A 51814-nucleotide genomic window follows, 5' to 3' on the forward strand; every position below is an offset into this window, starting at 1 on the left:
ATGTAATGTAAATGCAGGTATTGTTTAATGTACGTAGGTTAGTGTGGTCTGATGTGCGAGAATGTCATGGATCAGCCTAAATGACTACATGTACTACAGTACTTATACTATTACATTTTACTACATGCACTACTTATACAGTTACAGTATAAGGCAGTGGTTCTCAAAGTGTGGTTTGGGGACCCCTAGGGCGTCCTTGAGGTAGTTCCAGGGGGTCCCCCGCAAAAGTTCATATATATATATACAGTTAATATATATAGCATCAAAATGAGTTTAACCACTTAAAACCTTTATACATCAGCTATTTTCAAAACATCTTGAAAAAAACAAATCTGAAAATATTTTTGAACCATTTTTGGTCCATGGCCAATTCCATATTAATTTGGGGGTTCTTGACATGTAAAGGTTTGAGAACCACCGGTATAATGTAATGTACTGTAAAGTGCAGTTTCATTATAATGTAAGTTAGTGTGGTCAAATCAGCATGAAGAGTGGATGTCACAGGAGCTCATTGTTGCTCACTTGCACAGGACTTCCATTTTTTCTTTTAACAGATACCTGTACATGCTGGTGTGTAAGTTATGTGCTATATTTCTATCCAGAGTTCACTTCAATCACAAAAATTTGGACAGCGCTGATGTTGCAGGAGCAATCCACTCGGAGTCCTAACCATCTACATTATACGGTAGGTGGCAGTGACAGTTCCAGACCGTTGGTCAGTATGTCAATGAGATTGTCCAGACCCCATAGGTAGCCGTCTTCTCGATTACCCTCTACCCAGGGAGTGCGATGGTCCAAGGTGAGGGGTGGTGGTAAGGCAACGGTCTTTCCAAAATCGATCATCCAGACGCCTGTTTTCCCTGTTCCATCATGGACAAACAACAGGGAGCTGCCTACTACCTGCAGGGAGACAAGTGTTCGTGCTGATTGTGGATTGCACTGTACGGTTTAACCACTCGACCTGACGTCCATATTTTGGGCATGTTACTATAGGTGAAAATGATCAACCCCCCCCAGATCAGATCAGATCAGCAGATCTACAAGCTCACAACTTTTGCCAAGTTGCTTGTAGATTGGCTATTTTCACTATTCATTGTATGATAAGGTAAATAGGGTTTAGCGTTTTATACGTTATACAAATGACCAGGTTTCTCACCGCTAATATGTTATTTAACTTATTTTCTGCGATTGACACAGTTGAACGACAACTAACTTTCCAGTGTCACGTTCACAACATTTGATAAACTGTGGCAAAAGAGAGCTAGAATCCATCCCACCTCATGCATTCTGAAGAAGTGCGATGTCTCCAGCACCCGACGTAACTGTCTCAGCCGCCTCAGATATCCCCGCTGAAGAAAGAGAGCGAGAGAAGAGAACTTCAAAAGAGGAAACAAGAATGGAAACTTTGGAAGTAAATTCAAAGTAATAACAAAGGTCAGACTCACCACAATTTGGGTGTTGGAATCAAAAAAGTTTTTAAGAGCCTCCATCACCTGCTCTCTACTTTTGGTCCTTTTGAAGTTTGTCTGACACACTCCATTTGCCTGCTGCACAGGTAATTAGAAGACAAAGAATAGAATACAGAACTACAGTAGATGGAACTGTATGCCACTCTATGGCACAGCAAATGCTTCCTCTTTGTTTTTTATTATTTTGGGGGGCATTTGTACTTTCTGACAGGGCATTGAGGGACAGGATACTGAGGACATGTACGGTGACACGTTTCCGAGCCGGAAGCCATCCAGGGATGTTGTGGTTACATCATGACAGTGACATGACAGTTGTGTATGTGCTGTAGTACAGTAGTGGTTCTCAACCTTTTCAGGATTCAGGGCTTGAAAATGTCGAAAAGCGTTCACGGCACACCCCTCTGACCACTTAACACGGCTGCCATGTTAAGTGGTCAGATGGGTGGACCATGTGCATCTTCAGTGCATGTTTATCTTAATCAATCGATCGATTGTGTTCCAGCTTGTCAATGGAACTAACGTAGTATATTTTCCCATTTATCAGTATCACAAAGAAAACCTTTTCGCAAGGTTTCAAAGAAAAAATACCATCATTTTTTTTTTTGCACATTATTGTTTTGTATTAATGTTATATTACCATTAAAATGTGTTTTGCAAATTATTTGGGGGCCCACTTGCAATATCCCACAACTGCCCACAGGTGGGGAATCACTGTGTAGTGGTACTTACTCTCACTCCCTCTATCCGGAAACCCAGTGTTGTTGTGGAACTCAGGCTCTCCCTCCATTGCATGTATCTTGTTTTGAGTACTGCCTGCTGGTCTTGCTCCTGGGCTGTGGGGGCCCCTGGATCCACAGCCACCATCTTTTCATACATGTCTTTACGAGGCTGAGGCCGCTCCCTTGCCATCAGCAGCTCCTCCTCAAGGTATGTACTGTAAGAGACAGTCCCTAAGCACTGAGTCTATTTGCTCTTCTCAAGTATGTGACGTGAGCAGACAGGCTCCTCTTCCATTTGCTGTCTAGAACAGTGTTTCATATCAAGGACCCCCAAATTGATAGGTATTTGGCCCGGCAGACCCCCATATCGAAAGATTTTGTGCCAGGGGCCCCAAAAGAGAAGATTTGCATCTAATTTATATTCTTATGGGTTTTTCAAATGTTTTGAAAATTGCAGATCTACAAGCTCACAGTGCGTTGCATTGCGACACGGTGCGAGCTTGGGGGACCCGTGGGGGGCCCGGAGACCCCACTTTGAGAACCACTGGTCTAGAAAACATAAAGCTCTTACACTTACCGGCTGCCCATCTTACAGTCCATTATGGCCGGAGTGTTGAAATGAGTGAGCAGATTATCCATCATGTTGTAATCCTGCTCATCTCGCTGCACCACACCATGGTAGGCTGGCACAAACGGCTTCAGAGCGTCCTCCATCAGCCCCTGGAAACACTGTCGCTCCCGTTCGCAGAATCTCTTCAGCAGCAGGCCATAGTCCCCGGCAAGGAAATTTCCTGCAAAAGAGGTGAAAAAAGGGAAACAAGAGAACAAACAATATGTTTGTCAGTTTATAAAAAGCCCTTCATTTAGCTGCTTGCCTCAAGAAGGCAACAAACCTGCATGTCCAACCACTTGCAGCCACTCCTGCTGTTTCTCGGGGGCCTTGGAGACGGGAGATGATGAGATCCCCAGGCTTGTCTGTGTCTTCCATATGCTGCTCTGCATGGGGAAGAAGAGCATTCATTAGACCTTTAGACAGTCATTCCTCAACATGCATGCCTCCCCCTGCCAAGACTGCATTCCACGGCTTGTTTTTGCAATGTCTCTCCGCTGACACTGACAGACAGACAGACAGACAGACAGACAGTGAGACAGACAGACAGACAGGAGGACCTCAGACTTCAGACTGACCACCACCAACTCAACTTCAGTGTTGTGTTGCCAGATTGTGTGAGAGAAATAAGCAACCAGGTCTATGAAAACAAGCCCAAAAGAAGTGACTATAGGCTAGCCTACGGGCTACGACTATTTGAAAATAGCCGATCTACAAGCTCACAACGTGTCGCGAGCTTGTAGATTGGCTATTTAAAAAAGAAAAGAAACAAATAATCTTGGGGGGAAAAATAATAAATTTGGAATGTTTTTGAAACATTTTAACAAGACAAATCTTGTATGGATGGGGGGGTCCATGGCACATAATATTTTCAGATGGGGGGGGGTCTGTGGACGAATACATATTAATATGGGGGTCCTTGCCAGGAAAATGTTTGAGAACCACTGGTTTAAACAACATTAGGAAATGAACCTAAATAAGCAACGACACTTTAGAAACAAGACCCAAAAAAACACAACCGGCAACTACCAATATATTTACTTACAAGCAACTTCACAGAAAAACAAGCCCAAGGTGCCTTATAATAAGCAGACATGGCAACACTGCTCAACTTCTGCCTTTTAACGCCTACATGTAAGTTGCGCCGTACGACGGTGTCGCGCGCCGGGACAAAAATAAAATTATAGTCGATCCACAACCTCACAGCGTGTCACGAACGCGACCCGCTGTGAGCTTGTGGATCGGCACATTTTCCCAGCGCACGAGACGGTCCTAGTCCTACGACGAAGTAGTACATTATTCTTTACTTAAGTAAAAGTATCAATAGGCCTACTGCAATGTAGAAATACTCTGTTACAAGTAAAAGTCCGGAATTAAAAATGTACTTGAGTAAAAGTACAAAAGTATTGGTATCAAAATGTACACAAAGTACCAAAAGTAGAAAGTACTCATTATACAGAATGTCCCATTTCAAGTTTTCAAATGTAACAATCTTTTGAAAATAGCAGATTTGCAAGCTCACAATGCCTTGCATATCGCGATGCATTGTGAGCTTGTAGATCGGCTATTTTCAGGAAAGGTAAAAATTTGAGGTAAAAATACCTCCAAAGTTTTTCAACAGTACTTGAGTAAATGTAATAGTTACTTTCCACCACTGATTACATCGTTATGGCTGTATGTATTATGTCTCCATGGAAACAGTCATTGACCACTGACTAGACTGTGTGGACGAATGCATGCAGGGGGGGGGGGCTCTAGCTCTCTTATATTATGCAACAGGTGCATAACGTTCATCAAACATTTACAGGCCGGAGTTGTTTTCTACAAAAGCTCACACAATGGAATGTTAAGCACACGCTTTGTGTACCCTCAAGCCTGTGATGCTACACATTAAACCATTTCTTAGAAACACATTAAAATTAGAAATTAAAACATCAGTCTATACCCGTGTGATGATAGCCACAAGACGGTCATCTGTCATGACCGTCTTTGATGATCTTCAAAATAGTGTTTGCACTTTCTCCCTTTTTGGCCCATACATCTACATTAACGTTCAAATTTCAAGTATAAAGTGCTTCCCCCATGGCCACGGATGTTACAATTATGTACGGGCCCGTATCTTGCGTATTGTTCAATAAAAAGCATTTAAATCCGATCAGTGGCCATTTTCTCATAGAGTTATAATGTATCAGCGTGCAGTACACCTTCCAACTGATAGGGTAGCGTAGTTGAGCATTCTGGAGGAAATACGGAGAAAATGGCCACCGATCGGATTAAAATGCTTTTTATTGAACAATATGGAATATACGGGTACATCTGAGGGCCCGTACATAATTATAACATCCTTTATTACATGGCTTTATATTTAAAACGCCGAAATGTATTTAGGGCTGTGGTTAATGTATGTTTTGTAATAATAATCAAAATCTACAAAGTAGCTAGAAACGAAAGTTTTCAAATAATTGATGTGGAGTAAAAGTATATTATTTGCCTCTGAGATGTAGTGGGGTTACGGGTATAAGTAAAAGTACAGAAAATTGGAAATACTCCAGTAAAGTAAAAAATACCTAAAATATGTCCTCAACTACAGCACTTGAGTAAATGTACTTTAATAGTAACTTTACACCACTGGACAATGGACATTATTATATTTTAGAAGTTGATAGACCTACCATTTTTTTTTAAAGACCAGAGTATTTCCTTGTCATCACCCGTGGATGGCAGTAGTTCACCTACACGTGCGATGATGACCGTGCTTCTCCCAAGAAGAAGAAGAAGAAGAAGAAGAAGAAGAAGACGACGACAACAAGCGTAGAAGAAGAGTTCAGCGTTCCCGGTGGTTGTGGCGCTCCATTATTTGCCATTAGTCTGCCTGTGATTGTTGTGGTTTTTAACAACTATTTAAGGACATATTCATGTCTCAGACTATGTTTTTCAAGGCGTAGCTAATCCGGCACGTTACCCACATTTGAGCTCATCACCGCCGCCGACGGGTAAACGTATGTGTTTGATTGTTTCTGAGCCGGTTTATATTGACAGCGAAGTAACGTTTGACACAGAGCACAGCTAGCAGTGTTGCCAGGTTTTGTGAGAGAAATAAGCAATCAGGTCTAGGAAACAAGCCCAAAAGAAGCGTCTAGGCCACTTTAAACCTATTGAAAATAGCCGATCTACAAGCTCACAACGCGTCGCTTGTAGGTCTGCTATTTTCAAAATAATCTTGGGGAAAAAAAGTGAAAATATTTTTGAAACATTTAAACGACTCAAATCTGGGGGGGGTCCGTGGACAAGAAATACATAATAATTTGGCGGTCCTTGACTTGAAAATATTTGAGAAACACTGGTTTAAATAACATTAGGAAGCAAATATAAGCAACTACACTTCAGAAACAACAAGCCAAAAAAATAAACCTCAACCCACAGCTGCAATATTTACAAGCTACTTTACAGAAAAACAAGCCCCAAAGTCGCTTATAATAAGCGGACATGGCAACACTGACAGCTAGCTGCCCAGTGACGTGACGACCACCAGACCAGTGTTGTGTTGTTAGCTTTATCCATAGACTTATACTATCTTTTATATCACTATTCAGCTTTATCTCAGCATTCAGGGTTTTGTGCCGAAAAACGACTGCCTGCCAAAAAGTGACTGCATCCGACGTATGTATAATGAACATGTGTCGTATATGATGCATGTATAGGTCATGATAACGGAGAGGTGATGGACTATTATTTGATATATAATGAAAGTAGTTATTTTGTTTGTTTTTCCTTCCCTTTCCCCCTTTTTGTTGGGGGGGGGGGGGGGGGGGTGATAAGATAATCCACTGGGCTGATGTGTTATAAGTTGTTTGAAATGCATTTTTGCCTTGTTTTGCTAAGCAGCGATTCTCAACCTTTTTAATGTCAAGGACCCTCCAGTTTGATATGTATGCATATGCCAGTGTGCCAGTATGCATAAATATCAAAATCGTATTATTGTGCCACAGACTCCCATTTGATACAATTTGTAGCTCTGGCCCAGACCTACAAATTGTATCAAATGGGGGTCTTTATTTATTACTTATTTTACAGTGTAGATTGAGGTCCCAGAGCCTCTGGGACCTCAATCTACACTGTCAAATAAATTCTGAGAGTGTCCAAATGGATTACTTTACTACATTAATACATATAGCCTGCAGTACATGTACATCCACTTTGGTTTACCACTTAGGACGTTATCCTATTTTATCAAACGCTATTAATATAACATGCAAATAATTTAGCATGCATTGCATTGGTGAGTGTCTTTACTTTGGTTTGTTATCATTTAATCAATGAGACTACAGTCTCAAGAAGGACATCTGGTGTTCAATAAGTGCAATACATGAAAATAACCAGCCTCAGATGGTCATAGCCTCATTAGGCTCATTATGTAAGCATAACGTGACTTTACAGAATATTTACAGTTGCTCTGTAAATAAAAGTCTGTTGGTTTTAGGTCCTTCGTGGATTAGGGTACGGCAGTGTGCCTTCCTTACTACTACATGTATTTGATGCTTTCATTGGGTCATAATTTGTGGACACACTTGTAACATGTACAGGTGATACTCAGTTTCTTTGTACTACAGACATTTTTAATCATATGTTCATGACATCCACCAAAACTAAACAAAAAGCCTCAGTTAATGTCACTGTAAAATCGTTTTCTAGGGTCTTCAATTGAAGGGTTTGCCGGAGGACTTACTGTCAATAACAAAACTTTGACGTTTGAACACAGGTCTAGAGCCATGGAGGTGGGCTCAGCAGTGCTGGAGGATATTGTTTTCAGAGGTGTGGAGTTCACTGTGAAGATAGAATTGGAGAAGGGTTTGCTGATCGTCGAGATCTCTGATTCAATGACAGCTGATCAATGGAGGGGAGAATTTGAGCCGGCATGTGAGTGACAAATATCATTAACTTGAATCCATTGTCATAGGCACAACCAAACACACTGACTCAAACTATTATTTTATTTTGTAGATATTGAGGACCTCACTCGCAAGACTGGCAACTTCAAGCAATTTCCTATCTTTTGTAGTATGTTGGAAAGTGCTGTTAAAAAGGTACGCCTCACACTTCACTTACTGGTGCTGAAAATAGGCCTGGTAAAATTAGCTAATGCTAACTGCTGTTATTGTATTTCTCCTTTTTCAACAATTTGTTTAAATTGATGAAAGGTGGAAAGATGCCTGTGGTCTTTTTGGATAAAAAAACAAAAAATCGAAGGGAAGGTGGTGGTTATTGAAGATGCACTAAGATCAGAAGGCAGCTTGGTACATGAGAAAAGTCATGTCCTATTTGTATCACTGTCTCGTCTTAGTCATTAGAACAATTAAAGGGATTAATAATTTTAAACTGTAACATTGCTGAGCAGATGACTTTTATTAGTGGTGATGGTATAGACTAACCTGGAATCCAGACTGAATCGCTCCGTTCTGCGGACTTTTTTCTCACGTTGTTTAAAAAAAAAAAGAATTATCCCACAATTTTGTAACCCTTTTTTCACCCGGTGCCTATTTTCTAAGTGATCCTGGGCGCTACACTCCCCCACCAGCCTAGGGAGCCCAGGGCTGAGCTCATGCCTCCTTCAATGCATGAGAGTCAACTGACCTTCTTGTCACCTGACAGGGGGAGTTTCCCCTGTAGGACGTAGCGTGTGGAAGGAACACGTTATTCCAACCAGTTCCCTTCCCCTCCATCAGGCGCCCCGGCTGTCATGGGGGAGGTGGTATAGCAACCAGCATTACTACATGTTTTGTGAGGGTATTAACTGCCCTAGGAGACATGGGGAGAACATGCAAACTCCACACAGCGTAGGCCCTTTCGCCAACCCCACCTAGGGTATGGGCTCTGATGACGCGGAGGAGAACACGACACGCCCCCAGGGTCCCCGGCGGGAATCGAACCCAGGACCTTCTAGCTGTGAGGCGACAGCGCTACCGACTGCGCCACCGTGCCCCCCTTTTCTCACATTGAGTAGTGAAGTGAGAAAAAAAAAAATGCTGAACGGAGCGAATCAGTCTGGATCAATTGTTCAATTGCATGTTCTCAAAAAAATCACTTGACATGACCTTTTCCTGCAGACTAGTGATTCTGTTACCCTTGACCTCCTGACGTATGGTGATCTGGAGCTCCTACGTAACAGAAAGGCTGGGGTTGTTGGCCGCCCTCGTGGCCAGCAGCAGTCTCCTGCTCTCAATGCCAAAAGATATCTAATCCTCATCTACACTGTGGAGTTTGACAGGTTTGTGTCTCTTTTTTTGGGATATATAAGTAATCTCTCAAGACAGATTCAGAGCTCCCTTTTTGTGCCGATGGGTTCATTTTGACAAGTTAGATTTTTGGGTGTAGAAATAATTGATTAGGCATAGATATAGATTTTCTGTCTTTTACATAATTTTTGGCTTTTTTATTTGTATTTACTGTAGATCGAAGAGTGTAGTCTACACTCTCTATACTATAAAGAGACAGGAAGCTGGGGATTGACATGCAGTAAAGGTCTCTGGCTGGCAGTGAACCAGGGTTGTGCAGTTACTTTATGTGGTTCGACACACTATGTCTATTGGTGCTCCCCTGATTTTCTGGTTTTAAAGCATACTGTAGTTACTAGTTTGTATCTAGATCTGGGAGAAATATGACTTGAAATTGTTATCGCAATATTTATGGACTGAGCTGGGAGATATTCCCACAAATCAACACATAAAGATTTTTGAATCACACAGGCAGTTGATGTACTGAAAAAAAAAAAACTGTTGCGATATTAACGGGTGTAATTTATGTGACCAAAATGTTTTAACTATAAGCCTAATTTTCTGCATGAATTGAAAACCCCCAAAAAGCCTGGGGCAACCCAATAGCCAAATGGTTTGGGCATATACCACATGGGAGAAAATGTGCCCTGATCAGTGAGTCTCCTGTTCTAATCCTGGCCAGCCGGACCATTTGCTGAATGTCATTCCCATACTCTCTGTATTTCCTGTCTCTGTTCGCAGGATACACTACCCGTTGCCTCTGCCCTACCAGGGGAAACCTGACCCTGCTGCCCTGCAGAAAGAAATCAGAGCGCTGAGGATGGAGCTCAATGCCGTCACCTCTCATGGAGGTTACAAACCAGCAGACCGTGCCGAGATACAACGACTACGATCAGAGTACGTTGTGTGTGTGTGTGTGTGTGTGTGTTTGGTCTGTCATTATCCTAAACCAACAGATAAGAGAAGTTATGAGGCTTTACTTACCTTATGTCTTCAAGACTCTGTCTGATAAAAGAAGAGAAGGAGGCCATGGGTAAGGCTCTGGAGCGCCTGCAGGTTGGGGGGGTTGTCTCCGCAACCGGAGTGGAGTCATGGAGGAGCAGAGATGCGGTGAGGACTTTGGAGGAACAGCTTCTGAAGGAGAGAGCTAAAAGTCAGCGCTCTGCAAGCAAGAGAGGTCAGGAGCAACTTCTGTTAGTGGAGCAGGTGGTGCTTTCTTTTACTTTACAATCTAGTCACTGTTCAGTGAAGGTGGTATTTGTCAGTTGGTTTAACGTTTTGTTTTTGTTGCTTTGTCTAGTTGGAGGAGCTCAAGGCATCAGAGTGTGCTCTGCAGATTCGAGTCAAGAGCCTGATGAGTGAACTGGCATTACTACGGAGAGGGTTAGACATTCTAAGCATGTATATCTTTTTTCTCTCTTTTCTCTCTCCCATTCATTCACTTGTGTTGCTTGTTCTGTACCTCCTTTTGAGTTCTTTCCGACCTCCACATTTAGCTAATATGCACACATATCTCTGTGTTTGTCCGTAGCAGGGTGACACCTGTCCACTTTGGCCGCGCTGGCTCTCGAGGTGATGGGGAAATCTATCGCTCGCTGTCCCGTGAGCGGAGATCAGGGCACGTAGCGATCAGGGCTCGCTCAGGGTCAAGAGAACGGATAGAACACAGAGGGCTATGGTCAGAGGAAAGAGGGAGGAGAGCAGACTCCTCAGGGCCCCGTGCTCGTATTCCCAGGCCATCACCTTCTCCCACAGGTAATAGGTTTTGATAGTGCTTGTTGCCATTATCTCACACAGACAGAGACGTTGTCTCTTTCTTTGGTTTGACTTCAATAAAGTAGTCAGCAACATGGATACCAATATACTGTACAGTGCCAGTCTGTATTTCTATTAAAATGTGTGTTAACTATTTAAAAATATATACATAGTTTGTGAAAAAACTGCTTCCTTGGCCTACTGGCAGTGTACACAAAAGATATGGCACTGGTCGGTCCAGAGCAGTTTGCGAGCAGCAATTCCAGATGGATAATTGAGATAAACTAAATTGATTAGTCTGATTAACCACTTAACCCTCATGTGATATGTATTTTGTGCCTCACTTATGAATTGTATGTCATGGAAAATCTGGACACGTAGTTTTTTTAAAATAATTGTCTTGAAGAATTATGCAAGGTGAGACATATGAAGGTGAAAATGCTTATTCTTAGTACAGTATGAACCACAGTATTCATGTCGGGACCTTTCTTTTGAGCAACACAGTGGCACTCACTTTATGTGCGCGTTAAAGACTGATCTGACAACATCAACATGGACAAATGCTTCCCATTCGTTAAATTTTTTACATAACTAAAACCTTCCTGGTCACCTAATCCATCCCATTAGCTTTCTTACAAGATTTGCGAGATCAAAAGACACGGAGGGAAAATCGTTCAATGCATTCAGATCTTAATCTTAAATCCACATAACTCTTTTCAGGGTCACGGGTACAACGCTTTAACCCAACTGCTTACGTAGAAGACAAACAACGCAGACAGAAAGAAGCAGACCTTAAAAAGTGAGTTGCCGTTTTTATTTTTTAATTCAAATTGGTATGTATTTTTTTGTCAGTTACAAAAAGCAACACACCAATACTTGCATTTCTGGCTGCTTAACTCCGTTCCCCCCTCCCATCAGACAGAGAAAAGTGCGGAGGGAAATGTTGACATCACCTGTCATCCCAGAGAGAGGGCGTTCACGTTCAAGAGAGGTCTATCCTCAGCAGACCCGGGATGGCAGCAGAGGCAGGAGTTTATCTGTGGAGCGTAGAGGGAGCAGGAACTCCTCTGAAAGCTCACTTGTAGACAGGGACGAAATGGACAGACCTCTTGTATTCAGGTGAAGTAGTTCATTAGCTAATGCTATGCCATGTCTTCAAAAATATGCCCTACTATATGATCAGAAATACCACATACTGTATTATGTCTTCAACAATATTACGTACTGTACAGAAATGCAGCATGCCATACTGTATTGGCAAAATAGGCCATACTGTACTAATATACAGTATGTCTTCAACAAGACAGGCTCTAATAACTAAACTACTTTTAAAAAGTCATTTACTATTTAGTAAAAAAAAAAGCATTATATAATCCAAAAAGACGCAAAGATACCAACTATTCTCCCCAAATATGCCCTATTATAGTTTGTTTAAAAAAATTATAGCACATACTAGACTAGGTTGTTAAAAATAACACATACTACACTACTGTATGTCATCAGATATAAGCCATATTGTACTGTCATCAAAAATACTTCCACTAGTATGGAATAACCTTCATTAAAATGTTTAATGAAGGCCACCTTCTTTACTACTTTTTTCCCCATTGTTTTCAGAGAAAGAAATCGCATGTACAATGGTCCTAGCATTGTCAGTGACAGAGGAAACCTGTTGACCAGGAAGCCATTATGTAGCACTCCCACATACAGGATGAAGACAGACAAAGGTAACCTGCCACATGACTGTACATCATTCATGGACTAAAACTCAGAAGTTCTTCTAGATAATGGTTCCTAAAACATGCAGAATATTGTACCATCACAAAATCCACAAAGTACTGTTTGAATTCCAACCATTACATTATGTCTCCACTCCAGAACGTTCCATAGATACTGGTGCTGCTGAGCTGTCAGAGATTGATGCCAGGCTACATGCCCTTCAGGAATATATGAGGGACCTGGACACAGGACACTAAGGACCAGTGGCACTACATGCTACTCAGGCCAACTGCACAACACTGAACTCAAACTGTGGATTTTGGTTATTTAATTTTTTATTTGTTTTATTTTATCAGCATGGACTGACCAAGGCCCATATTATGATGCAAACATGACTGACTCATAAAAGTGTTGCATTCATATAAGTGGCTTATTTGCTCAGGAAGGCTGGAGTAACTACCACTACTGTGTTTAACTTAAATGTGATTTTTATGATTTATACTGTATGGTTTTATTAAAAGATTCACCTTTTTAAAAGGTGAATTTTGTCTTGATTACAACATTCCTTGCCATTTTACACAAAGCTCCCACCAAAACGTGGATTTTCTATCTTAACTGCTCCTAAATATTTTTTTTTTATACACTGGTGTGCATTTTGTTTGATGTATTATATACATTTGAAGTGAGCATTTCCAACACATTTCCTTCAACTGCACCTTAGTTTGTGGATCCACATAGAATACTGAAATTGACCTTTTCCTGAAATTGACCTTTTCCTGTCTTTTAACACATTGACTGCCAGAATTATTTCAGATTTTTAGCTGTAGCCTGCCAGAGATTTTCATTGAAAAAAAAAAAGGACTCAGGAGCCGAGATACAGATTTTCTTTATTTTCAAGTTAACAAGGAAGTGGATAGGAGTCTAAATCTTCGAACAATCATATCTCCGTGGTCTTTGGGTCAAATTTAAAAAAAATAACGGGGGGAAAAAAATAACTTTTTTTTTTATTTTTTTATTTTTTAAATAGAACGCAGATCTGCGTTCTTGGCAGCCCACGTATTTATTAAAAATAGAACGCAGATCTGCGTTTTTGGCAGCCAATGTGTTAAAGCACCTTCCTAAATTGTTCACTTTCAAAGTGGAAACTTTTTTTTAATCCTTCGATGTCATTAAGTGTCAAACTAGTAGTGCTCTGCTGTTGATGAATGGGAGAACCAATTTGCCAATACATTCATATATAATAATCCAAGATGGAAGGAAAGTTCAGGCTGGATAATCTTTCTATAAAAAGATATTAAGCGATCCAAGACAACTTTTCATACAGTACGTGAAGCCCTTGTAGTGCATAAAGGCTGGTGGTAATGATCATGTTCAAAAGGAAAACTAAATTTGGTTACCCAGTATCGTTGCTGTCGGGCAGAAAACTAAGAGTTACTTTTCATGGAAATATGTAGTTATTTAGTCACAAGCTCTTAATACTTGCACTGGTTGGATATTTATAAAACCCACAGACATGACCACTTTCAATGTAGCGTCCCTATTTTGGGCTTTTCATTATCAGTGAAAATGTTAAATCTAACATTCGTCAATCTACGAGCTCAACACGTTGCATTACAATGCATTGTCATATGAGGTATAAAATAGGTCATTAACATGAAATATTAAATATGTACTGTAGATACAAGGCTTCTGCTCTATGTATTTATTGAAAAGAAATACGTAGAGGAAATTCTAGAATATTCACACAAATCCTTAACTGACAATACTTGCATTAGTTGACATGGAGCTCACAGGCATGTGCCACTACAGCTGGCTGGGTTTCATTAATTAACTCTCCGAACATGGAGCTTTCTCTCCAGGCAATATCTCAGTTGCTTGAACAGCTGCTATTTATACTGGAATACTGAGATGGGAGAATTTATCGTGTTCTTTTTGTTTAGAGATTCTTTGTAATTAATGCACAGTACAGTACACTTATTTTCAAAGTTTTTAATTGCAGTGCCATTTTGTCAGCAGGAACAGATTAATCAAGAACTGATATTTTTTACCTGTTCAGCCTACATTTACCTGGCCAGGTGGTCTGGTCAGAATTTATCATTTCATTTACAGCACTTCTGTAACTTTCACTATTTTGCAATAGGGAAATTAAAGTAAGCTATGCTGAAATCAGAAGTGGGATTCCAAAAGGTAACGTTTGTTCGCCTTCCTTCAATAGTGTAATGTGCCATTAAATGTTCTTGAAATTGCTTTTTCAATGTATCATTTTCTAATATTAAATAAAATGGTAGTGTGATGAATGGGGGAAAACGTTCACGGAGGCCGTAAAAGACATTCAGCTTAGAGGGTAACATGTTAAGTATAGTACTAGGAATAGGAGGAACATGCACACCAAAAGCCCAGGTAAATCTACTTAAATCTACTTATAGCCAAAGATTCACTTTCAGAACGCTGAAAAGAAAAGCTGCAGCGCTGTGCATTGCCTCGTTGCAGCTCAGCTGATAGAGCTGCAAGAGATTCCAGCAACCAATCAATCATAACCTTAAGCTTGCTGAGTGATTTCACAGACAAACGGATAAAAGAATATTCTCATCTTTATTAGAGCATAAAAAAATAAAATAAAAAACATAGCATAACTTATTGACAGAAAACTAAAATAATCTACTGCTAACTCAAAAGGTACATACAAGTTTGGACAGCAGCATGAAATTGATTAGTTACTATCGTTGCTGTCGGGCAGAAACCTTGTCTCTCCGAATTTAAACTCCCCCCCCCCCCCTCCCCTGTTAATTAGTGCCCAACTTAATCATACTTAAGTGTTGCACAAAAGTAGTGATGCTATTTTCACTATTTTAAATTGTTTGTAAAATAATAAAAAAGGAAAGGTTTTGGACAAAAGGTTTCCACCCGACAGCAACGCTAAAGGTTGCTGTCCTAACATTTATGAGCTTACTGTAAATGGAAAAAATACAATCATTTAAATAGAAAAATACACCAAGTGCTTTATTTACTCATTAAAGCAGTACCCCCAAATAATTGCTTATTTTCTGTCAATTACACACCCCAAGAAGCCTTGAATTCATGGAGATTTTTTTTGTGGCATTCCTAAGCCAATAATTTGATGACCGGCGGTCATCAAATTATTGGCTCAGGACAAAAAAAGTCTCCATGAATTCAATGCTTCATGGGGTGCGTAATATTTTGGGGCGAACTACTCCTTTAAGCTTTATTCTTTATTTATTCAGAAAACACACTGAAGGCCAGGAACTTCCAATCATAACATGTTCTTAAAACAAGTGTCACATTTGGGTTCACAGTCACACAGTCACAGTCAGAATCGTAGGCTCCTTCTCTTGGTTTCTTCTGTTCAATATGGCCCGGATGTTCTGCGTGAGCTATGGAGGGCAAAGTCAAGAGGCATTAAAAATGGCACACATACAGGTAAAGTATAGCATCTGAAGGAGTCGTCTACACAGTAAGAGGGTCTGTGTGTGTGTTTGTCTGGAGGTAATCTCACAAACCGCCAAGCGGCGCCAAATTTACTGCCAGTAGGCCAACATGTGTGTTTTGCTCATGTTTTATATATATTCATTGAAATATTCATCTTTAATTTCATAATGGAAGTCAATTCCTCAGATCGGACTGAAACGTGCCCACATTTGGAGATGACTGTGATCGATACGTCAGGATAGAGCCTTCATCTTCAATACAACTTACTTAGAAGTAAGAGATAAGTTTCACTACAACACAATGAGGGGTCGTGTCCACAGAAAGTGTTTCATTCGCGATTCGATATCATGTCCAGAGTGCCCGCAAACAGCGTTTATTGATGCCCGAAACGTTCAAACCAATCAACCGTTGCTGTGCTCGAACATCCTGTCAACTTCATTATCAGCACAAATAGCTTAGCTGAAACAATGTAAACATGGACTTCTCCGTGGTAACGACTCAACGTTAGGTTGTAAATTACCAGCTTGTCAGACACAATCAGGAGCATCAAATGACCGGCGCTCCTCTGCTAAAGTTGAACTATTGTCTGAGGAGCCCAGGGTGCTCCACCAAAAGACACTGGGGGCCGAGAGCGCTGAAGTGCGATGCTCGGGTGCGGGGAAGAGGAGCGCACCAGTGTGTCTTTACCATAGAATTGCATGGCAGTCAGGCGCTGCCAGCTCAAAAAATGCTTTCTGTGGACACGGCCCCTGACTATCCATATTAGGCAAGACTGACGACATCAATATGTCAGAGATCCACATTGGAGGCATTATTAGACCCAGTCTTGTTTACTTACAGCTTGTTGTTTTCCACAGACGTCTCTGTATACAGCTTGTCTACGCTGCACTTCCAAGTCATTGGATAATTTCCAAGCCAAGGCCTTGGCCCTGACTTGCTTCTCATCCAAATTGGGATTGGCATGCCACTGTAAAGGTGCAACAAATTGAAATGTACAATTCATCATTTATTCAACAATTATGACATGACAGCTACTCTAATAGACTGCACATTTTGAGAACATCTTTGATGTTCCCAAAAAAAACTTTATTTAAGCGGAGTACGTTTCGACCTGTGCGGTCTTGGTCAGGTATATAGATATAAAACTATATAAAAGTTTGGAAACCAGATGAATATTCTCCCTCGGTTTTCTTATCTGTTTCAATGTATTCCCCTTTTTCTTCCCCAGACCTTTTTCAGTAAATTAGATAGTATGATCTCTGAGTTTATCTGGGATAAGAAAGTGCCGAGGTTGCGTAAAGAATACTTGCAGAGACCCAAATCTCTTGGAGGAATGGCCCTACCTAATTTCAGGTTTTATTATTGGTCTGCCAATATTAGAATTTTCAAATATTGGATTCAATATGAAGCCTTTGAGTCGAATTCGGCTGGTCCCGTATCATTGAGTGCTTTAGCACACTCCCCTATTCTTTCCTCTACCTCTCCATACACTAAGAACGTTACTGTTAAAAAATCTTTAAAAATCTGGCTCCAATTTAGACGCCACTTTGGTCTACAGTCTTTCTCTATTCATGCCCTAGTGGCAGCTAACCATGTTTTTCATCCCTCTCTGGTGGACGGTGCTTTTTCAATATGGTCAGGCCTAGGCATTCGTACTTTTAAACACTTATACGTTGATAATGTCTTTGCATCCTTCCAACAACTTCGGGATAAATATTCAATTTCCAGACAGCATTTTTTCAGATATTTACAGGTCCGTAGCTTTGTTCAAAGAACGTTTCCCATATTTCCCAATCTACCTGATGACTCTGTTTTAGACACTTTTTTAACTCCACTACCATCTTTGAAGGGTGCAATTTCATGTGTTTATGAGGAGATCTGTTGTCTACGGCCTGAAACTCTGAACTCTATAAAAGCTCGTTGGGAGGGGGACTTGGGGGAGGAAATAACTGATGAGGTTTGGGATGCAATTCTGCTGCGGGTACATGGGTCCTCTATTTGCGCAAGACACGCTCTCATTCAATGTAAACTTTTACACCGTATCTATTATACCAAGGCCCGGCTGTCAAGGATTTATGATACTGTATCTCCTGAGTGTGATAGATGTCAACAATCTCCAGCAGACCTCATCCATATGTTCTGGCTTTGCCCATCTATACACAAATATTGGACAGAGGTCTTTCAGTCCATATCAGGGATAGTGGGGAGATCGGTGGAGCCTACTCCTTTCGGCGCGCTGTTTGGGGTTTTCCCCTCAGTGCCCTCGCTTTCTAAAATAGAAAAGGATGTTTTAGCTTTTGTCACTCTATTGGCCAGGAGACTCATTTTAATTAATTGGAAATCACCTACTTCCCCCTCTCACACTCATTGGATAAGAGACATCTTGTATTGTCTAAAACTGGAAAAGATAAGATTCTCATTAAATGGCTCCTCCAGTAAGTTTGGGAAGGTATGGGGTCCATTCTTTCAATTTGTCCGGAATTTGAATCCATCTCTGATCGGGGATACGGATACGTGAGGTCTGGTGGATCATTGATATGATGGGTTTGCTGTGACGGGGGTGTGGTGCTGTATAGTGGATTTTACACGTGACATTGATATGTATTGCTTGACTGATGTGTTTGTTCTAGTTTTGTTTTTGTCTTGTTCGTTTTGTGTTGGTTTTTATACTTTTTATATGTATATATTCTTATATATTTTTTATTTTTTTATGTTTGTAATTGTCCTTTATGTTTTGGGGTGATAATTCAATATGATTATTGTACTTTTGTATGTTATTGGTTGCACTAAGGAGCTTTTTTACCTACCTGATTATCTGCATTTAATGCTGAACCCTGCTGTAAAAAACCCAATAAACAAAGTTTAATAATACCAATTGGTATTGTATTGGTATATATATTGTATCGTTGATTAGTCACCTTTACAACTAGGTATAACTTGTAAGGATAGTGCAATTGTGAAATGAGTAACACAGCTAAACGTGTGGGTAGCGCCCCCATAAATTTGCCAAAATCCCCCAATATGCTTCTTTGGTATTCGCTCTCGTTTTGAGCGACCTGCCAGCACACCTGCTGGTAGGTGTGGGGCGTTGTCTTCTTGGGACGACCACTTCGCAGTCTGTCTTTGACTTCACCAGTCTCACGGAACTTGGTCCTAAGTTTGGAAATGGTACCAGGGCTGACGCCAAATAATGCTGCCACTCTGCGTAATGGAACAGCAGCTTCCACTTTCCCTATTGCACCTTATCCTGAAGGGACAAACGTGACATCTTTCCATAGGGGCAGTGTTGCTGCTTAGAGCATACACAAACTCAACAAAGTTGTCAGTCACACACCTGTGGCAGGTCGCTCAAAACGAGAGCGATTACCAACAGAAACATATTGGGGGATTTTGGCACATTTTTGGAGGGCGCTACCTACATGTTTAGCTGTGTTGCTCATTCCACGATTGCACGATCCTTACAAGTTATACCTCGTTGTAAAGGTGGCTAGTAATCAACGATAACAACGATATCAAATACGATACCAACTTGTATTTTTGAAGGGGAGAAATAATCAACGAAGTTAAGTTTCCGAACTTTTTATTTCATATGTATATGTATATGTATACGTCTCTCTCACGAGGTACTTGCAGTTACTCACCAATCGCACAATGCAGTCTTCCAGGGTTAGGACCCTAATCGATTTCAGTGACACAATGGCCTTGTTGACATTTTCTCGACACTCATTCAACATAATCTGCAAAGTATGAGAAGTAATATAACAGTATGTAACAAAATCAAACATGACATATTGGCAAGTCAATAGCTATAAAAGCAGCTAGATGTGTACCGTTAGCTGTTGATTGCTTCTCTGGGCCAGGGCGGTGTGAATGGACTGAAGACGCTGATCTGAAGGCCCAGTGATGTTTGATGGCTTCTTCGAGATGATGGCACCCTTTGTTGTATAAGACGTAAGCATGTTTAAATAAGAAAAAAATTATGGTATAAAATTGGGTCTATTAACCACTTTCACTTTGGCATCCATACTTTGGGCATGTCAATATAACCGACATATACAAAAAATTGTGAAGACCTTTCAAAAAATAATTAAATACAAGCTAACAACTCGTGATTGGATGTGAAGTTGGGACCTGAAAATGTTCATGGTATTAAGTCTAATATTTTGTTGGACGACCATGTCACTCGATGAAAATAACGTACACGTTTTTCAGTTGAAAATCTTATTTCCGCCGAGCGACATGGTCATCCAACAAAGTATAACTGTTCCTGTGTGCTAATGTATGTGTTCTTTACCTCTGCTTCGTACTCGGCCCAGGCAGCTTTGCGGTCAGCCTCGCTCAGCTCCTCCTCCGTTTTATGGTCAAGCAGAGACTCATGCTCATGGTAGGACACTATGTGTTCCTTAGAATTTTGCAATAATTCTGCCAGGACAAAATCCTGAGACAGATGGACAGAAAAAGTTCAGGCCATTCTGAAAAATCAATCTGAATAACCATGTAAATGTACTGGCTTCAAGCCAGAGAAAATGACAAACTAAGTGGTTCTCAAAATGGCATCCAGGGACCCTCAGGGTTTCTTGAGGTGGTTCCAAATGGATCCTTACAGGTCTGTAACTCTGAGAGTGTACAAATGGACCTGTAAAGTTTGAGAACCACTGAACTAAACAATTAAAATAAAATCCTATAATTACCTTGGGCAACACAGGGGTGGCCCGCTTGCTCTTCTTAGAGTTGGGGTCATCCAGCAGGTCTGGGTCAAACATGTAGAGTTCAGTCAGTTCAACTTGGGTGAAGTGCCTCTCTGTCTGTTGTTGGTCCACCACACGGAATGCCAGAGACTGCTTGGCCACCTGACGATCATAGATCTTCTCCTCCATTGTGCCCTAGAGTTTGAAAAACAAAAAAGACACAAAAAAAAACCTTTTAAGGGTTTCAACATGTCAGAATGTATCAAACCTTTAAGAATTGCAGTTTGACAGGGGGGCAAGTGATTCTCGATTTATCTTACATGCTTGACACTTAAGCCCAGGCTATCTGCAGGTATCAGCACTTTAACAATGTTTTAAGACATTTTTAATGCCTGTGAGAGGGTTAATTTAAGACCAATTTTACATCAAAACATTCTATTGTTAAATGTCATCCCCAATCCGTATCAATCTTTGCAATGCCAATGGCAAGGATGCCAACATTCAGGGATTGATTAGAGGGGGTTATGGCTGCACATATAGTTTATGTAAACATATGCTAATCAGGGCCTTGGTACCAATTAGGGTGGTTTTCTTCAATATTGAGGCTGTTTTGCTTGTATAAAACCCCTAAATACACAGCAAGCCCAAGCTGGTTATCATCATTTAAAAATTTACTGACTATTACATATTACGGTATATCGTCACAGGCAACCTTTATGAACAAAACTGTTACTGTTACTAAAAAAATAACCTACTTATTTTCATCTCAAAGCATGAAATTGATAGATCAATGATAACACACAATGAAGAGTTTAGAATAAATACCTGAGCCAAGAAGCGATACACAAACACGTTCTTCTGCTGACCGAAGCGATACACCCTGAAGATACTCTGCGTGTCGTAGGACGGATTCCATGAGGCGTCAAAGATAATGACCCTGTTGGCTGCTACAAGGTTGATGCCCAGTGACCCAGCTTTTGTTGAGATCAGAAACAGCCGACCACTATGGGAAAAGATTAAGGCAGAGGGGAGAAGCTTAGTAACAGAAGAAGGGAAGCACACTGGAAAATGTTCCCAGAGCGATTCATTTAGTGCCACCACATGTGACATTTCAACGGTCAGTTCTTCATCAGACAGGCATTGTCAGTTTTTCTGTCCAGCACCTTTATTTTGCAGTATTTAATGTTTGAATGTGCTTAACTTCACACAAATGTGGGGAAAATGTGTAACATCATGCTGTCAAACATTAAATACTTCTTGTTAGTAAAGAGTTCTACTGTAGTGTAGTTTATGTAGGTGGATATTAAGTACCGAACATTAGTCGCATCATTGAACAGTTCAGTCCATTTCTTCCTAGAGGTAGCAGTTGTTGACCCGTCAAGACGATAGTAATCAGTGTTTCTAATCCAGCTGCCAGTACCTACAAAGGCAGGAGTTTGAAGCAGAAGGACAGTGACACATTTTAACACCCTCAACTAATACGTTGTGCAGGTGTATTGCAATATGAAAAAATACCACAGTACCTTCAAATGGGGATGATTTTCCACTCATTGCGGTATGGTGAGCAGATTCCAGAAAATCTTCAATCAAGTCTAATGCTAGCAAGGATTGACTGAACACCAACCTAAGAACGCAAAATAAAGAAAACAATCATTCAAGTATGGAGAACATTAGAGATGTCATCACATAATGTATCTACATAATTTAATAATTTAAAGACATACACTTTGTCATCTAGCGCCTCAGCCATCCTAAGAATCTCGAACAAGAGAACCATCTTCCCTGAGTGCTCCAAGATGTGGGCATCTGCTCGAGTCAGCATGTTCTTGTACCAGTCTTCAGCTTGGCTATTAGGTCTCGAGCTGCTGGTCACCATCTCTCCTGTATACAGTTAGCACAGGGAAAACCGTTTTAAATGTTCACTTTACAAGCCATTGGCTGGAGGTATTTCTAGCATGTGGTGTCTTAATACCTTGCCCTCCTGCAGTGCCTTCGTTGTTGTGCGTCCCTTTATTCTCTCTCTCTCCACTGTACAAGGTATACAATGGACAGAAGGGGAAATAATTATGAGACATCTTTGGTTTTAAATTCAATTTAGCAAACATAAATGTAGCATGTTTAGTCAGTGCAAGTGCTTGGATTCAAACTTGGTCAAGAGGTGCATACACATCCATAAGTCGGCTATTTCCACTGGTACTAGATCAGAATAGATAACATTGTAGAGAGGGAGAAGGTAAGCACACCGTCTTAATGCTCCCAGAAAATCAATGTGTGAAAATTAAACTCACCTCTGAACATCAGCGGATTCTTCACCTCCCAACAGAGCCCTGGCTTTAATGTAATTTCTTCCATCAAAATGCCCCTGCAATCAAAAAGCATAGCCACCAGTTAAGTGAAATTAAACGACGTCAAGCCAAGACATAAAGACAAGCACTTTGGTCAGTATGTTTACTTTGTTTTCTTTGCTGATGTAGTTAAGATGCAGGCACCAGGGATGTGTCCAGACTCTGCAGAGTATCTGGTAGTCCTTGAAGAGACTTGTTCCACTTCCAATCCTGACAGTGGCTCCCGCACCTGCAAAAGCGGTTTGCTTCAGACTGTCTCAAAATTCAACAAAAGCCATAACATTTAACATATACTGTACATGTCATACATACATTCATGCATTGCCCAGTATGTCCAACAGGGAAAACAACTTTGATACCATATGGATTTGACTGGATTTACTTTCATTCCAATGGATAACTAAGCATCTTATCTGCTGCCAGAAACTTGGCCTTAAAAAAGTATTTAGACTTCCATTATGATGGGGGAAAATATATATATATATATTTATATGTGAATAATGTGAGCAAAAATGGGTAATAATGGACCACCAGAACACCACACACACAATATTAGTGGATTTTACTATTGAATTATAATTTCCTTCTCATGTTTTCATAATACCGTAGATTAATTGTGGAATACTTGGAAGAGAGTTCCTTACCAGTGAAGTGGTCAATGTAGTGGCGATACAACTTATACTGCAGTGGGGTCACCCTCACTAGTAGCACATACTCATATTTGGGAGGCAGGAATTGGGTCAATTCTGAATAGTCTCTTCTCTAGTAGGATGACAAAAAAAAGAACAGACTTAACATGAAAAGGAAACAATTTAATTTATGTTCTCATTCAAATTAAGTTGAATAATTTTTTTGTGATTTGATTTGCAAAAGCTGTTACTTTTTATCATAAACTATTTAATATAGTATTTCATTTCTGTATCAAAGGCAGCCAATTCCTCGAGAACATTGGAATAGTAAATTACTGTTAAGTGATTACATACATGAGAGCTGGGGTTTGAAATTATTGCGTGCACATGGCACATAGGTAGGCTGAACATTCAGAAGACATGCTCACCTGTACACATCCAGCCAACAAAGAATGAATGACATGCGCACGGTTTTTCATGATTCGGACATCTTTAGGGGTTGAGTCAGCGCACTGACCATTCTGTATGGGATTGATGAAGCGGTTTCGGAATTCCTTCAATGAGCCAAGGAGGTTCTCCTTGATGAAATTGACCATGCAGTGGTCTGGGACGGCAGAAAATGTATTCCATGACCATCTGAACACACATAATTTAGTTATTTTAATACCATAATATAGTGTGTATAGGGTGCAGTGCAACCTTACACTCGATCAGGTTGTTTTGCATCGGTGTTCCAGTTAGCACCACTCTCCGTCGGGTCTTAATGCCACTCATGGCTCTGGAGATGTTGGTCGCTTCATTCTTTAGGATGTGGCCCTCGTCACAAATCACAAAGTCTGGACCTGGAGATTAAACAACAAATGCCTACAAATGTACAACTGTTCCAATGTGCAAGGCAATGGAACATACAATATATTTATTTTAGTATCATGTCATTTTACTGTTAATTTACCTGGATCAACAAGCATTTTCTTAATCGTTTTCTTTAATTCTTCATTGTGGATATTGCGGCCAAGTGAGAGGTTGCGATACATCTCATACCCTATAATCATGACACCTCCAATCCTGTGCCATTTCTGGAGAGCCACGTTGCGCTCCTGAGGTCCCTTAAGTGTGGCCAATTCTGTAACCTGCAACATGTTTGCATGTTTGAGAAACAAAAAGTTAAATAAAGTTATAACGTGGTGGCACATTATGATGCCATAAGGAGAAGATTTGGGGGGCTATGTAAGTAATTGTCGGGGGGAGTGTGTGACATACAGCAGGGACTAAGTGGGGCCCGGGGACCCCAGGGGTCCTTGAGGGGGTTCCAGGGGGTCCCCAGTAAAATTAGTTAATATACCGTAGCATCACAATAATTTTAACCACTTTAACCCTATTTTCTACTTTGACTATTTAAAATTTGCCAATCTACAAACTCACAACACATCGCAATGCAACGCATTGTAAGCTTGTAGATCTGCTATTTTGTACAGATTTGGATTTTTTTTTTTTTTTTTTTTTTACACACATCTTCTCTTCTGGGGGTCCCTGGCACAAAACATTTTCAGATGGGGGTCCACGGCCAAATACATATAAATTTGGGGGTCCTGCACATGAAAGCGATGACTGTCCATTAGGCCATATCAATTAATAATGCCTTCATGTCATTTGCAAGAGTCAAATCATTAAAAGGTTTAACCACCTTGACTCTATCGTTTCCCATCCTTTCTTGCCATTTGTCGAACTCATTGATCCAGTTGAGGATGGTGTTCAGTGGACAAACCACAAGGGCAGTTTTGAAATTCAGAATTTTAGACTGCAGCATTGTGTGGAGGAATGTTACAACCTGTAGGACAACAGACAGCAACACCATGAACACAGTTCAAGACAAACAAAATGTGAAACATTGTAGCCAAATACAGTGCAGACTAAGTACATGGGATGTGTGCCTGCTCTACAAGTATAGATGTTTCTTCTGTCACACCTGAAGAGTCTTGCCCAGACCCATGCAGTGTGCCAGTATACATCCTGATCCAGGGCTGGAATTGGCCTTCTTCACAGACTCACAACAACAGTCCCAGATAAACTGGACACCTGTAGTGAAATTAAGCCAAAATACTGTTGACAGTTGTATATATGCAACATCATTGGGGAATGGTATTGGCCAAACATTTTAGAAATATAAACATAAGAAGCACTTCAGTATAGTACATTTATTGCCCCACAATGTTTTGGGCGGAGTCCTTACTTGCTCAGTATGTAAGGCAAATATCTGACAGTGAGTACAACATTTAGACCTGATCTGTACAATTCAAGTTATTAGTTTAGTTCATGAATACTACTGGCATTCATAAAATGTAGTATTACATAGTATTCATATACAAGTCATAGAATTTCTGACTAACCATCCACCTGGTGAGGCTTCAGCCTAGTCACCAGGTTCCGATGAACCTGAACAATCGGTTCCTTAGTGGTGCTATCCTGATCCAAGACCAGCTTTGTGGTGACGGGACATATCATCTGCGACACTTCATCCTCTATAACGATCACCTGGAAGACAATGGTACACTTTAAGTAAGAGTAAACCACTAATACAACATACACTGAAAGCAGGGTTCTGTGCATTAGTTGAGTTGTGCATTTTCCTGATATGTAATGCCAGTAATACAAAACTACTATGAGTAATCTACAACTATTCTTAGATGAAAAATAACTATCTTGATGGCAGCGGTCACTTCCAGAATGATAGTACCAGTTTTAACCAGCAGCATGGCAGAAGTTGTCATTGAATGCTTTCGTGGATATGGCAATAAGTACCACCCTAAATTTCTTCCCAGTTGAACATGAGATTGGGAGATTCTGGAACAAGTGCTGAAAGTGTATCCAATCACTGTGAGTGGATACCCGCCGATATACTAGAGTCAAGTGTGGTTGTAGATGTGTAACTGCTAGTGTTGTGTGCACGTGTTCCAATCAATGGTACAGTGAAAGTGAAATTCATCTTTGCATACCTCTCTCAGGGCCTCCCTCTGCTGTTCTCGATCTGCCAAGCGTTTGCGTCTCTCCTCTTCTTCCCTCAGTGCATTTTGGGTCTCAGCACGAAGGTGTTCATCGTTGATGATCCTGCGGATCTTTTTGCGGCCCTTTGGTGTGCCTTTAAGGTCTCCCTCTTCATCCTCCTCATCCTGTTAAGTACAAAACAATATGTATATATAATTATTGTAATCAAGCTCATTCAAAAGCCAATATGACCGCCTCCCAAGAACCAATGAGCAGTAGCGGCGCAGGAGGAGTGTAAGGATCTCGGTCAAAGTTATTGATGAACATAACAGCAATAATGGTTCCCAGTACCTTTTCATCACCGGAGTCTGACAACACAATCAAGGGTGGTGGTTTTTTCTGTAGATAACTCCGAACTGCTTCCTTCTGCACTCTGGTGGATCTGAGGTGTTGCAAAAGCAACACATAGAAAGACATAACACTTAATCCATAGACGATGCACAATCCTGTCAATCTAATAAAAGCAGGGCTGATATATTCTGCATCAATTGAAGGCCATATGATTTACTGATTAAAGAATGAGAATATGATAACATTTTTCGAACTGATCTGGTGTTTTTTTGTAAAGTCCTTATACGAGCTATCTATATGTGCCAGTTTCACAAAGAGATATTTATACGTATACAATAAATTAAATTACCTTTTCGACTTCTCTTCATTGCCATCATCCTCTGATGAACTGAGTTCTTCGCTGATACCAGACTCTTCTAGCTCTGACTGGCTATTGTCACTACCACTCTCTGCATCTACTCAAGAGAAATGCAGATAGGCCTACTGTTAAGACGTGTTCTCTCAACTGATAGCATGTCATTGTTAAGAGGCATCCTTGCTCTCCATTACTTTGTTACCTTGGCTCCTGACTCTTCTTTTGCCTTCTCTCTTCTCTCCATTCGTTACTCCTGGAGTCTTAGCAGCTGCCGTCTCGTCATCAAGGGTGAGTTTGTGACGCAGTAGGTGGTGCCTGCCTCTGGGAACATCAGAATTTGTGTCTGATGATTCTGAGGTCAAGCTCGAGTCTTCCCCTGCAGGAAAACATATTTGACAGTGGAGAGCATTCTTATTTCCTGATTAAACCCCAGACTACGGTCCCGTCAGCTCCACCCCACAAATGACAGGCCTGGGTAGGCAACCCAGCTTGGCGGAGATCTGCGCTCTAAGGAGCACACTTTTCTAGTTGATATAGTCTACAATTCTCCAAAAGTGAAGAATGATATGAAATATATGGAAGTTATAAATGAAATACCATTCAGTTCAGCGGCGTCAGAGCGTGGCAAAAAAGTAACTACTTAGTACTTAAACCCGATTACAAAAATATATGCACTACACTAAAGGTGTTCAGTTTATCTGGGACTGTTGTCAGTCTGGAAGGCTTGTAGATTGGCTAGTCTTTTTTTAAATAAAAACGTGAAAATGCTTGCGTATAATGAAATGCCCAGAACAGGGACACCAGCCAGAAACGAGTTAATGAATGTATGGTTGCAGACAAGAAAACGTGTGTTTAACATGTGTCACATGTCACAATATTGTAGCTGGACAAATGTGGATTGAGATGCACTCAAAATCAGATTAATCTGCACAATCTGTTTAGAAGGAAAATATGCATTAAAGAGCTGAATTTGAGGTTCATTGCAATTACTAGGGGTGGCAATTGCCATCCCCTGGGACCCCAAATATCACCCCTGAGTCAGCTGTATTGAACAATATGCTAAAGACTGACTTACCATTTTCATCTCTGTTGTCATCCTGTTTGTTTTCTTTAAATTCCTTGTCTCCATCAGACTTAGATTCATCTTCCTGTGTCTCATCATCTGAAGAGAAATCTTCCCCCGAGGAGTAGTTGGCAGTGATTTGGGCCAAGAGCATTTTCTTAGCAATTCTTTTAGAAGCAGGGGAAGAGAAGGAGAAAAGGGACCTGAGGTTCATTTCATAAGAAATATGTTGTCTCCAGATATGTGCCATCAACAGATACATTTACAAAAATGTGTAGTAGATTTTCTAGAAAGGCTGCTAAAATGGATTGTTAAAGAGACAACCAAAAGGGCTCTTTAGTCTCATTTGGTCGGTAAGTCTGAAATAATGTGAACAAAACCAAGCCAAATTAAACATGGAGAATATTCTGTTGCACTGACACAAGTCCTGCACACCCATCACTTATAACTCTGCTTTTTTCACAAAAGGCTAAAACAAAACAGTACTGGATAAAATCAGACAGACACTGGAATGTTTACATTTATTACAGACAATTTCTCAAATATAATTAACTTAAAAGCTTAAGTAAAGTATGTACATAATGTAAAAAGAACAAATTAAACGTTTGTGGATAAAATAACACCTTTGAAAGGTAGTCACTATATTAATGTTTAAAATTTCAAATGTTTTACTTCTTTTTTGGCAAGCTGTACATTATGTCTATGACTACTCCAAGTCATATTCAAACCTGAAATGCATTGTGTTGTCCTTTAAATACCAATACTCCTAATTCAGTTCTCCATTAGTTAACATGACATGGTTTGTATTATTGGAAACCTCTGAATCTCAAAATAAAGCTTTTGATGTAAGTTTCTGTAGATTCATAACTCTACAGAAAGTGTTTCCCCAAAATAAAAAGATTAGAAGCATATGATTTTTGAGGTTATGCCGATACATCACATTAACAGTTTAGAAAAGGCAATGAACAATTACTTAAGTCTGACTAGAAGTACACAACTAGTTCCTCCCTAATATAAGGCAGTAGTCAAGACAGCTGCATGAGCCTAGGACCTTATCTCATGTGTTTCAACTTGGAAAAGTTGTGGAACCATAAGGAAGCGAAAGTGTAAAGAAACATTAACACATTGCAGGGAAAAAAACTCTACATCACTGCCACACAGACGTTCGGAAGGACTGACCTCACGAGAAAATGTAGACATTTGAAGTCAAAGCATGGATTTGCCATGATAAACGTACTTCCAAATAGATGGAAAGATAATTTAAACCGTTACAGTAAAAAGAAAAACCAACACAGCTGTTTACTAGTAGTGTCAGTGAGTGAACAACTAGATAGCTCTGATTTCAGCTGGGCCATGGTCTACTGTACTGTCAAAACAATTATTTTGGCAACATAGCTTTGTGCTACAATTAAGTTCTCAGGCGATTGGTTTCATTTAGCAATGGACATTTTTCTTTTCTCAAATCAAAAGTCAATAAAGCGGCCTGGGCCGTAGCGTGACGGTCCAGGCACCCTAGGCTGCAATGTCAGCCTGACAGCGTGTCGCGGGTTCGACTCTCATTCCCGAGAGTTGAACCTTTTGCTGCGTGTCAACCCCCCATCTCTCTCCCCATTTCCTGTCAGCCTACTTTCCCTATCCCTCTCTAAATAAAGGCATAAAAAGCCCACAAAAAATAAAAAAGTAAATAAAGCTCTAAGCAGATGACTTACAAATAGTAAATTCAACAGGAAGTTGACATTTTTATTAAAAATAAAATAAAAATTGATTTTGTGATTTATGTATTGGAAGAATCAGAAGCTTTAAAATGTCATTTAAAGGCCCAACAGTTGCAAACAATGTAAGAGTTACCTTGCCATGATGTAACTCAAAATATTGTCAAGATTTCTATTTATCCATCTATAATAGATGCTCCACTTTTTAGAAATTAATATTCCAAAATATTCTCATTGATTTACAATGTACAGGTCTCAAAGTAAAAGTTATGTTTTTAGCACATGAAAGAACATAATCAAAGCAGATTCTGCCAATGTAGAACATTACAAAGCCTGACAGCGTTTATAAATTATTTTAATAAAAATGTCAACTTCATATTGATTTAGCAATTTGACTTTGGAAGAAGATCCAGATTGTATCCGTCATTTGGGATCTTCAAATAGTAAACAGTAAGTATATATTTTTTTAGAAGTCAAGTTTTGCAGGGGGCACCCGATAGCCAGATGGTTACGGCATGTAGCCGTGTACCCGGGCAGACCATTTTACTGCATGTCACTTCCCTGCTCTCTTTCTGTTTCCTGTCTATCACCACTTTAGGCACAGAATTTTTTTAATTTTGTATACACTAGTGCAGTGCCCAGTCGGAACGGGCCGACAGCTTGGCTCCCAGTATTGCTGCTTGCAGCATTTTCAGGGGTATTGCCTGTTTGGAGCATGTGGCCGTTCGGCACGGGACGATCACTTGGCCCCCAGAAATGCTGCTTGCAGCGTTTGTTTCGACAACTGCGCATTCGATCAACTTCACATTCAACACTGTATTCAATAACCCTAACCCACTCAAAGTGTGAAGTTGAACCGATGAAAGATTCTCAAGATATGCGAAGGATAGACAGATTATAGAGATGTTCAAAAGGTCTCACAAAACAGAAATCAATGTAATTGCGGATGAACAGAATAATAAATAAAACAAGGATGTCATACTCTTGTTTAATAACATGAAAGGCAGCCTACATTATAGCTTATTTTAATTACAGTATCTGGGGAAATAACACTGCCAAAGGGAAACGTGGATGTTATTTTATTAAAAGATTTTCTTCACTTTCAGAATCCCTAAAGTCTCCCTTAAAAAAAAAGAAGACAGATATGAAAGTCAAAGACATCATCACTGCCATATCACACTTTACTTGAGCAGGAAAATTATTTCCTATACCTTACAAACACTTTCATTTGAAAATATCACAAACAAAACAAATACTGTATGTACAGTAGAGCAGAGCCCACTGTGTTTTAGGGCAACTTCAATGACCTTTAACCTGAATCCTATCATTCTATTGAGAGGACGGGAATGCATTTTGAGTGCTTGCAGGCAGCACTGTAAAATCTGTTAGCCAATGGATATACACGACGTCCTCTTCACAGTAGAACGATAAGATGCAGTTTTAATTAAAAATATTTTTAGTGTTTCAACTAAATCGCAGCAGCAACAAAAATGTAACCAAGAAACAAGGAAGCAGATGCACAAGTACATCTACTTAAGTAAAATGGTATGGTTTCATTCTAATGATCATTATCAAAACCTAACCCATCAATGGCAGACTTCTATCTTTACGATGGCTTTGATAGTTAAGTATGCAAGTTTTTCAAAATACTCACAATCTTCAGAGCCTTGCCCACCTCTCAAATGTAAACTATAATTGTTTACGATAAGCTGAAATTTGTATAGAGTGAAAATCAATGCCACTTTATACACTTTTAATGCAAGTGTCTGCAAATAATCTGGCAAGCAAAAGCTTCTAAACAACTTGCATACTTAATCAACGTTCTACTCTCAAATGTAACCATACTGCTTACAGTCATTCTTTTATGCATATATAATGGGACAGCTCAGTAGGAGACTAACATTTAAAGATTATTTTTTAAGCATTCATGCTTTATTGAAATGAAAGACAGGAAATTGAGAGCAGAAGAAGGGATGACATGTAAGAGGCTTTGAGGCAGAAAATGAACCCAGGACATTTCAGTTATGTGGTCCGCACATTAACTAGCTGGCCCAGCTCTGTGTTCAAAGAGACCAAAATTCAAAACAGTCTAAACATAGAACAAATATGTCACTCGCGATAAACTTTAAATATATCTTTGTATGGAGTTACAAAAATATTAAACACAAAATGTGCTTAATTTGTTCTCTAAGCTATCTAGTGCCAAGTATTATGCTCATGGACCAGAATCCTGATGTTAACAGTCGATGCCAAATTAATTCCAAAACAATCTTATCCAAGAGAACCTTCAAAGGTCAAGTTGGCCAATCATTCTTAAGACAGGCTCAGCCAGGTTTGTCAAGGATTGATATCAGGTTCATCAAGTGCACTTAACACTGTACATTTAGAACGTATATTTGATTGCTGCTGGTCTACTGCAGCTACGTTTTGGTCGCAACCGGCTTGTCTCGATGACAGGACTGACACCAGATTTAGCACAGGACTTGAGGTTCTTAGGAGCTGTAGGCGTTCCCCCACATTTAGAGTGTGTTACAAATGTTAAGTCCTGTCTTTTTGAGCCATACCTATTTTCTGGGTCATCATCTTCCTCTGCTGCCCAAGAGGGCCCAGAATAGGACTGCTCCTCATCCCCTAAATAATAAAAGTACAAAAAAAACGTAAAAGTGAGCAAGTTGTACTTGGCACATATTCACCACATTTCTTTTGACCAAAGATTTGACAGAGACGTGTTTGATCGTCTCACCCAGAACAACCTGTTTTCATTAACCAAAATGCATGACTAGAATTAAGCCACATGGATTCATTTTCTCTCCAAAGACTCAGTTGCTTTTTTTTCCTTTTTCCATTTATTTCCCCAAGATAAAACTTTATTTTGTGTGTGAATTCTGAATTTGATCTTGACCTTACTTCAGAAATGGTATTTGCATTGATATAAACAAAGTAACCATTTCACAGTTGCGTTGATCTGTCTGTCATTGTACTGATCTGTACCATGTGACTTTTACCAGTCACAGTCTCACAGAAGATTAAAAGTTTATTAAATTGATTTGTTGAGTGACTGCCCCTCCCAGACAACGGTGATTCAATCACTATGAAGTACAATATAAATCACATGACACTACTACTATATTCATGCTCTGATGAAGGCCGACTAGGCCCGAAAAGTTTTTTTTAAGTTTGTGAGTGCTCTTTAGATGCGGTGTTTTTTTAAGTACTCAAGACTTAATAATCCCAATACCCAATATTCTGGGTATGAGATTAAAAAAAGTAAGAGAGACAATTCGAGTGACATGTGCTTAATTATATTCATGCACATAGGTAAAGAGAGGTTCACCGGATGACTGATGGAATGTCGCTGCTCCTTGCATGGACACATCCTCTAGGATTGGCTTCATCTTCTGGACATCTGTATCACTCTCAGAATCCAAGTCCACATCGTGTTCCTCATCGCTTGATGAGGCTGAGGTCTCCATTTCCTTCTGTGATTTGGCTACATTCTTAGACTTCCTGGTTTGTAGTCTACCCTCCTTTCTAGCAGTACCAGGGTCATGTCTCTTCATTAAGCAAGACCTAATTTTATTCCGGTCTTTCATTTCACTCTGCACATTTTGGTCATCACTAGAGGAATCTGTGCCTCTACCTCTCTGAACTTTGGCTCTTCTGTCACCCCGATCAGATTCAGAGGAACAATGCGAAACTTTGCGTTTGCGGTGAACCCTTTCTGGTGGGGTCCTAGTGAGCCCAAAGAGACATTTCTTTGTTACTTGTGTCGATCCTTTCTCGTCTTCATCAGTCTGGGGCTCATCAGAGCTGTGTGCCATGGCTGCCCGCTGGAGCAAAACAGCAGGGACTTCATCGGAATCTGAGTCTTCTCTTAGTCTGCTAAACCCTTGATCTTCAGCCTCATTGGCTGCATTTGTGGTAGGGATATCCTCAGGATCTGAATCACTGTCACTGTTAACAGCTGAAAGGGAGGGTTTGGTCTTCACATCGCTTGGTCGACGCAAAGGTGTAGTCTTCACTCGAGGAGATCGTCTGTTTGCATGTTCCTCTTCAACATGTGAAGACTCGGCTCCTGCGCCGATTTCATATTTTCTCTCTTCATCAGCTTTAATATTTACAACCCGTTTCTCTCCGTCCACAACGTTTTTGTCGTCCTTCTCGTCCCTCAGGTGCATGGCTGTGTCTGTCTTCTCTTCCTTCTGCTCTGCTGCCTTGGTCTCCTCTTCCTTTTCCTTCCCTGTGTGCATTGCTAAATCCGTCTTCTGTTCAGTCTCCCTTATGTGCCTGGCTGCCTCAGTCTCTTCCTTCTCCTCAATCCTGTGCACGGCTGCCTCGGTCTCCTCTTTCTTCTCTTCCATGTGCATGGCTGCCTCGGTCGCTGGGTTAGAAGGCAGTTTTTGTTCCACAGGCACTAGTTTCACTACTAGTTTCTTAGTCATGTCCAGGTCAGCAGGAATCTGGAGATCTTGTCTGTGTCTCCCCCTGAAGCGACTTGATGGTGACCTCAGATAATCATCTGGACAGTTGCGTGCAGCTTTCTCATGCGTTAAGGACAACCTTACATCTTCTGTGAAATCTTTTGAGTCAGAATCCTGGTCTTCCAAATGTTCAGCAGCCAACTTCTGTAACTCGTTCATGCATCTTTCATCAGAATTACTGAGTTCGGCACCAATATTCTCTATATCAAAGTCCTCATTAAGCAAGCTTTCCCATGAGTCCAACATACCCAAGTCACTGAACTCCTCCTTAAGACCTTCCTCCAGTGCGTTGTAAGTTTTACGCAGGCCTTTCAGCACAGAGAGGAAAGACTTTAGATGGAGAAGTCTAACACCAGCCGTTTGCTTGGCCTTTGAACCACTTTGAACGAAATTCACAAATGATCTGTTTATTGTGTTTGTTGAGTCCATCAAGTACTTGGCCTTTTTGGTGAGCTCCTTTGGGATCTGCAGCATGTTGTAGTTGTACACCACATTGCCATCCATACCACTGTGGTCCCACTTATCTAAGGCAATGTTTTCGGGAAGCTTTGGCAACGTATCAAAAAGTTCAGATTGCTCCTGCGCTGCATGGTTCCTTCTGCGCTGCTGATGCCAGAGATCTTCTAGAACACTGTCGCAGGCCACTACCAGATCAATCAGGGGCTCTGGGCTGCAGACGTAGCAGTACCATTTGCTCTCCAAAATGCCTGATAGTTCCTTCCTCCCCAAATTTCTTAAAATGCACTTCTTACAAAAGGCATTACTACAGTAGTCGCAACAGATCAAGTTGCCTCCTTCTGCACACCATCTGTATGAAAAGAAAATAGAAAACCTTAACAACTTAATTTCATGTGGCAACAGGTTACTGAAAATGGTAAAATACAACCCTCGTACCTGCACTGTTCATCCATCCCGTCTCCATCCTTACTAATGTCATCACTCGAGTAATACTTGATACAAAGCTGATGAAGAACAAAACAAAGACTATTAAGACTCACTGATAGACATAATACATTTCAGGAAGCTACATGGCATAAATTACCATGACTATGTCTACACGTTCAAAGTTTGATCGCAAGATAAACAAAACAATTCTTCCAAGATCATGTAAATGTTTTAATTCAAGTAAGATCTTACAACAACAACAACAAAATATTTATATTTTCATAGTTTCAATAGACACTCCTTACAGTTGTTATGTCCAGATATTCAGATTTAATTAGTATTTTAGGGAGCATTTCACCCATTTTCAACTTTATCTTCATATAATTGATCCTCGTCACTAATGCTCATTATAAGATGGTACCATTTCTGTCTACTCGTTCTGTGTCTCAGAGGTGGGCTGTGGACAGCTCTGAACCTACGAGTGACATCATCGGTAGGCATTTTATTTTAATTTAATTAACTTTCCAGGAGGAGAAAGCCTGTAGTTTACGGTATAGTCTATTAGCTTAGAATCCCCACAGATTATTTCATTGACAGGCAGGTTTCTGTACTGACCGTAGCCCACTTCTGAGAGACAGAGCGAGTAGGGGGAAATGGTGCCAACTTATGAGCATTAGTGAAGAGTGAGGACCAATTATATGAACAAAAGGTTGATGTGCTCCGTTAAGTGTTATATAGGACATAGAGTAACTAGTTCAACAACTAGTTCTTTTTGTATTGCCTCTACCAAAAGTATTTAAATAGGAGTCATTCTATCATGTCATATCATTCTATGATATGATATTCATATCAAATCATGATTATATTATTGATTATATTCATTCACCAACCATCCCACAGTATATGGCAGTCCAAATAATTGAGGAGCTAAGAATAAAGGTACCATCTCAACAGGCTTACCTTGCATACAAGTACTTTGAGAACTGGATGCCGATACAAAGAGTCTCTCTGGAAGTGGTTAACTTGACGGCCACAGGCTGTACAGTTTATAATTTGCTGTTGTGCACCTCCTACAAAAACACAATGCTGTCATTAGCCAAGACAAATTGTTACTTGTTGATTAATAGTGATTGGAAATTAAAATGTCATTAGAGCTATCAAAGTGTGATATACCATTGCTCCGCAACCCCCACCAACCCCCGCACAAACATGCATTCAATCGGCTGGCTACTTATTGACATACTAGAGCGGTAGGTAGGAGTGAGATGGGCTGTATAGGTTAAAATGGAGACTGCTTCAGATAGTGTTAGCTTAGCACTCTTGTGGTTTAGAGCAGACGGGGAACGAGGGCAGTTGTCAACGCATTGCTAAAGGAAAAGCAACCCCAGGAGTGGGGTTATTGCACAGGGATCAGAGTTCAATGGAAATGCTTTGATAGATGAGACCAAGTAGAGCAGAGTAAAGGCGAGGGGAGCTGATACTAATGTATGGAAGGAGCTTTAAAAGGCTTTATTATGCAAACAAACACGGCCCAAATTTACATACATGACTATCAGCACACAACAGCAGGGTCCAGTGCAGCACTCGTCAGCAGAGCTCCCCTAAAAAACTCCTAACTCTCCCTCGGAACACACAAACTGTGCTGGTGGGTTGGCTCCTCATTCACTAAGTAAGTATATTAAGCCAGGAGACCCAAACAGCCGAAGGCGGAGAATTATGTTTTTATCATTGTGAGTCTGTCGGTCCGTTCATCTGAACAGCTAATCTCTGGCGCTGTTGGACCAATCCGCATGAAACTGTGCACGCACCCTCCCAGTAAGCCAAGAAGAACCACATATTTTCCAAATCAGCCTCATGGTGACGCTATAACAGGCCATTTCGCATTTTGGCCTATAATTCTTGAACCGTAGGGTGTACAATACAAACAATTTTTCTCTGGATTCCTTGGATCATGACCCAACTTCGCCTACGCCCATTTCCGGCTGACAAGATTGTCCGCCATTTTGCCAAGCACACTTCTTGCTGCTACTACTCCTACAGATTTAGTCGCAAGCAAATCGGTACACATCATCTCTGTGGTCACGTGATCACAATGTATCTGTCAGCCTTTTCAGATTGGCTTTCAAATGTTTGCGGGAGGGGCCGTTTTGCACATAATGCAACAAGAAAAGTGCGCTCCTTGGAGCGCACTTTTCAAGTTGCATTATGCGCAGCCATGCACGAGAATAAACATCCAGTCCATGGCCTCACTAACCTGGTTTCCATAAACATGTTTTATGCACATTTTGGATTTTGCACATAAAGCCCTGAATGGAAACACTGAAAATCGAATTGTGATAATTTGCCCCCAAAAAAAGTTTGGGGCGGACAGACAGATACAGACGGACAGACACACCTTTATTGATCCCGTGGGGGGGAATTCAGTTGCCCTCACGCACTGAAACTGACATTGACAGGCCACTTGTTTAAATTTGAAGCGTCAAACTCATCTCTGTATTCGGCTGCAATCAATTGTTACTAATTTGAACCACTTCACATGCACACACGAATGAAACGAGGGACGTAGGCTACACACACACAAGGACAAGCATACGCGCACTCGCTTGCATGCACGCTGTAGCTCTGTCATTCACCCTCTCTCTCTCTCTCTCTCTCACTCTGTCTCACGTGCTTCGGCAATGGCACCGGCAAAGCACTCTTCTCTTGGAACTTGATTTGTGGCTACTTTTGTACATACATATTATATATGAATATTTTTGCTGTTGAAACTGAAAGCGCTGCTAATACGAGCAAAGGAAAGATGGTGGACAATAGAACTGCCTGATTGTATTCACTTTCAACATGGATTCTTGAGGTTGGGATAGATACTCTTATAGCTTTAATATAGCAGCCTATAAGTGTCTGTTTGATACTGAAAAATGAATAATCATCATAAAAACAATAATAATCTGCTGCAGGGCCAATTTTGGCCCACGGGCAAATGCGGCCCACAGGATTACACATTCCTTTTGCATGCCAGTTTGAGCTACAGTAAAAGCAGTGCACTGCGCACTTAAAGGGATATTTCACTTTAAAATAAAAATTGGGTAATTTTATCATCTACTCAGGCTTTTGTGAGCACCCCGGACAGTTTTTAAGTTGTTTGATTCAGCATTTAGATATTTGATATTCATTTGATCAGACACGCCCCCTTCCTATACATACCCATTGTAACTTCAAACTCCATTTTTACCACGTTAGATTCTTCAGAAACACCCGTCCTTCGTTCTGGTGACTGATATTGTCCTTCTAATACGTGAGACCGTGTTTTTTCAATTAATTTTTTCATTTATTAAAAAGAAAAAAAAAATACAATAAAATAAAATAAATGAATTAAAAAATAAATAAAAAACACGGCCCCCTCACGTATTAGAAAAAAATCAAACTGTTACTAGGTACTGTAACTTATAAAAATCAATTAACCAATTAAGCCCGACTTATACGTGCATGCACAATTTCAACTCTGTTGTATTGTTTGTACACATAATGGGGCATATTTATGTGAAATGTCATATCACATAAGATGTACAGTATATTAGAGTGAATTTTGGCAATACTAGATAGATTTCAAGACGTCAATGTCATTACAGGCTGTAATATGAGATCATGCTACAATTTTATCATTATACTGCACTCAATCCTACCATGGTCCTTGTGTTTTGAACACTGGAAGAACCCCACTAAATCTTTATCAACTTGTTTGTAAATTACTTCAACAGCAGCATTAATGATCTTTAACAATAACTGACCTCCACGTCTCCTTGGAAAATCGCTCCTCCGACTGCGAAACTCAGGACCTCTGAAGTCATCTCTTACATGACAGACTGGTTCAGGTCTTACCAAAACAGTTCCTATGTGAAGAAAACATGACAAGTGAAATCTCAAGCTACTTTCAGATGCAGAATTCAATAAATGTCAATTTCTTATGCAGCAGGAACATTTAATACCTACCTTTTGGTAATCTGGTTACATCAAGGTCACCATTTGAATTGAAGGGCAAATCAATGTCATTGTCACTTGCATTTGATTCACCAGATTCATCTAGCCCAGAGTGTCTTATAACAACAGATGGTTTCCTGTAATATCAGTAAAACAGAAAAGAACATAAACTTCCTATAAGCATGGTTCTTAATGTGGTGCTTTATACAGACTGACTCGATTTACAATAAAACATCAACCCACCTCCTCGATCCTGAATTCTTCAAGAGGTTCACAGAGATGCCAGTCTGAAAATCAAGAGATTTTGTCAAAGGGACATTCGTGGCATGAAGCATCTGAAGTTAAGTTATTCCTTAATAATGCACCTAAGATTTCCTTAATAGCAATTTCTAGCTTATATTCAATATAACCATAAAATACATTTTAAAGAACAGCTTAAATGAAATGTCATGTTTTCTCATGATAAAGTTCAGTATTATATGCACTATGCCTTTCTTTAAGTCATGTAACTTTTAGCAGTAACACATATTGTAATAATGTCATGGATTTATATATTTAATCCCATAGATGGCATATAAATGTGTTTCTACTAAATATAAATACATTAATCTAGAGTTTAGTTACTCTTTAAAGCAGCACTATGAAACTTTCCTCTTCTACCCCGGATTTGAACTTGGTTGAGCTAATGACGCCGCCCTGCTTGCTCAGGGGATAAATTGAATCTTGACCATCAGGTCAAAATTCGTGTCAGATCCTGTGTCTAGGTGAGACATGACCTTTAACAAGATCTAAATGTCTCAATAGAAGAGCAGGGAGACAAAATACAACCACCCCAATTGTATGAGTTATATTGTATTAACATACTATACCAGCGGTTCCTAAACTTTTTTCGGCTGTGCACCCAGTTACCTTTCGACCTAGCTGACACACCCCCCCACACGGAAAGGAAATATATGAACATATATTTTTTTATATATGAAACATAATGTTTATCATATATGTGATATATTATTTGAATATATAAGCTATATATGAGACATATATGCACAAATATGAACCTGAATATGGCATTCTGCATATACTTGCCATATATTGGCATGTATGTTCATATATTCAAAATAACACCATAGCACCACCATTAGCCTTTTCATGTTGGTGCGCGCACCACAGTTTGGGAATCCCTGTACTATACCATAAAGATTGGACAAAAAAAAAAGTTAAATAGTGCCGCTTTAAAGTGACAACCTCAGTGGTATTTGGGTCCGTTTCCATGACACAGTCCTTGGCTGGCAGATCTGTGGACATAAAATAACCAGTTATCTACTACATGTTTTAACAAATGCATCTAATTGAATATCTTAATTTGTCATGAGAGAATATATTTTTTAAATCATATTAATACCTTCCACATTTTGAGAAGCTGATGTGTCATTACTGTCCTCAGAACGAGCCATGTACTCATGGAGTTTGGTCACCAACACATCCAACTTGCTACTACAGACAGGATATTAAGAATCGTTAGAACATACAAGTGAAGTGCAATATAATCATAAATAGCTCACAATATGCAGCAGCTACAAGATGTCCCACCTCATTAGATTTTTTTTTTAAAGCATAGGTAGCTTACCGACATCAATTTGTTTGTGATATGGCGATAAATTTGTTCTTGTTATATAGAGCACCGAAGTCTGACGTCACTGCCGATAGAGGGCGCTGTCACCCTGGTTCGTGGCTTAATTTTTTGTGTTGAAATCCCCATAACAGTGAATGTGAACACAGCTTCTGAACGATACTTTAGCCCCATGGTCACTGAACTAAATGTGTGAACAATAAAAATGTGTTTCTCTCTTGATTCCTTGGATCATGACGCAACTTAGCCACACCCATTCCCGTTTTTTGACAATCACAGTTGTAGCTACTACCCAAGACAAAAATAGCAAGACTTGCCATCTCTGGTTTACTTCCCGTATCTGCATGAAGTAGGCGGACGCCTTTTTAGGAGACCGGAAGCGGGTTTGAGTTTATTAATTCCAATGGGAGAGTGAACGTGAACACAGCTTCTGAACGATTCTTTAGCCCCATGGTCACTGAACTAAATATTGGACCTGATCGTCACAAGCCACACAATCTTCCCAAGATTTTCATACTAAAATGGCTTTTTTCAGAGAGAGAGACAAATAAGACGAAAATCAACCCTTCTCTGTACCAGCAACACACTCTTCCGGGATCTAGCACCAGTAAACATAGGACGTTCGCGAGATTTGCCATCAGACGCTGGCGTCCACTTAGGAGATCATTTGTAGGATTTGTGTACCATTTCGCCAATTGGGATGGTCCATATTCATAAATTAACTATCTTGCTACAGATTGTCCAAAATGCACGCAAATCGGTACACATCATCTCTGTGGTCACGTGGTATGCGTCAGCTTTTTCATATTCACTTCTGATTGGCTACGATTAACTTTCCAAGTTTGCGGGAGGAGCCCGTTTTGCACATAATGCCACAAATCATGAACGCAGCGTCCAATTGCCATGACACTATACAAGGAAGATCTCCATCGCAACCGTTTCAAATTGGCCAGATGGTGGTGCTATAACAACCACTTCACGTTTTGGCCTATAACTCTTGAACCGTAGGTTGTCCAATCAAAATCCTTTTCCCCCTAGATTCCTTGGACCATGACGCAACTCCACATAAAGGCACCGACCATTTGTGCCAGACCAACATTTCACGTTTTCTTAAAACACACTTTTTTTTTGCATGTGATCAAGATGTATCATTCAGATTTAGCAGATCCAATGGCTATGACTGCCTTCCAAATTTCACTGGGTAGTAGGCAACCCGGCCTACTGTGGATCTGTGCTCAGAGGAGCCCTACCCATTAATTTGTTTACAAACATTCTGATTTGGTCTGTTGTTTTTTATAATAATTCCGTAAATGTTTGATGTAAATAGACACACACCAGTCACAACAGTGTTTTGGCTTGATTTTCGAGGTGAGGTTGGTTGTTGTGGGCTTGTTTTTGGAGGTGAGGTTGCTTGTATGTACGTTTTTTTACAAAGATGCACATTCTCACACACACACACACCGATGGTGGAGGAAACCATACAAGGCACCAACCTGCTCATCGAGAGCAATTAGGGGTTCAGTGTCTTGCTCAAGGACACTTCGACACTAAAACTCTGGGGGAGCCCGGGATCGAATTGGGAACCTTCCGGTTCCCAAGCGGTCGCTCTACCTCCTGAGCCACTGCCGCCGCAAATGGTCATTCTATGGGGGTTAAACCATTGTGTTTTCAACTTTTCAGTAGTAGGTGGTGTTGGTATACAACCTGGTGCATGCGCAAAAGTAGGTTGGTAAACTCCCCTGCAACTAAACTATAATAAACTGGCAGGTTGGCACTGCCACTGTTGGCTACGACTAGTAGGCCTACACTACCAACTTACAGCTATTTAGGGATTTGGTCTGATGAGGTAATTATATATATTTTTTAAAGCCTGTTGGTGTTCAGTGTTGCCATCCATTGGTTCAATGGATTATGATAAATAGAATAGTTTCCGTTCACGATTGTTTTTCGGGATGTCCTCCTGAGAACAATGGTTTACCTTTTTACTGTGTCCACATCACCAAGCCCGAAAACCAGTGGTCATATCCCCAGTTTAAACGATGACATTGGTCAATTCCGAGTTAGCTGGTATGCACTAAGATTGTGACTAAACTAACAGAAACTGTAATGAAACACACGCATTTAACAGTTAGCTAGTTACGGTTACCCAAATGCTAACAGCTAGCTAAACACATCGCTAAGTAAATAGTAAAGTAAAAGTCTACTTTTAATTCTTACCTCAGCATTTCCGCCATCTCGAGAGGTTAGACGGGCCGACGGTGGATTCGCCCGTCTCTACATACAACAGATGATTTTACGTATCGTGGTAGTACCCATAATCTAATAACGGCTAAACCACAACAAGCGTCAAATGGTTCTTCTGTTCACGCGTCCTCCTAACCATGGACCTCGGCTCGCGCCTCCAACGGGACTCGCTCTGCGCTCTGTCTGCAGACCGGAAATGGATCGAGTAGTTCGAGGACAATTTTGCCAAATTTTGGGAGAGAAATAAGCAACTAGGTCTATGAAAACAAGGCCAAAAGAAGCAAGTACCTGGTGTAGGCCAGGTACTTTTTTGTATATATTGGGAAAAAAGAAGTGACACATTTGGAAAATATATATATATTCAGATGGGGATGCGCACAATACAATTACATATTAATTTGGGGGTCCTTGACATGAAAATGTCAATATCTGAGACCCACTGGTTTGACAATATTAGGAAAAAAGCCCAAATAAGCAACTACACTTTAGAAACAAGCCCTATAAAAACGCAAACCACAAGTTCCATAACTACCAATATTTACAAGTAACTTGTAAACCCATGCCCAAAGTCGCTTATAATAAGCGGACATGGCAACGCTGTTCGAGGATCATCCAATAACACACATAGGAGCGAGGAGCCAAGGAGAAAAGCTGTCACACCAAGCTCTGAATCTGCCCACTAGAGGGAGATATTGCACTCAATATCAATGGAAATGCTGTACCCCGAGTATGAAACCACATGACCAATGGAGGTAGAAGTTGATTCCAAAGGCCTCAGCAGGTGCTGTTCCACATAATGCCTGGTACAATGGATAGATATTATACATCCATAATATAGTGAACACAGATAAATGCATGCTTTTATAACAATTGTTTGATATTGAGCCATGGTAACGTTTTTAGATTTTATAGATAGGCCTATATAGATATCATAGTAGGTTCAGTTTAATTTAATTGTCATTCCAACAATTAACAAATGCAGACAGTGGAACAAAATGGCACCACAGTGCAATAGCCTATAAAAGGCAAGACACACAAGTGTATAGCCTACTAAACAGTTTAAATGAATGCACAATTGTATTTAATAGTGGGAACAAACACAGACAACATTTTTTTTTTCAAAGGAAAAGCCACAGCTGCTTTACTTGTGGAGATTAATACACACAGCTCACTGATTTGGTCACCAGGACTTATCATCAAACCGAAATATTACATTATCACCACCCACATTATCATCACCACCCACAACACATGTCCCTCCCTAGTTCACAAAAATGCCATTGAGACTTTGGGCCCGGGACAGCCGTCCCGTCTGGGACTGGAACATGCTAGTGTGGACTGGGACCACAGCCAACCTGATCCGGGACCGTGTTCCCCGGGTCCTATGTTCCCCGGGGCCTATGTTCCCCGGGTCCTATGTTCCCTGCTTTCCTAGGGAGAGCGGGGAATATAGGACCTAACCTAAACCTAACCCTAACCCTAACCTTAGTGGGGAACATAGAACCCTGATCCAGTTCCAGGTGAGCAGGTTTGAGGTGATGCACAGAGTTGTGGTCTGGCTTACACCTGACATTGACCATAAAAGCCATTCTAGTCTATTTTCAGGACATGGAAGGGCCCATAACAGTCCTTATAGCTAGGCAGATAACAGCCGAAAAACAGGCGAATCGTTCACTTCTGGATACAAGCACCAAAATTGGTACACATACTCCTTAGGTAGTGCTCTTTTGATAAAACCCGTTAGCCACTTAAAAATTCAAGATGGCGGACATTTTTTTCAAGATGGCCACCACCTTAGCGCAGCATATAGTGATATAATCTTTCAGGTTGTGATACAAGCATGAAATTTGACACATACTCTGTAAGGGCTACTCTTATGGAAAATGCTGCTGGTCACTCAAAAATCCAAGATGGCGACCATTTTTTTCAAGATGATAGTGATATAATCTTTCAGGTTGTGATACAAGGATGAAATTTAGCACATATAGTCTGTAAGGGCCACTCTTATAGAAAAGGGCGCTAGCCATTCAAAAATCCAAGATGGTGACCATTTTTTTCAAGATGGCCGCCTTGGCTGAGCAGTTGGTGATTTAATCTTTCAGGTTGTGATACAAGGATGAAATTTGGCACACATACTCTAAGGGCCACTGTTATGGAAAAAGGCACTGGCCACTCAAAAATCCAAGATGGCAACCATTTGTTTCAAGATGGCCGCCACCTTAGCAGAGCAGATAGTGATATAATCTTTCAGGTCGTGATACAAGCATGGAAATTGGGAGGAGCAGTCTCCAAAAGTCATTTGACAATAAAACAATCACAAACACATGAAATGTGTGAAGATGGTGACCATTTTCCAAGATAGTGCCCAAATAGTTTTACTCACATTTGCAACTGCACAGTGCTGTGCAGACAAAACCCAATTTGAAGCATTTGCACCTTCCACTGCACCCTTTTTGGCAGCCACATTTGGTGAGTTCTTGACAACTCTCTGCAAGTGGTGAATTGGCTGTCCAGAAGACCTGCCATTCTTCACCAAATTTCTTCCATCCCCATTCAGCTGGACTTTCTGATTCTGGCTGACGCTGGGTGGACTGACCCCATATACAGCCTGCCTGACAGTTTTGTCAATAGTTTGCCATCATTTAGTGTCTGGGCACATTCATGTAGTCTGTTGTTCAGGTTCATTGTCATTACCTGTCTTAGGTCAGATTCAGGGGATATTTTATCACAAAATATGCAAGCCAGACTATCATGACTGGTTCTACGGCGGTTTGTGTGGCCTTCATCTATTTCACTACTTTGAGCATCTGACTCCTCACACAATCTAATTTGGTGTTGTTGAACATTAGTCGACAACTTGTGTGATACTTGGCCTGGTTTCTTCTCAAAGTAGCTTCTATGCCACCACCTTCATCCAGCCTTGCTGGGTTCAGGATCATTTGGCATTTGATTGATCTCACGAAAGAGTGGAACATTGGTGGCAAGCATGGTGTAGCCATCATGTTGAGGAACATCATGGGTTGGTGGTGATACTAGGGCATTAGTTTTGTCTATCTGACAAAGACAACATTTCTTCCAATCAGTTTGCCTGTTGGCTAACATTGGATTTGCGTTTGCCATTTTTTGGTGGATTGATTTCTGATTAAGGCCGAGGGGCTATCCTTTTACCAACTTAATCAAAGTGATACAGCACATTCAGGTATGGGATACAACTAGGTTCGGGTGACCTACACCTAGCCCGATCATTCATCCAGTGCCATTTAAGTCCTGTGTGATCTGTACACCTTCCGGGTAAGTATACATGCACAAGTCATGAATAGCCCCGCTTACCCTTGGCTCGGCTCTCCCGTGCTGCCACACCCTGTCAATTCAGGCACGGCTATCTAACTACATCTACTAACTATTACTAGCTAATTGACCGGGGCTGTTAGACAGCATTTGGGACACTGATAAGATGTACTATTACTACAGTATTAATATAACTAGATCAGCTGACACTGAACCCCATGCTGAGTTACACAGCAGTGATGCCACCATTGTGCCCTGGTTGTGCAATGACATTCACTCTATTATAATAAGCTATATAAGACATAATGGTACAACTCCTGGAAGTCATCTTGGAAAATGGCAGCCATTTTGAATTGTTTGGGTGGCCAGCTCCCCTTTTCACAAGAGTGGACCTTGAAGAGTATTTGTGCCAAATATCATCCTTGTATCACAACCTGAAAGATTATATCACCATCTGCTCCACTAAGGTGGTGGCCATCTTGAAAAAAATAGTCGCCATCTTGGATTTTTACATGGGTAACATGTTTTTATCAAAAGAGCAATATCCAAGGAGTATGTTTGCCAATTTTGGCGCTTGTATCTATGTGATTTTGTTGGAAAACAGTAATATTACTGTATATTCAATGGCGGCCATCTTGAAAAATGGCCGCCATCTTGAATTTTCAGGTGGCTAACAGGTTTTATCAAAACAGTACTACCCAAGGAGTATGTGTACCAATTTTGGCGCTTGTATCCGGAAGTGAACGATTATGTCCCCTATCTGCCCAGCTATTATGGGGTTCGAGTGAGTGTCTTGACAGATTCAAACATATTCCGCTTTATACAAGTTGGATAGTCTGGGACTGGGGCAGCGTGTGCTAGGAAGTGGGCACAAACTTTACATGTTTTTATCTGTGTGTGAATTATGACAGTTTACCCACTGAACAATACACCATGCAGTATGAAAATAGGGCATAGCAGTGGCGGCCATTTTGTGCTGCCACAGATAGAAAACCCAACCAAGCCATCCAGGCTTTGGTGAATCATGACCATAAAACATTTGATTCTGTGTCAAATTTTAAATTTAATATTAAATCATAGGCTATTATATACTATAAATATCATTTTTTGCAGTTTTTGTCACCACTGCTATGTTAAAGTATAGCTGAGCAGATTTAATGTGCGAACTAGTTGACCGGCAGTAATAGGTTAACTAGAAAGGTGCAATTATGGGAAATTGCAGTGTGGTTGCACCGACGCGAGTCGTGAGGAGGCCTTGTGATTAGGTGCAGATCGGATCCTGCGTTCGTGATATATGGTGTTTTGAAATTTAGAAATAGGCTCCTCACACAAATTTTGTAAGCCAATTACATTGTCACATCCTCTCCTGAGATCACTTGTATTTCATTTTGAGAGGATTGATCCCCAAAAATCATGTTTTTGCATCAAAAGGTTACATTGTGTGCATTTGTGGCACCCCCCTATGGGTCAGAGAGGAAATGCTTTTGGTGATTTGTTGAGTACACAACCCTCGACATCTGATTCAAATTTGGGGTTGATTGGACGTTTCGTTCATGATTTTGGTCATTTTTGGTCAAATAGGCCCCTCTAATTTGGAAGCCTATCACGGACGAACGGTAGGGACTATCAAAATTCCACCTAAATTTGTTCATCACATAGATCCAGACCTGCCAACCCTTCTGTTCTCACCAGGAGAATCCTGTTATTTGACCCCATCTCCTGGACGTCTCCTGTTCTTCCATTTCTCCTGTTCTTATCCTGTTTTGGGGGATTCCACCCGTTTTGTGTGGCCCCTCAGCCCTCACTGATATGCAGCCACGGCCATTCATGTTAATTTGATATGCAAATAACAATGGCAGTCTTTGATTGTTCTTTTTGTTGGAAGGTGTGAGTGGGCTCTCTCTCTCTCTCTCTCTCTCTCTCTCTCTCTCTCTCTCTCTCTCTCTCTCTCTCTCTCTCTCTCTCTCTCTCTCTCTCTCTCTCTCTCTCTCTCTCTCTCTCTCTCTCTCTCTCTCTCTCTCTCTCTCTGAGATGCTGGCACACACACCCCAAAAACACACCCCTTTCTGAGAGAATGGGAATGATACTCTTTTACTGTCGCTTTATGTCTGGATAAACTCCAGTCCAATGCAATTTTAAAGAGATAGTCATTTTTAAGTAATTAGGCTAGTGGTTATTATTAAATATGGCTCTTTTATTGCTACTTTTAACTTTTGAATGGATCCTATGTAAAGTTAGTAAAGGCTGATAAAAGTGTCAAACTCCCAAAATCCACCAGAATACTGGAAATTACATCATTCCAGATGAAGCCGGTCGATTTGACATATGCCGCCAAAACTGTGGGAGGAGTAGCGTGCCAAACTTTTGGGGTTGCTCTAGAAATAAGTATACAAAAATAAAGTCGCCCAAGTACTATAGTGTGTAGCCCTTTCGGGCAACCACACTAATAATAGCATACCGCAACCGGAAAGTGAAAAAAAGGGTACATTAGCATAGTAATAATGCAAGGCCCTGTTATGGAGACATTAAGAAAACATTGAGTGAGTCCAATGACGCCCCACAAGCCCCCTTTTTGCTTGTTACCCCCCTTTTTCTTTCAAATTTAGTCATAATGCCAATTGATTCCTCCCCACACACATTTCTGTGTTGTCACTGCGGTTGTATCCTACTGACTCACCTACCAGTGAGGAGCCCCCACCGGGAGGACATAGCGCCTTCGTCCTACTCCTCCCGCCCGACACTCCCTGGTGACAGGTGCCGCCCCAGCCCGTAGGATTATTACATGCAGTAACAATTGTCTCCCTCCCACGAACATGGGCCAATTGTGTCCGTGTAGAAATATCTTGGGCGGCTATGGGTTAAGGCTTCAAAAGGATTCACCCACACCTGGCCCGATAGCATCCTTGGCTGAGCTCTTAAGGTGTGTGCAAACCAGCTGGCAGGCGTCTTCACAGACCACTATCGTCCCTGTTAAGTAAACAAAAGCTCTCTGCCGGAATGACTACCACCTTGTTGCACACACAAGTCATCATGAAGTGCTCCAAGTTGCTGGTCAAATCCCATATCACCTCTTCACTGCCTGATACATGATTAGACCCACTAAAGACAAAACAGGTCAACGGACCACACCATCGCCTTTCACGATCCACACTGCCTTCTCTCACCTAGAACTGATTAACTCATATCAAGCTCAGAGGCCTATAGGACTCAGCATCACCCTGTGATGCAGATAGATCCTGGACTTCCTGTCAGGCAGACCACAGGTGACTCAGCCCTGGATGCTGTGTGCTCAGCTCCCTCCTGTAGCCTAATCCTTGTTTACTCACTCGACTGTGTGACAACATTCTATTATAAAGTTTGCTGATGACACCACCGTTGATGACCTGATTACTGACAATGACGAGACTACAGGAAATGAGTGCCCTGAAATTGATAACAACCTCTAAACACAGGAGATGATTGTGGACTCAGGAAGCTACAGGGAGCACACGCCCTATTCACATCAACGGTTCTACAGTGGAGAGAGTGAACAGCTTCAAGTTTCTCTGGGTTCATATCAGCAAGGACGTGGGCCGGTCACACCACACAGACACTGTTGTCAAGGTGGTGAGATGATGGCTCATCTTCCTCCATGGGCTGAAGTGGTTCAGCATGGACTCCCTTACAACTTCTACAGGTGTACCATAGAGTATCCTGCCTGACTGGCTGCATCACTGCCTGCATGGAATATGCTCAGAACCAAAAAGCAAGGCTCTACAGAGGGTGGTTAAAACTACTGTACACAGCCCTTCACCGGGACGGGGCTGCCAGCCATGCAGGACCTTTACAGCCAGAGGAGTAGGACTTTTTATATCACTTGAAAACAAAGCAGATGCACCAACAGAAGCAGGCTTGAGCCCCATGAGGTTTCTAATGAGGAGACTAATGAATCCCTCACTGTTGCTTTGTATTCATCGTTTTGGGAGAAGTAGGAGTGAGACCTAAACTTAGCATACCTGGCTGAAGAGAAATGCCACGTGTTACATTTCACCTTAAATTTGACGTTTTCATTTTTGTATTCAAAATATGGTGCCCTGTTTAGCAGGTACAACCAAGGTGGAAGCACTGTGAAATGTAGCCTATATATTTCTATCATGCACAAATACTATAATTTAATGCATTTCAAATGCATGTCACTTTAAATACAGTGGTGGACGGTAACGGAGTAAATGTACTTGAGTACTGTACTTGAGTACAGATTCTGAGGATCTGTACTTTACTTGAGTATTAGATTTTTTTGATACGTATTACTCTTACTTGAGTACATTTCCAAGACAAATATCGTACTTTTACTCGAGTATATTTCTAGGAAGGCTATAAAGTACTGAGTACTTTTAAGCCCACTCCACATCCACAACAATGTTTTGCCATGCATGTTGCAAGGAGTTGCAACATGCAACTACTTGCAACTATTGCAACCATTAACCGCAATGGCAGTTGCAAGGAGTTGCAACATGCAACTACTTGCAACCATTACCCCAATGGCAGTTGCAAGGAGTTGCAACATGCAACTACTTGCAACCATTAACCCCAATGGCAGTTGCAAGGAGTTGCAACATGCAACTACTTGCAACTACTTGCAACCATTTAACCCCAATGGCAGTTGCAAGGAGTTGCATCGGTGTGGTTGACCTTAAAACAGTTTTGTTGCAAGGAGTTGCGACTAGTTGCATTGGTGCGGTTTGGCCTTTAGGTTGGCTGTTTTTTTTCTTCCCTAAAATGCAATTGGCCTAACTTCTTCTCTCACACTAGCCGTGTTTCTGGCTTCCCCCTCCGCTCGCCTCTTTGTTACATCTTGTATGGGTGTATAGGAGTAAAAGTATTTAGTTCTGGTTTCTCAGTAATTTCTATGTTTTTATAGGTGTTTCTGAAGGCTTTGTATAACATCTACAAGCAAGCACATCAGTGCATGCAGTGCAGGAGGTGGTTTCAGAGAGTTACAGTACTTCTCTGAAACAAGAGTTACAAGGTCCTATAAATTCATTGTGAAAACATTACAGCAATTCATTGATATCAAAATTAAGAAATGTACTTTTACTTTTACTTTAAGTATTTTTCAAAGCATGTACATTGGAATACTTAAGTATATTTTAAAACAATTACTTTTTTACTCTTACTTGAGTAACATTTTGACTGAGCTACTTTTACTTATA

At 40.7% G+C, this 51814-nt stretch overlaps 3 protein-coding genes across 7 annotated transcripts; 1 reads left to right on the plus strand and 2 right to left on the minus strand.

Moving 5' to 3' along the window:
• Positions 1-523: 523 nt before the first annotated feature.
• On the minus strand, positions 524-3901 carry itpkca (inositol-trisphosphate 3-kinase Ca). The gene is made up of 7 exons (XM_080435327.1): positions 3844-3901; positions 3082-3184; positions 2766-2979; positions 2199-2403; positions 1446-1547; positions 1278-1349; positions 524-900 (listed from the first exon to the last, which is right to left on the minus strand). Exons 1-7 carry the CDS (start codon positions 3892-3894, stop codon positions 679-681), a joined length of 969 nt encoding a protein of 322 aa, XP_080291453.1. The 5' UTR covers positions 3895-3901; the 3' UTR covers positions 524-678.
• Positions 3902-5480: 1579 nt separating this feature from the next.
• On the plus strand, positions 5481-13106 carry ccdc61 (coiled-coil domain containing 61). Of its 3 annotated transcripts, none has more exons than XM_080435316.1 (13): positions 5481-5797; positions 7279-7381; positions 7558-7715; positions 7800-7882; positions 8903-9063; positions 9812-9967; positions 10069-10276; positions 10371-10471; positions 10602-10825; positions 11546-11624; positions 11744-11944; positions 12443-12552; positions 12704-13106. In XM_080435316.1, exons 2-13 carry the CDS (start codon positions 7374-7376, stop codon positions 12799-12801), a joined length of 1587 nt encoding a protein of 528 aa, XP_080291442.1. In that variant the 5' UTR covers positions 5481-5797; positions 7279-7373; the 3' UTR covers positions 12802-13106. The 3 variants fall into 3 exon arrangements, with proteins under 3 accessions (XP_080291442.1, XP_080291443.1, XP_080291444.1); XM_080435317.1 differs by having other exon boundaries at positions 10371-10453; XM_080435318.1 differs by lacking the exon at positions 7279-7381.
• A 2011-nt stretch (positions 13107-15117) lies between these two features.
• Positions 15118-43499, minus strand: atrxl (ATRX chromatin remodeler, like). 3 transcript variants are annotated; one of them, XM_080435308.1, is made up of 36 exons: positions 43308-43499; positions 40863-40954; positions 40706-40755; positions 39704-39747; positions 39473-39597; positions 39271-39372; positions 36443-36552; positions 35492-35559; positions 33451-35405; positions 32681-32747; positions 28417-28571; positions 27544-27717; positions 27336-27441; positions 26987-27077; positions 26647-26820; positions 26041-26185; positions 25620-25729; positions 25338-25481; positions 24606-24783; positions 24358-24495; positions 24082-24257; positions 23669-23786; positions 23132-23253; positions 22968-23041; positions 22652-22707; positions 22404-22560; positions 22203-22303; positions 21991-22099; positions 21505-21682; positions 20683-20874; positions 20286-20429; positions 19822-19926; positions 19633-19728; positions 18799-18828; positions 16830-16958; positions 15118-15936 (listed from the first exon to the last, which is right to left on the minus strand). In XM_080435308.1, exons 1-36 carry the CDS (start codon positions 43322-43324, stop codon positions 15859-15861), a joined length of 5910 nt encoding a protein of 1969 aa, XP_080291434.1. In that variant the 5' UTR covers positions 43325-43499; the 3' UTR covers positions 15118-15858. The 3 variants fall into 3 exon arrangements, with proteins under 3 accessions (XP_080291434.1, XP_080291433.1, XP_080291435.1); XM_080435307.1 differs by having other exon boundaries at positions 40703-40755; XM_080435309.1 differs by lacking the exon at positions 18799-18828 and having other exon boundaries at positions 40703-40755.
• Positions 43500-51814: the final 8315 nt, after the last annotated feature.

Source organism: Gymnoscopelus braueri (genome assembly GCF_963280865.1).
Source record: "Gymnoscopelus braueri genome assembly, chromosome: 8".
Lineage (NCBI taxonomy): Eukaryota > Metazoa > Chordata > Actinopteri > Myctophiformes > Myctophidae > Gymnoscopelus > Gymnoscopelus braueri.

Bases quoted from the DNA above. Each gene is read 5' to 3' on its own strand.
- itpkca (XM_080435327.1), bottom strand. From the start codon at position 3,894: ATGTCTGCTTATTATAAGGCACCTTGGGCTTGTTTTTCTGTGAAGTTG. The intron at 2,404-2,765 runs GTAAGTGTAAGA...TGTCTCTTACAG, and splicing joins GACTGTAAGATGGGCAGCCG to TACATACCTTGAGGAGGAGC. The intron at 901-1,277 runs GTGGGATGGATT...GTCTCCCTGCAG, and splicing joins ACTTCTTCAGAATGCATGAG to GTAGTAGGCAGCTCCCTGTT.
- ccdc61 (XM_080435316.1), top strand. The intron at 7,716-7,799 runs GTGAGTGACAAA...TTTATTTTGTAG, and splicing joins GGGAGAATTTGAGCCGGCAT to ATATTGAGGACCTCACTCGC. The intron at 9,968-10,068 runs GTACGTTGTGTG...TATGTCTTCAAG, and splicing joins ATACAACGACTACGATCAGA to ACTCTGTCTGATAAAAGAAG.
- atrxl (XM_080435307.1), bottom strand. The intron at 25,482-25,619 runs GTGTGACAGAAG...GTTGTCCTACAG, and splicing joins GTCTGGGCAAGACTCTTCAG to GTTGTAACATTCCTCCACAC. The intron at 20,875-21,504 runs GTATTTATTCTA...TTCAAACTCTAG, and splicing joins TGTATCGCTTCTTGGCTCAG to GGCACAATGGAGGAGAAGAT.